General features: G+C 33.7%; 1 protein-coding gene and 1 long non-coding RNA gene across 12 annotated transcripts; one reads left to right on the top strand and one right to left on the bottom strand.

The window, feature by feature from the left end:
- Positions 1 to 6,903: 6,903 nt before the first annotated feature.
- On the bottom strand, positions 6,904 to 57,074 carry LOC143225903 (G protein-activated inward rectifier potassium channel 3-like). Of its 10 annotated transcripts, XM_076456096.1 has the most exons (5): positions 51,106 to 51,236; positions 45,665 to 45,802; positions 11,971 to 12,050; positions 10,364 to 11,732; positions 6,904 to 9,548 (listed from the first exon to the last, which is right to left on the bottom strand). In XM_076456096.1, the coding sequence occupies exons 3-4, from the start codon at positions 12,041 to 12,043 to the stop codon at positions 10,387 to 10,389; spliced, it is 1,419 nt and encodes a 472-aa protein (XP_076312211.1). In that variant the 5' UTR covers positions 12,044 to 12,050; positions 45,665 to 45,802; positions 51,106 to 51,236; the 3' UTR covers positions 6,904 to 9,548; positions 10,364 to 10,386. The 10 variants fall into 10 exon arrangements, with proteins under 10 accessions (XP_076312211.1, XP_076312210.1, XP_076312213.1 ...); XM_076456095.1 differs by lacking the exons at positions 45,665 to 45,802; positions 51,106 to 51,236 and adding an exon at positions 56,929 to 57,074; XM_076456098.1 differs by lacking the exons at positions 45,665 to 45,802; positions 51,106 to 51,236 and adding an exon at positions 53,276 to 53,294.
- Positions 27,598 to 33,797, top strand: LOC143225905 (uncharacterized). Of its 2 annotated transcripts, none has more exons than XR_013014193.1 (3): positions 27,598 to 28,272; positions 29,669 to 29,787; positions 33,593 to 33,797. It is a non-coding gene; the product is annotated as an uncharacterized LOC143225905 (long non-coding RNA). The 2 variants fall into 2 exon arrangements; XR_013014194.1 differs by lacking the exon at positions 27,598 to 28,272 and adding an exon at positions 28,812 to 29,343.
- Positions 57,075 to 66,386: the final 9,312 nt, after the last annotated feature.

Here is a 66,386-nt window from a genome sequence, read left to right as displayed (position 1 = left end):
GATGTAAATTTTACCGTACGTTAGGTTGTGCTACATTGTAGATCTATGTTATTACTTGATTTATCTTCATAAATTGTTGTTACAACGAATTCTCGCTAAAATGTTACGTAACCATGAATTTCCTCCTAAATAAATTTGTGATTATACTACTATGTATTTTCTTCTTGCATAGAACTGTTATGAGGAAATGGCAAGTAGCTACGAGTTTGGATAAATAGGATCATTTTAGAGCTTTGTGTATTTCAAAATATCATGGCTTCATCCAAACATAATGCTTTTTTCATCTTGACCTAATCCAAACATAATGACTTCACCAAAACACAATGATTTTATCATCTTGCACTAATTCGAGCATAATGATTTCATCATCATAACTTCATCCAGACAATGATCTTATCATCTTTACCTAATCCAAGCATAATGACTTCACCAAAACATAATTATTTTATCATCTTGCAATAATTCGAGCATAATGACTTCATCATCTTAACTTCGTCCAGACAATGATCTTAACATGTTTCCCTAATTCAAGCATAATGACTTCATCATCATAACTTCATCCAGACAATGATCTTAACATGTTTTCCTAACACAAGCATAATGACTTCATCCAAATATAAATACTTCATCATCATAAGTTCATCCAAACTTAGTGGATTCATTATCATTACTTCAACCAGACACAATGATTTTGCCATCATAATTTCATACAAATATAATTACTTCATCCAAATATAATGATTTCATCATTGTAACTTCATTCAAACATAATGGCTTTATCCAAACAAGGTCCATTCATTGTTATGACTTCACCCAAACGACCACTTTTGTATTTTTAACTGAAGTTACTAGATGAAGAAGTTCGGCAGCAGAAGACCGTACAGGAACCCCACACCACTGGATTAATTCCATATGATTTTTACAACATTAACGATATATATCTTAACGAAAGAGTAAGGAACAATAAAACACAGACGTGAACTAAAAAAATCATAGTACCAAGAGGATTTAGATAATAATACATAGCAACTTTTACAGCACCTTATATACAACTTAAAGTGTAAAAAAAAAACAGGAAGGACAATATATAATAAAATGTTTTGTTACGTCAGGATGTGAGTTTTAAATTACTACTTCACCCTTCATGTTTATTTAATTTTTTTCGTGAAATGATAACCTCTAAATATGTTCGGATTTTTTCCCTCAAAACGCTGGTGTTATTATTGAAATTTTTGGACATCTAAACATGAACTTTTTCTCTTTCATGATTATAAATTCAGTTAAGTCTTACGAACAAATTCACTATTTTATAAAGTTCCAAAAACTTGAGCTCTGGTGCTTCTAGCGAAATCTTTGACCATTTTCAAACCTTTTTTCTGTCAATTTTCACACTAATATGAAGTAAAAGAAGTCCGTTATTTCATATGGATCTTAGCGTAGCCTAGCGGCCTACATATAGAACTAGGGATTCGAAACTCTTAGGTTCGAGATAGTGTACTAATAAACACGCTTCGCTCTTTCAATTGTGGACTCATTACAGGAGTGACTGGGGTCAAAGTATCTACTTTAGTAGCAAGTATCTGCCGACTGGTTGGTTGCTTTTTCTATGGTGCACAGTTGAAAAAAATTGGACTGCTATGCCTAAACCATATTAATCTCTATTTAGTCCACCGAGTACATGTTGTTCAAGTGAACAAACTGGCACTTACTTCACACTAAATTAATGTCATTATGTTAAGCCTGGCTGTTCTGAGAGAAGAGCTTATCCACTTAAAAATTATTATTTCGTTGTTTTGTATAATATCCAAAAACCCTGATACTTTAGCAAAAAGACGTTTATCATCATAAAATTTCGTTTAGGATATCTCTGTAAAGGTCTATTCAGAAATCCACTGTACCGCAAAGGCAAACAAACAATAAACACCAAACTATCATTATATTACTATACTAAATTAAATATTTTAATACATTTATCGCATTATCTTAGTTTTTTAGTTATCCGGTAAAACACTAGGGTTTATGTTTTGTTTGTTCGTTTTTCGCGCAAAGGTAACTTTGCTGACCGTCCATAATTTAGCAGTATAAGACAGCTAGTCATCACAACTCACCGTCAACTATTGGGCTACTCTTTTATCAAAGAATAGTGGGATTGACCTTCACATAATATCGCCCCCACGGCTGAAAGGGCGAGCATGTTTGGTGTGACGGGGATTTGAATCTGCGATCCTCAGTCAAGCGTCCTAACCAACTTACCATGCCAGGACGACTAAGGCTTAATAAACCCTTCGTTACGAGAAGAGAAATTGAGAGATAGTAAAGAAATCAACGCTTTACCTATTAAGATAATATTTAATAATGACCTATACCAAGTCAGCTATAGTGACATAATTAATAATCGTTTGTTTGTACATTGCCTCTTTTTTTAAAAAAAAAAATGTTAAAAGGTAATGGATTTTGTACATATAGTAATTCCATTCAATTTTTTGTTCAAAACAGATTTAAAGCCGATAATTTCTATATAAACATTACGGTTTGATCACAAGGGTGTGTTTATGGATTTGTCACGAGATAATTGATTTTAGGTATGTAATCACTGAATTCATCTTTTTACAGGTAGTAAGACACTTCGCTAGATAAACATTAGGCCTTAATTTGTATATTTCTTGCTGGAAATAATGTATTATTGGTACGCTGTCACAGAATTCTTGATTTCTACACATCACACTTGAGTTTATATTCTAGTTTATCAAAGAAAAGCTTAAAATGATGAAAGCTCTTGTATCAAGAACAATAACACTTAACGTTTTAGAATGTTTAAAAGTCTGTTAATTCTAGATACGAAACAATCGATCTTAAGCTGTTGTTTTTCCCCTGGGAGAAGAAAAATATAACAATTAACGTGTGGTCATGCATTTTCCGTTTAAATAATCCAAATATCTAACTCTTTGAAATGTTGATGGTTATTGTATTTGTGCTAGATTATAGCAGCCTGGCAGAGCCTCGTCATTAAGGTACTCGGTTCAAAATCTGTGTGTCACGGGTCTGAATTCTAACATCAAATACGCTCGCTCTTTCAGTCGTGGTGGCGTTATAATGGTACCGTCTATTACATTATTCAATTAGAGCAGTCCAAAAGCTCACAATGAATGGTGCTGACTAACATACTTTGCTATAATATATTACTTCTAAGTTAGGGACAGCTAGCCTTGCTCTTTGAAGCAGCGTTTTTGTTTTGTTCACCTACAAACTTCTAGGTCATAGCTCCATCTCTTGACAGAGTTGAAATCTAATTTCAGCCGCGGTTACTGAAGATTCCTTCTTGTTTACGAAAAAAGAAAAGTTTCACATTAGTCTGTTTTAAGTTAAGGAGATTATTGACAAAGAATAACACATAAATCTTCGTGGAAATGATAATTATCAGATTTCTGAGGTTTCGATAAATCATTAAGATAATAAGTTTTAAAAATTCTTGCTCACGATGCGGAGGTACAAGTATGATGTAACAGTTTTGCTAAAACACAAAAGTTCAGCTTTTTGTAATTCAAATAAGGTCGTATAATATTTGATTCCACAAAATTCGATATCACTTTCATTGTGACGAAATTCAATTTTAAGTAACTTCAAAATTTTTTAAAATAATATTAAATATTTCAAGGTGTTGTTTCAAATAACATATTATTAATACGTCATTAAAGTTAGTAATTGTTGCAGAAAGCAGACACCTCAAAGGTAAATCAATTAAGTTTGCTCTAACAAATAAAACAGTGCTTTATCTTTAGATGATAAATACCATAATAAGCTACACCAAATCATTCATACTGCCACATTAGCGGGGTATTTTCAAGTGCTCAAGGCTTCTACAAATATATTAATGTTTGTTTCAGCGCAGAAACACAAAGAGGACTAATTAAATGCACCTTCTGTTCCTCTCGAGGCATCGAATCCTGATTCGGCACAACTGAATTATCCTTTTGGACAATACAAAGCAAGTTCTAAGATGGTTCAAAACTTTCGATAAATAAACGAGGTTTTGCCTTTTCAATTTTCTGAGGAAACAAATTATAATTAAGTTACAACCAGAAACGTTTGGTTTGGTTTGAATTTCGCGCAAAGCTACACGAGGCCTATCTGCGCTAGGCGACCCTAATTTAGCTGTGTAAGACTAGAGGGAAGGCAGCTAGTCATCATCATTCACCGCCAACTCTTGGGCTACTCTTTTACCAACGAATAGTGGGATTGACCGTAATATTATAACGCCCTGACAGCTGAAAGGGTGAGCATGTTTGGTATGACGGGGATTCGAACCCGCGACCTTCGGATTACGAGTCGAGTGCCAGAAACGTAGACAGAGGAGTTGACTTTCCACTCTCATCCTCTTCTAAGATGGCTAAGGCACTTGGCTTGTAATATGAAATTGTATGAGTGGACGTGCAGTTGCTCGAACACTTATGTTGGGAAGGGATAACCGGAAGTAGAAGGTTTAAATGTGCATGGGACCACATACACAAACAAACAAACATATTTGCAGAAAAATAACGAGTAAAGTTGGAGATGTGTTTCCCTTACAGATGATCCAAGTATGAAATTTTCAGGAGCAGTTAAATAGTTCTTTCGATAGTCGATAAGAAAAATATATCGCCGTTGACATACATCTATGCTTAAGTGTGGCGAGGATTCAGTACATGTTTCAGGCTGCATCTCAACCAGTGGTTCAGTAATCTAGATAAGATTAATGGCATATGACATCCTGACTTGTAAAAACTACAGTTTACGAGTCGCATGCCTTAACCCACCTGGCCATGCCGGGTCTGATGATTTGATATGAATAATGAAGTATATTTATAAATTGTATGCCAGATGCAATTTATTATAAATTATATTGTTTGTTTGTTTTTGAATTTCGCGTATAGTTACACGAAGGCTATTTGCGTTAGCCATTCCTAATTTAGCAATGGGAAGGCAGCTAGTCATCACCACCCACTGCCAACTCTTGGGCTACTTTTTTAAGAACGAATAAAGAGATTGACCGTCACATTATAACGTCTCCACAACTAAAAGGATGAGCATGTTTGGTCTGACAGGGATTTGAACCAGCGCTCCTCACATTACGAGTCAAGCGCTCTAACCATTTAGCCATGCTGAGCAGTTCATTATATAGTATTATATTATTATTATATATAATTTCGCTTCGAAAAATATAATGAAGCGCCATAATACGAGTGTTTTTAATGTCGCCCTCCAGCGGCTCATCGGTATGTCTGCGGACTTACAACACTAAAACCCGGGTTTCGATATCCGTGATGGTCAGAGCACAGATAGCCCATTGTGTAGCTTCGTGTTAAACCAACAACACCAGCTTTTAAGGTCGTTTTTTTTTTTTTTTCTCTTTTATAATTACTTAACTAGTTTATTAACGGTAATGTTAAATTAACCTTTTACTTGAAATCCAGAAAAACAAAGTGTAAGACATGCGATTCTACACAGTTATTATAAAGGGCAATATGTTTAAAAATCAATAAATTTTTCCATTTGTTGAACTATTACGGTTCATGTTTCGCGTTCCACTATCACCGCCAAACAAAATCACACTCTGCAATCTGGGTTCATTACAAGAGTGACAATAAAAACCCGTATCTTTAGGTGATGTTCACGAGCTGTCTTTTCTATTGCCCATCACTTCGAAATTAAAGACAGATAATTTGCGAGTCGCTTTACCTGAAATCCAAGAAGCTTTGTGAACCTAATGATGACCGAAAAAGGTCGAAGCGTTGTTCGCTCCTCTACATAAATATTTTCTCAACCCAAACCACCCGTTTTTACATATAAACATTTTCACCCCTTAAACAGCGGGAATATTGTAGGTATCAGCATAAATTGACGATGGCCGCTGTTTGAGGGTTAATAAATAAAAGTTATATTGTAACCGAGTTTAGCAATTAGTTTTATTTCTTATTAGATAAAGAAACCTCTAGTATAATCGGTTCTGGAGCATCTCTATCTTGTTTTCACATCTAATGGGTTATTATTTCCGGGATAAACATGTTTTATGTTCTTTTTTGATACTAAAACTTTATTATTATGGTTACAAACTGGAATAAAATAATAATGTTTTACTGGTGTATCTAGGTGGTATATTGAAATTTTGTTAAAGATAAAATTACATTAAAAATAGTCACAAGCATGTTTTTAACATGATTCAAGAATAGTATTGTCTTGAATAAATTAACGTCGTATGTTTGGTTTTAAGGTATTTCTTTAATTATATGTAACAACAAGAGTTATCCTAAGTAGATCAAATCATTATACGTCTGCCACAGGTGAACAAAAATTGTGTTTTAATACATTCAATGACTTAAAAGTTTATATGCTACGAGATTTCTCATCAAATATTTCTGTATTTTTCTTTTCCAGTCAGAAAAAGAATATTTAGGGTTTTGATTGAAACGAACGGTAATTACCAAGTCTGATATTTAAAATCTTTACTTTTACATGCATTACACTTTTTTATAATTTCTATTAAAGTAATGATAATTTTGAAATTAGATTTTCCGGATTTATTCAAGGATAAATAAAATAGTTTAAAACTGTTAAGTAAATACAAACAGTTTACTTTATCTGCGAGATAAAGATTTTTCCTTGTGTTTTCAGCTAGATTTCCCCTTCAATGTAACTTTTAGTAACCAATACGATTCATTCTCTTTTCATAAGAGAAGTGTAAAGCAACAATTTAAGAGAAAGGATAATTCAGTAAAATAACACATTTTATATAATTAGAAAGTCTGAAAGACTATGCATATCGTATGATCACTGAACTATTAGTGAAACATACAATACAAAAAGACAGAAAACTATGTTTTAATTGCATTATTTCTGTAGTGTACTCGCCGAAAAATAAATATTGACTCGCTTCTCAAAACGTTTATTTACTTCCTAAAAATACAACCATATTACAATGAAAAGAAAGTAAGGGAATGTGACTTTTTACTATTAAATTCTGTATTAATTCAAAACTAAATAATAATTAAAAATATTAAAACTTCTGATTAGGAAATACAATGGAATGATTTTTGTTAAACCTAACCCAATGAAAGATAGTATTTACAAGTTATTGGCCAGTAACGATATAGTAAGAGTTCATGAAGTAATGAAAATTAAAGATTGATTTATGTTTTAACACATTAAGAGGTAAATCTATATTAAAAGGACTACAATTGTTCAATACAGAACATAAAACATTGTAAACTTCAAACATAAATCTGTCAAAAAATACATTTTACTTATATCAAATTAATTGAAATAATTTAAGAAAAATTAAGGAAAATATATATAAGCATAGAACGTGTTTAAGTACACGTTCTTTGTATAAACGCAAGCAACTACTGCGGTATACAAAAACTCCAAATATACCCTAACAATACTTAATACTTTGTGAAAATATAAAATAATTACGAAAAACTTTATCAAATCTTTTATCTTAGTATAAAACTTGAAACTTCATTTTATTTGCTATGTTGTTGGTTGTTGATTTTTTTTTTTAGAATTTTGTAAAGTTTGCCTTATAGCTTTTTTACAAATGTGTAAAAATATAAAATATATTGTACATTATTCATATAAAAATAAATATGCTTAAAAGTGCCTAAAACTATAATTCAATTAACTGATTATTGTAACTTTCTTTTACTGTAGTACTGTATTTACAAGCAACAAATATTGATATTTACTGCTTTTGCTACGGTTAGCGTTCCAAACATTTGATGTCCCTGAAAATATATTTTGCATATTGCCTTATTTATATGCGACAAGAACATGTTTAAATCTTATGCTACACGATTTGTTCCAAGTTTCAACAAATAATCATTTCTCAAGCTGTTTCATGTCGCTCAGTAAAGTAAAAGTGTTAAGACATAAGTGGATTTAATCAAAACTTGTAGATGTTTCACTTGTTTGTGTAAGCAAGACCGTTACAACTTTTTTTAACGTGCGAACTACAATTAAATATAGAAACACTTTACTTATTTCAGCATAATTATGTACATTGTTAAAATATAGTTAGAGAAAATGAAAATGGTCAGAGTAGCGAATTCTTAACTGCTGAGTTTTTGAGATCATTGTAAACAACACTTTCGCTCACTGAACGGTGATCAAAATAACACTAAACTATCTCATTGAGATTGTGTTTTTACTGTATAGAACAAAATAACAATAAGAAATAAAAGTACAAACAAATCGTACAATAAATTGTTAACATCATATAAAGTTAATTATTATTTCCTCAAATTAAGAATTCTTTTTAGTCGGAAGAACTAGCAAACTTTTAAACTTAGAGGAACGTTTCAGTACACATTATAACTAAATGCGCGTGCCGACTAAGGCAAAATACTAATAACAAATTTTACGTATGTTAACAAGTTACTGAAAGTGAATCCATTATAGTTGCGAAATGAAATTAACATTCTCCAGACATCGTTACAAAATCAGAGATTTACATAACTTCTAACTTGGTGTTCTGTATTATAAGAGGCCATCGACGGTATGGATACTTTGAAGAACAGTTTTGCCTTAAATAAACACACAAACACTACTTAGTAGAGGGCAAAATCTTATAAACTAATATCTTTTCCACTCAACCATAACTCAATTTTTATTCTCCTCTCTCTGTAGTATCTATGCAAATGACCTGCTATCAGTTGAAAGCTAAGAACCTTACTTACCTGTTCCGAGTTAGCTAAATAAATTTGCGTTACTTTTCAAATTGGAAAGTTCTAATTCTGTTTGTGTTTTGTTTACTACTTCACTGATGTGTCACAGCTTTTTAGAAGTTTAAACGTAAATGGTGTAATGTAACAAATATTTAGTTATACTTGTAAACAACTTCTCATTTTACGTCCATGATACAAAGATTTATAAGTTACTGTAAACATTTGTAAAGCCATTGTAAATAATGTCCTGTTTGGAGTTCTGATTTATTGAGTTGTTAAACGTTATTTATACAATATTAGATTCAAAATAACTAGCAAACGAGGTAGAATGCCACTAAATGTAATGGGTCTAGTAGGTAGATGTTTATAACCCCTTATCGTTTACTTTCCATATCTTTCATTGGTCGTTTTAAAGCAGGTTTAGTTAACACAAAAGTCACCAAAAATAAAAACGATCCTATTTTCTTAAGATGTTAACAAACAAAATTCAGACGGTTATTTTTCATTCCTAATAAATATTTTTTGTTTTATTAACTAATATCCTGTAGTGAAAATTATTTTTCGAAGTTAATAGATGTTCTTGTTCGGTTGGTAAACAAACAAATATCGAGCTATTAATGTTCGAATCCTGATTATTGCTTCTTTCGTTCACGTTAAAATTGACGAACGTAAAACATTGAGCATTATTCCTCTCACATTGATTCTATGTATCATTTCAAATGAAATTTAAATTTTATCTGGTTTGAATACATTTCTTTCTTTCCTGAATATTATGAGCATAAAAATATCTTAATAGTAATATTTACGTCTCACTAATCTGTCCACGCAGGCCTTGTTTTGGATTTGAACCTGGAAAATGTAACAGTAGCCATAAATTAAAGACAACTTAGTAAAACATATATTCATTGAATTCACTAAACTGAAAGTGAATGTTAAATGCTATTATTACTACGTTATACAGCCTTTCTTTTAAAAACTCATAGCTTAGAATAGTCATTTTGTTTGTCATGCAATTCAAAATACAAATTCAACACCTCAATTTTGGGTTTACTTTATTCGAAGCGTGTGTGTGTGTGTGTGTGTGTGTGTGTGTGTGTGTGTCTTACTGATCTCAAATTTTGCTTCTACTGCTCGGAGAGTGTTCTTAAACAGTAGTAATCTGGAAAAAAAAATCAGCTTTTAGTTCCTCAAAATTATAATTATATAGGAAATATGAACTATTTAAAATGCTTTCCTTACATCTTAGGTGTACAGTATGTGTGCTCTATACGTTTTTCTGTTGGCAAGAAATAAAAAGCGGCAAGTGTTATTTCTAGTGAAATTTGTTTTTGTAATTAAGCAAAAAGCTTCACAATGGGTTGTTTTTTTTATGTTTTGTCCACCGCGGGTATCAAAACTCGGATTCTAGCGTTTCAAGCCCTCAAACATACTGCTGGACCACTGGGGTGCTTTTAGTGAAATAATTGAAAATTTAAAGCGTAAAAAAATCCCGATTAGTGTTAGTGAAAAAAGAAAAATGAAGTAAAGAGCAAATCGTCTTGATAAATTGAGCTTGTTTCATAAAAAATACAAAAAATTATCAAAATAACCTCACATAAATGATTCTCAGTATAATAAAAGTGTATTGCTATTATTTTAGGGTAAATAATAATAATAAGGCTTACCCAAAAAATCCTTGAATTCAGCATTACTCTGTGGAACTGATGGATCGACCTTCTATAATGTCAAAAAATGGTGAACGAAGTGAACCTATGTTTTTCAAGTGTTCTCTTGTCATGTTATGGTTTTCGTACCTCTCACAATCCACGCTGAAAGACTTCTGGAATTCGTAGAACTGTTTAGCACTGCACAATGGAGTTTCAGTTTCATAGGTATTGTTAAATTTTCCGTAGTCGACCAAAAAGTCACCAGTTTCCTTACTATAGGATATTATTTGCTCGAAACGCTGACCCCATACAATCTCCCGAGAAAGATAAGAGGACTTGGCTTGGAACGACTGACCGGTTGACTCGGTAGTCCCTTCTAAAATAGCTATTAGCTCGAATTTATCTTTTAGAAAATCTTCAGCTGACATAGCGTATAGTGGACTATGTTGATTAATCTCATGGATGATCACTACTGGCCATGACAGAAAAAGGCTGTTACTGACGCTGTCGTGTCGAATATCTAACTGGGATTGATAATAAGGGATAACTTCGCCCTCTGTTGTCGTTTTCCTCTTTATTAAGTGTAGAGTGATTTGAGCACCAATAACAGGAGACTTTCGCATGTTACCGACACGGAACATAAGACAAAGTTTACCATCACGAAGACATACAATGGCATTCCGGCTGAACATGAGAGTTTGTTGGCGTTTCTTTGGACGAGAAAATTTGGCAAAAACCATGCCTACAATAAAACATTGAATCATAACTCCAGTGATAGACTGAAGGCATAGAACAAAGACAGCTTCGGGACACTCTTCATTAACATAACGGGAACCATAACCTATGGTATGCTGAGTTTCCAATGAAAACAAGAACGCTGACGTAAATGACTTGATGTTATGAACGCAAGGCTCCCAATTGGTATCATTCATATGGAAAAAGTCCCCGTGGGAGTAGTTGATTAGCCACCAGATAACGGCAAAAACCAACCACGTAATAATGAATCCCATTGAAAATATCAACAAGTTCCATCTCCACTGGATGTCAACTAAGGTTATGAAAAGATCTTGAAGATAGCGCTGTCGACGCTTTTCAACATTTTTAGCGACGACATTCGTGGATCCATTTTTCAATATTAATCTCTTTCTGTGACGGCCTGGTAGTATCTTCGACTGTTTAGTTTTGAATAAAAGTCTTCCGTTAACACTTGCATGTACTGCGAATTTATTCGAAGACAGACTTCTAGCACATCCTTCTGTCATGGCCATGTTTTCAAAATCTCCTGGTGTACAGGGCGACAGTCTTTGACACTCATTAATATTCTGTTCGATTTCTTCATTTTTATCACAAATAGGAGGTTCGCTTAAGACTTCACCTTGTTCTACATCTGCAAATTTCATCCTTTATTTGAGGAATGTAATCTGATAATACTGTTTTAAGGTCCACTTTACGTTTTATAATTAAGGCACAAAACAGTTACCCATAAAAAATATCAGTAATTAAAGTTTACTTAATGCGCTTATTGCTAAAAATGTTTGTTATTGGTATAAATAGAGGACTTTGGAGCTAAGGAAGATCCTTTTCAGATCAACCTTTTATAGGAACTATGCTTAATTAACACTCACTCTTCTTCCGATAGATGTCACTAGAGTACATACAGTCTTCCAGATGTCTAATCTTCTGTAGCTGCGGCACCATAAACTACCTACCAAAAAAAGTGTAATAAAATGTTATTCACTGAAAACAAGATAGCTCTGTGTCTGTCTGTCTGTGAGAGAAAGCTTTCAACGACTGCAAGTTCTTGTTGTTATTTTATTTTGTTACATATAAAATGAGCTTCACTGCAATGTTTTGTGGGGTCGAAAGTTTCCTTTCGCTACTACACCCTTCACTTTGATAGTTAGTGTTAATGAAAGCTAGGTTTGAGTGGTTTATAGAGCCATTATTGTCCTATGCGTTTTGCTGTACTTTTCCGCTACCATGAGGAATACTGAAGGATCCATTATTCGAAATGTTATGTACTTTAACTGAACATAGTTTGATAATTTTGTTGTACGAATTTATTTTCAGGAAGTCTCTTTCTTACATACTTCTAACAATAAAAACTTCTTTAAAAAATGCATTTGATTTCTTTGTAGCACACCCATCAAATAATTGTTTGCCCTTTCAGCCGTGGGGGCATTATAATGTTATGGTCAATCCCACTTTTTGTTGGCAAAAGAGTAGTTCAATAGTTGGCGGCGGGTGATGATGATTAATTGCCTTCACTCTAGTCTTTCACTGCTAGATATCCCTCGTGTAGCTTTGCGTGAAATTCAAAACAAACCACATTTTATAACATGTTACTACAAATAAAACAGGTTCAACATCAGGAGTTATACCTCATTCTTAAAACATAGATTTTAACAAAATCATATTTCATTCTTTTTTTGATTTCAAGCGATTGGAAAGCCGACCTAAGTGGTTTTTGATGACAGGTCACCTCACAAGACTTTTTAAGAGAACTGAATTTATCATAAGCAGTTTTATACGTATGTAGTGTGTAAAATTTAGAGAAAGTGAGAGACACTCTGACATTGCCAACATAAAATACATACAATTAAAATCATTACATATAGACTGGCCAATTATGAAACACCTTTTCACACTTTGTATTGAAAACAACATAGTTCATTCCATGTTAAAACTTTTTAATTAAAAGACAATTTGTTTGTATTACAAAAAAGTGCGAGTTTCATGACCTTCAGGGACGTGAACTATGCAGATATAATGTTTTGTTTTAACCTTCAGTTTCCTAATGTTTTGTGTCATTTAATTTCCACCCACCTATTTCAAACCACGCATGAAGTTCCGATAACGTACACGTGACATTCTTAGACCACAAGAGTTGTGCTTATACATACATGTTGTATATCGTAATTCACCCTCATTCTTCAAATACCGGCATGGAGTGAAATATGTTTATTGTTTTGTTTTTGAAAACGTTCCATATTCGCTTTATGAATCTACCAGTTTTCTTTGGAACCCTATATTCTTCAGTTCATTTGAAGTATTGCTAGACGTCCGTATGCCCAGTAAGAAATTAGAGCGATCTATTCTCCACGGGAAATCGAGCCCCGAGTTTTAGCATTATTAAATCCTCAAGCTCACGGTGGGCTATCTTAAAAATTGCACATACAAAAACTACACACGTAGCTGTGCAAATGAAAGTTTCACTTTAAACTGTAAATCCGGTCCTCTATAATTTTTACTCAGAACAAAAATATTTTGATTTTTTTTTTTTTTTACTTGAACATCAGTTTCTGAAAATTTTCTAAACTAGAAAACATTTCTATTTATTATGTAATTTCTGGTTTTATCTTTCAAACCAGGAAGAGAGAAATGAGGATTTAAAATATATGTATAATCATTTCTTAACACTTTTTAAAAGTTGGGAAAATCCATTCTACTAAAAACTAGCTTGTTTGTTTTTTAATATACGTTCGTATTTAAGGAAACGTCTTGTCTGAACGTCTTTTAACCATGATTACCTCCTTTCACTCCTCATTTACGCTGTGTCATCATCTTCATTTATAATAATACTCAGTTTTTGTCTGCTAGGAAAATGTGCGCCCACATTATTATCTAAATGCGCATGCGCGCGAACTCGGCGGATGTAAACAAAAGGCGTGGGTAAATATACTTTAGCAGACATTTTATACATACTGTAAAAGCTGAGAATTTTTAAAAAGATCTAACGTTAGATTGTGCAATAACATTATAAATTTATTTACTTAGGCTACTACATACAATAAAAGTAAACATTTAGCTAAAGCAAAGAAGTACACAAGTTACAGTGTTAATAAATCTTTTTATTCAATATAATCTATATTTAATAAAGGTTTACCAAACGCTAGACTTAAGACAAGCGGATTTATAGATTTCGGGGTCTGAGATTAGAATTATTTTGTATTATTCTGTTGTTATACTGCTACCAAATTGACGGTATATGTTTTGCTGGTCACTCCAAGCCCTATATTAATTGAAAGTGTGTGTTTGTAACTTGGTTAGTCCTCAAGCTTTTTACATAGTTTGAAAGCTAGTAAAGCCAAACTTGGCAGACGAGCTCGGAATGGTCCAGGATGAAGATCTAGTAATACGTTTTTGGGTATCATCTGACAGGTAACCCAGGCATGATGAAGATCTAATAATAAGTTTTCGGGTATCATCTGACAGGTAACCCAGGCATGATGAAGATCTAATAATAAGTTTTCGGGTATCATCTGACAGGTAACCCAGGCATGATGAAGATCTAATAATAAGTTTTCGGGTATCATCTGACAGGTAACCCAGGCATGATGAAGATCTAATAATAAGTTTTCGGGTATCATCTGACAGGTAACCCAGGCATGATGAAGATCTAATAATAAGTTTTCGGGTATCATCTGACAGGTAACCCAGGCATGATGAAGATCTAATAATAAGTTTTCGGGTATCATCTGACAGATAACCCAGGCATGATGAAGATCTAATAATAAGTTTTCGGGTATCATCTGACAGGTAACCCAGGCATGATGAAGATCTAATAATAAGTTTTCGGGTATCATCTGACAGGTAACCCAGGCATGATGAAGATCTAATAATAAGTTTTCGGGTATCATCTGACAGGTAACCCAGGCATGATGAAGATCTAATAATAAGTTTTCGGGTATCATCTGACAGGTAACCCAGGCATGATGAAGATCTAATAATAAGTTTTCGGGTATCATCTGACAGATAACCCAGGCATGATGAAGATCTAATAATAAGTTTTCGGGTATCATCTGACAGGTAACCCAGGCATGATGAAGATCTAATAATAAGTTTTCGGGTATCATCTGACAGGTAACCCAGGCATGATGAAGATCTAATAATAAGTTTTCGGGTATCATCTGACAGGTAACCCAGGCATGATGAAGATCTAATAATAAGTTTTCGGGTATCATCTGACAGGTAACCCAGGCATGATGAAGATCTAATAATAAGTTTTCGGGTATCATCTGACAGGTAACCCAGGCATGATGAAGATCTAATAATAAGTTTTCGGGTATCATCTGACAGATAACCCAGGCATGATGAAGATCTAATAATAAGTTTTCGGGTATCATCTGACAGGTAACCCAGGCATGATGAAGATCTAATAATAAGTTTTCGGGTATCATCTGACAGGTAACCCAGGCATGATGAAGATCTAATAATAAGTTTTCGGGTATCATCTGACAGGTAACCCAGGCATGATGAAGATCTAATAATAAGTTTTCGGGTATCATCTGACAGGTAACCCAGGCATGATGAAGATCTAATAATAAGTTTTCGGGTATCATCTGACAGGTAACCCAGGCATGATGAAGATCTAATAATAAGTTTTCGGGTATCATCTGACAGGTAACCCAGGCATGATGAAGATCTAATAATAAGTTTTCGGGTATCATCTGACAGGTAACCCAGGCATGATGAAGATCTAATAATAAGTTTTCGGGTATCATCTGACAGGTAACCCAGGCATGATGAAGATCTAATAATAAGTTTTCGGGTATCATCTGACAGGTAACCCAGGCATGATGAAGATCTAATAATAAGTTTTCGGGTATCATCTGACAGGTAACCCAGGCATGATGAAGATCTAATAATAAGTTTTTGGGTATCATCTGACAGATAACCCAGGCATGATGAGTTTTGGGGATCACTAAACTCAAATGTGGCATACAATTTTGCCTTCCTCCCTTCGAGATCCCGGGAACGCCATGTTTGAAACTATGTTCATATCCTCAATCAGAAGTTTGTGGGTTAGTTTGTTTTTAATTTTGTGCAAAGCTACACGAGTGTTAACCACGCTAGCCGTCCCTAATTTAGCAGCGTAAGACTAGAGGGAAGGTAGCTAGTAATCACCACCCACCGACAACTATATGGCTACTCTTTCACCAACGAATAGTGGGATTCACTTTCACATTATGACGCCCCCATGGCTGAAAAGGTAAGCATGTTTGGTGTGATTGGGATTCGAACCCGTGACCCTCAGATTACTAGTTGAGCCGTAACTACCTGGCCATGTTGGGCCAAGTTTGTGGGACAAAACGTGGTAGGTACATAACGAGGTTTGTTTTCGAGTACAGACTTACTGGGATAGCTATAGAAGTAACTGAAAACAATGAAGGAACTTCTTCGAAACACTGGGCCTGCGTGAATTATAAGGAAACCTTTGGAATAACGCAGCGAAGCGAGGGCATTTTATGCTAAGTATTAAAGAAAAACAGTGATCGACTGTTAGAGAGAGAAAAACAATGAATACACGAACATCGAGTATAAACACCTGAATTAACTCATACCAGAATGGTTTCTTCTAAAGACCAGATGTCAGTGATAGCGACTATTAGTCATAGAATAACACAGTCAAAATTTATTTGTTTATAAAAGTACTCGCTGCGGTAATTAGTTCATGCTTCAGGACAGCCATGATCAAATATAATAATTATTAAAAGGACTCATAATAAAACGAAGGACGTCTCTCAGACAGTTTATCACTGCTCAGGTTGACAAGGTATGTGTACATTTCTTATAAGTATACCGTATTATTATATGTTATTTTGTAAGAATTTTGCACTAAAACATTAAGTAGAGATCGTGATGAAACAAAATGGCGGCCACAAAAATTGCTGTTTATAACCACCTCTAAAAATGTCTGAATATTAAGAACGACTTTTTCACAGTATTGGTTAAGCAAAACTAAAAATTATTTCATTCGTAAAGGCGCCTAAATTGCTATATAGGTGTTATAGAGTGAATCAAATTTTCACTATTTCAAATGATCTTCATCAAAGTAAATAAATGACTTTTCCACACAAATGTACAGAACAAAACGAAGAACCTTATTGAACCTAATACATGCGCTACTTTGTATATATAATTAGATTTGACGTAGGCTGATGAAGATCTTAATAAATAATACAAAACCAAGTACACGTGCTCCCCACGCTTAGATTTGCTGTTATTTCTTATACTAACCCAACATATTTTGGTGTCTTTATAGAGATGACAAGCAGATGGATATAGATAAACCTCCTATGTTGTATTGTAATGCTTAAACAAAAGTATAAATAAAATAAAGAAAACACCATCTGTAAATATGTTTGTAGTAGCTATTCAACTTACTGGCAATGCAGAGGTAAAGTCTCCATAACACTTGTTTACACTACATTACCAGAATCTCGTGCTGTGCTTATTGACAGTGTAAGAATACTCCAGTCTTTTCCATCATTTTTCCTTAAGTATTGTGATATTCTTCCGCGTGTTCTTTGAGTTTTTACTTAAAAAGCATACACTTTTTCCCAATATACAGAGTATAAAATTAACATTAAAGTAGGCAAATATTATTTGTAATAAGGTTAGATATTTTCGTAAATGAGTTTGTAAAAAATTATGAATTTTTAACAACTAACATATTTTCTTTATACATGTGTTAAGTACAATTGCTTCAGGGCTCGAGTTCCACCAAGCGAAACCAATCCCGTCAGCCATAATAACAAACTTAAATTACGAGGCATACGAGTCTCTCTTCCCACTAAAAATTGCGAAATAACAACAGCAGCAAGTAAACAAGGAGCATGTGTACTATTTACTGAGTTCTCATTGACTATCTCAACACAACAGACGTTTCATGTCACAAAGAAAGAAATTTACCCAAAAAAATTTTAAATTACTGATATTACTACGAACGAACGAGTAGTTTGTGTAAAAATCAGTAAGATAGGGGGCGTGACAAAGTTTGTTTATGTATTCCCTCCTCCGCAAGCAACATCCTGTACTGTAAAAAAAGTTCGCCTTAAGGGATAATGCACATGGTACTTGATATTTATTATTAATCCTGTTTTCTGTCTTTACAAGTCAGTCACTGCATTGATAACAAGTGTTAGGCCTAATATTAAGAATAATTTTCGAGTTGTCACAAGACTTAAGACACTACTTGAGGGCAAGTTAACAACGTGAAAGTGTGTCTGTGTCCTGTCGTGTAGTTATCAAGTTACTCGAAGAAATATTGATATATGAGAGAAGTTCAGCATTCATTTCTCGGAAAGATAAGGAGGCGAAAGAAAACACAACTTATTGCTTATATATGTATACATTAGTGAGTGTAATTACACTCCATTAATTTCTCTCATACATTCACTACACACACTGGAGAAAAGCGTAGCAAGCGTTAATTAAAGTACCACAGAACGACTACGTTCTGCTTACCACCTTCTTTAACACATAGTTTGTCTGTGTTGTCCTCCAAACCAAAAAAAAAAGTGCAAGGAAGAGGATATTCGAAAGTCCAGTATCGGTAACCCCATTTGACCTAACGTCTCCTAATAATACGTTGTTAACCCTATATGGGTTTATTTAGTGTGAAATAAGTCTATTCATTTAATGTTTCAAAGAGTTATTAATGAGAGAACTACTGTATTTTCAACATTATTTCGTGAGTTGTCTTGCTGTCCTAATAAAAATTTTCTTTATTTATAACAAACCTAAAGGTTCCTAAAAAGTGCTATTTCTTTTATTAAAGTATTTAAAAGTATCTATATAAAACAATAACAAAAGAACGATTTACCTAACACACTTTGTTACTTTGTATTTAGTGCATGCTACCTAGCTAAGTATATAAGAAATTTCTTTTAACAGTGATACTTTTAGTTAAAGAATAAACAAACAAAAAACTAATCTAATAGATTAAAATAGTGACAACTGTTTTACAATCATTCAGGAAATTAAATTTTAATTTGAAGGCTTACTATTTTGAATTTGCTTCTAGGTGGAAAAATGAAGTACAGGCGTAGCTGAAATGATCTAAAACGACAGGAAAAATACCACAGAAATGCGTATACAGGCTGACACGTTATCCTAATGAAGTTTTGTTTTGTTTTTTTTTAGAAATATTGGCCACATTTTAGCCATGGCTGAGCAGCTCATTGAACGATTTTTTCCCCCAAGTGCAAACGTTTAACTCGTAGTTCCGTCATCTCTTGATTGATTTGAAATATAACTACAGTTTTATATTCGGAAGGTCAAACATTTCGAATGATGTATTTGACAAAGTTCAAGGTTTCATAGATTAATTTATTCTCATCCTGTCTAAAATAATTTCAATTCGAAGGTAGCATGGTAGAGATCCTGAGGAATAATAACATGGTATCAAGTATAAGCTTGATATTCTTGGCATATAAAAAATATGGCTAATATGAAGGGAAATACAGGTCTCGTAGATCAATTTGCTCTAATCCTGCATAAAATAATTTCAAGTGTCGTGGCTGTTTAGGGTTAATTCTCGTTTTCACCTGAAAGCGATTTCAATTGAACACCCCAGCCTACTTTATTCAGTTTAAACTAGGACAACTTAAAAACAGTTTATGCAATACAAATATGTAATACTTGATGCTTATATGTATTACTTAATAGATGTTTCATTCTAATTTTGTTTATTTGATGTATGATGAGTCGGGTGTGGCCCATGGTTTAAGGTTCCAGACTTTGAATCGAAAGACTATGATTTGTACTGTACATGACCTCGTTTAAACCAACTGCTCGTAACGCATCGTTCAGGTTGAAAATTCCGCTCTCCTTTGCTAGATGAACTAAAAACTGCAATAACATTTTTATGTTTTGTTCTAGACAAAGTCCTAAAACTGTATGTATTGGGAAAAATAAAATATACAAAAACTGCATCACATTAATAAAATAATCACTACTATACAGGGTGCTTTTTATTACGATTTACAGCTTTTACAGTAAGTAAAATTAGTGCTTAGAACAAGTACGACATATTCTGTGATTGGAACGTCGTACCTGCTCTAAACACTAATCTTACTTATTGTAAAAGTTGTTAATTGTAATAAAATATATTTCATCAGCAAGTAAGCTCAAAAAAGAAAGTAAATTACATGAAAATAACTTCCTAATGTATTTATACAAGACAAAATGGCCTCTCTCGGTGCCAGTTCTATTATTGTAGCTTAAAGCTACCTGAAGAGATTAAAAAGAAATTAAAAATTCAACCAGCTTCAAATTTCAAATCATATCCCATAATGCCTCAAACAAACAATACTATTCTTAGCCTCACGACCATGTCTTCAAAGTTTTCCAAATTTCATAAAGTAGATGAGCACGTAATTCCATGAAGTAGTTAAACACATGCTATGAATATGTAAAACAGGATATGTTTAATATTTTATACGAGTTGCGAGTCTCGTCTACACATGTTCAGCTGAGTTATTTAGAGGAGCTTATGTAAATTAGAAAATAATAATAATAATATGGTGCCAATCCCTTAGTATGATGTTATTATCAATACAAGAGGAAATTTCAATTACCCTATCAAACGTCTTTGCTCAAGATTTGTGTTATACAACATAAGTATGGATATGTACAGCCTTTAAACTGCAGAGACAACACGAAATCTTCCAAGTGCAAATACCACCACAACAGACGAAAGTCTCCAATGGTCTGTTATGTCTTATAATTTATGTATATTACAAATGTATGCAGAGGTTTTGTTTGTTTGTTCCAGATATTCGCTAAATCTACATAAAGTCTATACACGTAATAATCGATATTTTTTAAAACTGATAGACTAGAAAAAAGGCAGCTAATCAACAATGCGTCCATCGATTTTTGGACAGCTCCAATCAAATAGCGAAATTTAACCGTCACTCTTATAAGAAACCTACAGCATCAAAATGCGAACTGTGGACTCTCGGATTTACAGTTTGTCATGCTTACAAGTTGGCCACGCCGAGCTTAGGGATAACAGTAACCTGAAAATAGATTATGGACAGAGACGTTGTACTAATATTATAAGAGGCACGTGACAACTAAAGTTTATTTTCCTTCAAAATGGAAGTAGAAAAATGACAGTAAGAATTTATATTAAAGATTCATGTGTATTTTCTCCAGTTGATTTAAAGGCTGGCAAATATACTAAGACTACTGTGCTGGCCATAAAGTTTTACAGTTTTCAAACTATGTTTGTAAAATGATGAAGTTCATTTCACAATGGCTACAAATGCAGCATGGTTATAGGCGATACTACAAGTGTATTTGGTGACCAGTTTAGAAATGAGTGGTCCAACATTTTAGGTATGCATTGTATATGATGTACACATTATACAGCTATGACTAGTTATTCGTATGACTTACTGCAGAAGTATCTTCCTAACGAAATCTACTGTGATTAGAAGCTCACTGAAGAAACTTAATATTTAACACGTGATTAATGATAAATGGGTGGATCAGATGAACTCAGCTGTAGGACCACATGCGGACCGTCATCTGGATCACACTGATTTAAAAAGTTACAGCTGTCAAAACTTAAAGCCGTAGATAATCATAACATTACCAAAATTATGTAAATGAAGATGAATGTTTGAAAACCCGTATAAGCAATTTCAGTTTCGTCCAATTAGCGATACATATTTTCCTTAAATGCTTGGTTGGAAAAAAGATCTTTAAAAACAGGAATACCCCTAACTCTGGGAAATTTAAGGAAGAGACACCACGTGCCAGGTTATCGTATCTACTGACTGGCATAAAGAAGTTCCGTCAGTGGCGAGAACAGTGATACAGGAATTAGGTCACTGGCAACTTCAACGAACGTACAGGGTGGCCCGTAAGTCTCTACCCATCCATATGTTATTATGTTATATTCAATTACGCATGTATTATAAATTTGTTTCTTTTTTCAGAGAAATATGGCCGATGTAAGCCTATTTACACTTGAAGAGCGTATTGTGACAAGTACGTGGGTACATGAGCCCAAGAATACTGGTAACACCACACAGTGTGTGTGTCTGTGTGTTTTCTTATAGCAAAGCCACAAAGGGCTATCTGCTCAGCCCACCGAGGGGAATCGAACCCCTGATTTTAGCGTTGTAAATCCAGAGACATACCGCTGTACTAGCGGGGAGCAACACCACACAGATACAGAAGATATATGGATGGGTAGGGACTTACGGGACACCCTGTATATTTAATAAGTTTGGTAAAGCTATGTATTAAGTCTTTTTAATTGTATTTGTTTGACTGAGGTTATTTGAATCGCATATCACCAATAAAATTAATGTGCTTTTGTGGTTACATACACAAACCCGAGTGCTGTTGAAGTTCTACGGTAATTTTTCTAATCACTCAAATGCGATATCGATAGCTATTAATTTAAGGCTTTGATGTGACTAACACTGGGCTCTCTGCTATTTTTTTAAGTTTTCTTTGAAGAGCCTGTAGAATTTTCTGTTAATTCCCGGTTTGTAGAACGTTAGGAACATTGCTGAAAAATATTATAAAATTTGTTTAAATACCTTCTGATAAGTAAATAAGATGGGAAGCTAGCATTGCTATCAGTACTGTATCTGTGTTTGTACACTTATGTTGCTAATAAAAGTGTAGTATATTGGCTTGTTTTGGATTTTCGCGCAAAATAACATGAGGGCTATCTGCGTTAGCCATCCCTAATTCAGCAGTGTAAGACTAGAGGGAAGGCAGCTAGTATCACCACTTACCGCCAACTGTTGGGTTACTCTGTTACTCTTTTACCAACGAATAGTGGGATTGACTGTCACATTATAACGCCTCCACGACTAAAAGGGGCGAGCATGTTTGGTGTGACAAGGAATCGAGCCCGCGACCCTCAGATTACAAGTCGAGTGCCTTAACCACCTGGCTAGCATATTTTCAGTTTTTTTTCTTAAGCCGCAGCATAACGATTCTCAGAATGGCTCTCAGCTAATCTGCTTTTTTTCCAAACATAAACGTTTAGCACTGTTACGTATTACGATTTCAAATAATCGTAAATTTTAATTTTAAGTAGAAGTTAATTAAATGTTAATATGTATCAAAATTATGGTATTTGCCAACAAAATTGATACATACTATTTTTTTTTGTAACACAAATATATGCTAATATACAAGCAACAATACAATTTATAATAACGGTTATTACTAATAGTTGTTACAAATAATGATTTATATACAATACTTTTACAAACCTACAAAAAAATCCTGATTATTATATCCGGTCTAGAACAGAATATTTTACACAAGATCCAGGTCCACGACGAAAAACTAATTCTGAGTTAATATTGTTACTCCTCGATTAAGCTAGCTAACTTTTTATAGAAATCACGCGAGTTTCTCGACATTTCATCAATATTCTAGTGTATTTTCTTAAAACAAGTATTGTTGATTCTTACTTTCAAGAACCTTCTAAAAATTTCGAGAACAGGCGAGACTTGTGTAATACACAGTCAAGAATATATATCACATGCAAAAAAAGAAAACTATTGAAACTATGCAGAAACAAACCTAGGTATTAAAATAAATGTACAACAGTAAATGTGTTACAGTACAGAGCTTCGTCACCTCTTCACCGTTTTGAGATTTAATTAAGTTTTGGACTCAGGAGGTCAAAACCTTTGGATTGATGTACTTAGTCACGCAGAAGATCTCAGATTAATTCTGCTCAAATTTGTTTCAATTTTAGGACAGGCTAATAGTTTATTTTTGTTTTTTGCTTGAAGTTAAGCCCAAAACTTCACAATGGGCTATCTGTGCTCTTCCCACCACGGGTATCAAAACTCAGATTCTAAACGTTGTAAGTCCACAGACATATCGCTATGCCACTGGGGGCGGACAGGCTAACATAGATCCTAATGAGTAATAAAATCGAATTGGATATACAAGAGCTTCACACTTGGCATTCCTGGCGGACAAAAATGTTTGAAGAAATCTTTCCGCCGTATGCCCACGTGGAAATAATATTAAGGTCAGTGTATACTAAATTATTAGCTTAGAAAAAAAATGGTAACATTGGAAAAATGCTAATGTTAAAAACGATTATATATATACACACACACACATACATACTAAACTATTATTCATTATGACGGTGTTTTCAAACACTATCACACCGAGAAAGTTCTCTCTAACGCAATATTGTTGACAGCATACGGAACAAGCCTGGCATGGCCAGGTGGTTAAGGCACTCGACTCGTAATTTGAGGGTCGCATGTTCGAATCCCCGTCACACCAAACATCCTCGTCCTTTCAGCTGTGGGGGCGTTATAAAATTACGGTCAATCTCACTATTCGTTGGTAAAAGAGTAGCCAAAGAGTTGGCGGTGGGTGGTGATGACTAGCTTCCTTCCCTCTAGCCTAAAACTGCTACATTAGGGACGTTTAGCGCAGATAGCCCTCGTGTAGCTTTGAGCGAAATTCAAAACAAACCACACCTTACGAAACATCATCCTAGCTAATCCAGCGTCATAATAATGCTTTCCGTATAACATACAAAAAGCAAATCGTGACAATTTTGTTAACACTATGTTTACAAACAAAAACGATCACATCCCTCCTTCAGCAAAAAAAAAAAAAAAAACAGTTTTATTCATATCCCATGTATCTGTCTTTTTCAAGGGTTACAGCATCACATAGAAATTGATAACTGAAAGAACACACACAATTTAAGCCTGACTTAAGAACAGTAATTTTTTTTCTAAACATCATTTCAATACTTCACTGTAAAAAGTGGAGGGCCCGCCATGCCCAGGTGGTTAAGGCACTCGATTCGTAATCTGAGGGTCTCGGGTTCGAATCTCCGTCACACCAAACATGTTCGCCTTTCAGCCTTGGGGCATTATAATGTGACAGTCATTTCCACTATTCGTTGATAAAAAAGAAGCCCGAGGGTTGGCGGTGGGTGGTGATGACTAGCTGCCTTCCCTTTAGTCTTACACTGTTAAATTAGGGACGGCTAGCGTAGATAATCCTTGAGTAGCTTTGTGCGAAATTCAAAGCAAACCAAAGCTGAATAATAAAATCACTGGTTTCACTAAATACAATTATATATTTTATGAAGCAGCTAGAAAAAAAAAAAAGCAAGTATTGCATTTTAACAGTTGTATGGTTATTGTTCTTTTGGTTGTTTCTTTCTCCGACATAAATATTGAGGTTATTTTTGAAAGTCAATTCGTCGTATTCCATAACTCTTGTTTAGACCGGTTACGACCAGTCTTTTTGTACGTTAACCTGAATGTTTTCGAAATACAGGAAAGTTTTTCCCAACTGTACCTTCAAAACTAACCATACACTTGATCAGAATTTAAATTTGATGGCTTTTAAGTGCTTTCTAGTTATGTAATATTCCTGTAATGAAACTCAATGAAGTTAAAATTACATAAACACGTCGAATATCTCATTCTGAGTATAATCCAGTGTGTGTGTGTGTGTGTGTGTGTGTGTGTGTGTGTGTGTGTGTTAGCACTTATCAATCATAGTTTGCTAACACGATTACATTTAATTTTGGTATGGTAACTAGAAAATGTTCAATGGTGTACAAGGGCTGTTTTATTTTGCTTTATTGTCTCGAAAGGGCCCCGAAATAGAGCGAACTTCTACCTTCTATAGACATTTTGCTTGCATCACCCACAATTGTCTGGCTTCATTAACATAATTTTTGCTATGGTAACTGGCTGTTTTATGATGTATATAGGCTATTTACATTAAGAAACACCCACTAAAGTCGAGAACGTTTTAAATGTTGTCTTTTCAATTAAAAGGATACAAGTAACTTTATCAGTTAAATGAGTCAGTTATTACTTTCTACATAACAGTATATGTAATTGGCGTATAATTACGTCATTTAATGACAAGACAAAGAAGAAAGTTTGTTTTGTTCAAGCTACACAATGTGCTGCTATCATTGCTCTGGCTACCATAGGTATAGAAACTCGGTTTATACCGTTGGAAGCTCGCAAATATACCACTGTGCTGCTGGGAGGCGAAAGGAAGAAAAAAGAAGAGGAACATTTAAACAATTCTTGCTTCCTTAAAGCAAAACCAGTAAAACCAAAGAAAACTGAACTTGTGCTCATTTACAGCTATTATTTTGTTGTGGGAAACTGAACATGAGACTGCATTAAGGATGTTTATAATATTTGTTTTTAAATAAAATTTAAGATAATTATTTATTCAAAACAACATCAAGTATTATAATAAGTTTTTAAATCATTCAATACGTGATAATTAAAAAGTCGTGCATGTTTAATTGATAGCAGGTGGTCTTGACTAGATAGAAATATGATTTTCAACTATAATCAATAATAAGAACCTATCTATTATTATAATTTAAATAAAATATGTATTTTTTTTCTCCGACCGACTCTTAAACTATTCATATCAGATTTGATACCACGACGAAGGAGTCGCTTATAACGTGCTCAGTGTCCCAAAGTGTAAAGCACGATTTTTAATTCTGGTGGTATTAATACGCGAACCTAAGAACCTGACTAGTCCACACTCGCCTGGGTCGTGCAATGATATTTTTAAGACCCCAATTCCTTGTCGCGAAATTTCGACCCAAATTTAGGGAAACAAATGTCAGAACCTAACAACTGTATCGTTTTTCATACTTCATGGATTTCAAATACTAGATTTAAGTAGTTTATTTCTACCAATCAACACCTTCTAGGACATGTTTTAAAATTTGGCGCGACGCCTAGAGGGATCGATTTTTCATAACCAGATGTCATAACAATGTTTTTTGTGTGTTTTTTTTTTTATAAGCAACCTTTACAAGTTTACACTTAACCTGAATAAAGTAGTACTATTATTCCAACAAAACTAAAATATAATTCTTTACACGCAGTAATTTAAAATAAATTACAGGGTTTACAATTCATTTATTTTTAAATCGCAGTTTTAATTATGTTTTCAAATTTACGTTTATGATATAGGTTTTTTTTTAATTATTCACCCTGCTTCAACAATACGTAATATTAAAAACTCGACTTACATTTACCAATCGTCTTCGAAATATTTTGTTATACAGCTTGGTTACCGAGACAGTCCAGTTGTTAGCTTATTAAATCTCGAATGTTCGAAGTGTAAATACACCTGAACCCCAGCACACAATTATATATAATACTTTAAAACCGGTTACATGAGTGGAACTTTCCAATTCCTTTTTTATTTTCAAACAAGGGGAGCTTTAATGACTAGTCTCGGTTACTATACGGTAGAGTTTTTACATTAAGCTCCTCCCTGAGCGGTGGTTGCTCAAGACTCGAACACGTAAAATGGTAAATGACGTCACTACTTATGCACGAAACTGACTCCTTACCTCCTTTTAAATACTGTTTGATTGCATAATATCACAACTTGTACTTGAATATTTGACTGAAACCAAGCAACGTCCGAGTTTTGATGAGATAAAATTTCACCACGATTAGTAGTGCACTTGGTTTCTAGCTGTAATCACATGGAACGTGTCTTGCTTGTTTCATTTATATTACCACAAAAACATTTGTTTGTATCAAATGATGAACTTGAACGTTATACAGTCATGCAGTAAACTGCAGACAAACAAAACAAAATCTGGCCCATACTATAGGAACGATACATCAGAAAGTTATTTAAGAAGTCGTAAAGTGCAGTAAGTGTACAAAAATATATACAGATTACATGTTCTATGTACACCTCTGGAAATAATCATGGCGGGTAACACTTTCTTCTTGCTAGTTTTTGCTAAGTGAGGGATTCGGAAGGAAGACATAAGAAATTAGTTGTGCTGGTTTGTCGTGTTTAATGACATATTTCAAGAACGTCCGTTTGTTTTCTTCAATTGCATCCAAAACTACTCGAGGGCTATTAGCTTTAGCCGTCCCTAATTTTGAAGTGATAAACTGAAGAGAAGGCATCTGATCAACGTCACCCATCTCCAATTCTTGAACAACTCTTTACCAGCAACTAGTGGGATTGACCATAACGTCATAACGTCCGAAAGGTCTAAAAGGAGCGAGAATGCTTAATGATGGGTTTCGAATCTATGACCAGAAGTTCACTAATCGAACGCCATAACCACCAGACTATGCTAATATCAGGCGGTATTTCAATTTACCTTAACTCGTTGTTTCATGTTAGTTAAATTACAGATAAAGCTTTTATATATGTTTGACGCTTGTCCTAAACAGTCGATATTTCATCTGACTAGCTGCACGTGACTTCTGTTATAAAAGATTAATTTGTGCAATACCGTAAAACATTGTCTGAGAGAGAGAGCACGTATTATTAAGTTGTAGTTTCCTTACTACACAAAGAATTTTTAAAGGAGAGAAAGACAACACTTCAATGAAATACATTCAGATGTCGTATTTATAATCGTGTGAAAGTTTTTAATTTAATAATAAAAAATTCCTTACAGAATGTTTTATCGTCTTCATTTGAAGCATCTACTAAACAGTTAGACCCAGCGTGACAATACAAACTTCCACAACAGCTTAGAAGGAAGCAGGAAGTAGTGAAATAGAGTAAATATCGTGTCGGGGTTCTTTCCGGAAGTATACATTTCATAAGAGGCATTTTCATGTAGATGTACATTGCGTTAATTGTTTTTCGCTTCTTCTTTGCGATTCTTTGGGTATGTTGGAAATTTTTGATACCCAGAAAGGTCAAGTGCAAAAGACCTCTTCTTCCAATTGTTCGGTTGTTTTTTTTTTTAATTTCGCGCAAATCTACACGAGGGCTGTCTGCGCTAACCGTCCCTAATTTAGCAGTGTAAGACTATATAAAAGGCAGCTAGTCATCACCATCCACTGCCAACTCTTGGGCTACTCTTTTACCAACAAATAGTGGGTTAGACCAAACATACTCGCTCTTTCAGTCGTGGAGGAGTTATAATTGATTACAAGTCGAGTGCCTTAACAACTTAGCCATGCCGGGCTTTGTTCGCTCGAATTTAAGCTATGCTCTGACCACCACGGGTATAGATAGCTGGTTTCTAGCGTTGTAAGTCCGCAAACATACCGCTGTGACACTAGAGGGGACGCATTAATTTCCTTCTTCAAATGTATATAATAATATTCAACTTTCGCTTTTTTGTTATGGTTTCTTTAAATAGCGACGGTCGTCACAAGTTACAATCTACTCCTTACCTATTGTCACTAAAAGTATTAATAGTACCATAAAAGAAAACACAAAGGTGTATAAAGTGTTTAAGTTATTCTCTTTTAAAACATTTCACATTAGACCGTTATAAAAACTCTGAAATATCTAATACAGTTTTCTTGTTGAAATCGATAACATTGAAAGACTGCTTTGCAAAAATACGAGTTAGAAAGTATGGATAGAATATGGATAATTTTAAGACTATTTTCTTTAGACACAAATGTTGTGGATTTTTAAGGATAAAGACAGATTTTTGAGCTGTAAATTCATAAATTTATCGTCCACCTACATTACAGAAGACATTTTAATGAGAACGCAATCTTCTTTCATTTACAGAATGTTCCAGGAGTAACCAGGTGAGAATCTCTTCCATTATTTCTGAAGATATCCTAAATCTCAAAGCTCTGGATCCATTTATAAAATAAAATTTAATGACGATGAAAAATTCTAAACAGGTGAATTGGAAATAATGTAGTTTTAGAATAAAGGAACGTATAGTCCGCTCTCCTATTTTTATTTTTTTTTTTTATTTACTAAACCAGTAAAAAGTTTCTTCTAGCTTATTTAATAGAGATGCAATGGTTTTTTTTTTTTAATAACGAGTCAAATGTAATTAAAAAGATCTATTCATTTAGCATTTTAAACCTAGGTTAAATAAATATCCTAGAACTCTTTTATAATTATTCAAGTGTGTGCATATGTAATTGCATCATCTGACTTTCTTCTAGTTAAAGATTTCCTTTTGTCAATATCGGTGTGCCAGATGATGCTAAAGGAGCAAGGCCGTTCTGATAATTTTTTAAAAATTAATTAGATTTCTATCCGAAGAAGATCCTCCCCTATCAACTTCGTAATTAAATTAAATTGCTTTTTTATGTATTGACTAGCATTCAGAAAAATTTAGCACATTTTCAGTAGTTTTATAACTTGAGATATTCTATTTTGTTATTTACTTAACCACTTTTGAATCTTACAAGAATAATTACCTAGATACTCACCAGATGACTCAAGCATCAAAACATTACATTAGTAATATTGTTATAAATACATCTCAGAAATAACTGAATAGTTTTAAATTAGCTTTCTTAAACGTTTTATTAATTTAACTTGACAAATAAAAATATGCTGTCACTTTAAAATATATTTCAAAATGTTACCAATGTTTTTAGTTTATACAAAAATTAAAATGCAGTTTCTGATGGTATTATAGAAAGATGAAATTCCCAATAGTCGTGGATGTAATCGATCAGGAGATAGAACAATGAGTTAAAGATTGTACTCGAAAAAAATAAAATAAAAAAACGATCTCTTCTATGAGCTATTATACCATGTGTAAAAATAGGGTAAGTGTAAATTAAAATTGATAAAATATTTCTTTAGGAAGTTTTATTTAATTCAAATCGTTCAGTTGATTCGTTTTGAAATCTTTACAGGTCTTTGCAATATACATAAACGGAATTATCCAATTAGAATTGTTTTCAATAAGGTAATGAATCAGCCATTTGTTTGTTGACTTCTCTTACTAATGAAATGATTGTAAAGGTCTAATTAAAAATAATTGAAGTTATGATAATCGAGAATTATCAAAAGATTATATTAAAAAACAATGTACTTTATACTGATTACGTCTGTGAAAGTAAAAACCAAATACATGAGTAGTTTCCTATCAACTTCTACAGCAAGTGGCGTAGATATATTAATTTCACTTTATGGCACGAGATGCCGCTAAGTAGCTAGCCAGTCAGAGGCAACGTTACATTACCAAGCTAATTGTTCGTAGATGCAAACGAAACGAAGGCAGCAACAAGTTTATTACTTTTAGTTGATATTTCTGAATCCATTTAATAAATGATTCAGTGTGCAATAAATAATAGTTGGATTTAAACACATAACTTAAAAAAATGAAATTCAAATGCTGAATAAGATTTTAAGTTAAATATTATAGATGAATTTGAAGTTCCGATCTATTCGTGAAAGAACACAAATACATACTGATGAATTACTTAAATCAATAAATTTACTGAAGTTGCCACAAACCAGTTTCATTCTGTTTTTGGCGCAATTGACTTTCAATGCAAAGCTACACAATAGGCTACGTGCGTTCTAACCACCACTGGAATCGAACATCGGGTTTTAGTGTTGTAAATCCGTAAACACGCCACTAACCAACAGGAAGATCATTAATATGTATATTATAAATTTGACACTTCAAAATTCAACAACTGTTCATTCTGTTTAAAATAACGAGAGTTAAAGGTTAGTATTTCCGTACAATGATTTACCGAGTTATATTTTTATCTTATCGCTGATCCACTGGGAAAGAAATTATTTCAACAGAATATACGGTTTGAAATAAAATTTATCAGTTACTGTTTGTTTGTTTTTTGAATTTCGCTCAAAGCTACTCGAGGGCTATTTGCGCTAGCCCTTCCTAATTTAGCAGAGTAAGATTAGCGGGAAGGCAGCTAGTCATCACCACCCACCGCCAACTCTTGAGCTACTCTTTTACCAACGAATAGCCAGATTGACTGTCACATTATAACGCACCCACGGCTGAAAAGGCGAGCACGTTTGGTGCGAGCCGAATTCGAACCCGCGACCCTCAAATTACGAGTTGAACTCCTTAACCAACCTTGCCATGCTGGGCCCTCCAATTACTGAAAAGATTATGCAATAACACTTTTGTTACTTAGAACCAAAAATTTACTTTGAGTGATAGTATGAGATTATCTTTTCAGGCTTTTAACGTGAGTACTCTTATACGTATTAAATAATTTATTTGGATTATCACATTTTTAGTGTGTTTGTTTTTGTAATGCACAAGCTTCCCACTCAATCACCTAAACTGGTTGTAAGGAACAGCGATGAACTGAAACTAAAACATTACTGTTTATCGAAGAGCAATCCATATAAACAAATACTTTAACTTCAACCCTGTCACCCTGTACATGTTAAAAACAGTATGATTAAAACTTTACTCTGCAGAGGGCGTAGAATAAGTAGTAACAAATACGTAAACAACTAAATTTCTACAGCGATAAAAGTATTTTAGTAATAATAATTATCCCATGCAACTTGTATAAAAGGTTATCATACCCCATTAATCATGAAAATAAACAAAAGATGGTGATATCCTAATTTCCAGGACTTGGAGAAAAAGGTTAAAAAATGAATATCTGAAACATTCAAACTGTGTTCAAGGGCGCGAATAATGTACGATATATCTTAACTAAGGTTAAGTTGCAAGATGCGACATTCCACGCTAAAACACACACACACAAAAAAAAAACGTTTTCTACAATGTATCATGTGAAGGTAAAAAGGAATATCTCGGAGAGATCAAATGTCCCGTTAACATTAAGATGAAAGTACATCAAAGAGATATCGCACATGCTTCTGTAGATACTTCAGACATTGCATTACACGCTAGAGAGGGAAACAAAATCACAAAGTTGAACGAAAAACATCAAAAATAATTCTCAAAAACTGTGATACAAAAAAAGTAAAGTTAAAGTAGCCTTTGCAATAGCAGCCAATGACTGGGGTACTCCTGCAGATATTAATAAAAGTCATGGATTTCCTCTTCACACTTACTGGGTAACCTTTCATTAAAGACATCAACCCATGCATTGGCTAATGCTGTCATAAAAGTTTTAACTTTTAAAATTAATTTTTATTATTATTATTTTGTTGTTGTTGATCTTACTTAATTAATTTTTACTGATAATTTTGTTTTTATAGCATTATGTTAACAAACCTCAATAACAGTATGGCTTGTTATATTTCTTGACCTTATAACATTTTTATTTTAGCTTACTAGACTAAGCTCATTTTTGTAAAGAAACTTGGGGCACGTTTTTGTTTTTCGTTGTTGCTAGGCAACCTGTGATTCGAACTTATCTATTAGATCCTACTATTTATTAACCATCTCACATCCTGTTAAGGCTTAATTAATTAAGTCGATAGCTTGTGTGTGAAAAACTAAAAACGTAGTGATAGTTCAAATAAATTACTTAATACCTACAGATAGTAGGAGAATGTTTGATCAAATAAAAACTGTAGACATTTAAAGTAATAAAACTAACTGTTGAGTTTTGTATGTTTAGCTCTGATTAATTACAATTCTAACAATTAATATTATTAACCCGGATATACCACACAATTAATATTGTTAATTCATGGCGAAAATTCCATATTACGTTTTTTCCACTTTACATGCGATTATTATTTGGTACTAAATCTAATTAATGTTATTAACAGGATAAGCTAAAAGGTGTTTAGTAAATCATACCATCTAGTACCCCGGTACGGTAGCGTAAGTCTTCATACTGACAACTCTAAAATCAGAGGTTCGACTCCACCCCTGGACACAGAAGATAATCCGATGTGGTTATGAAGTGCTATATAAACACTTTCTATTGTATCATGTTAGTATTGTATTTATAATAAATGCCACTAAACAATTGAGACTGGTCTTGCTTTTCTAAAGGCACCAAAGATGATCTTAAACTTTGATTAACAAGTACTGTTGACACTTACCAACACTTTTTCACAAAACAGAGCAATAAGTCCACCGGTGGGAATTTCAAGATCGACGGTTGTGATTGAGACAAGTTAAGGGATATGGTTATCTGTTAATCTTTCAATTATCTCATTGACTGCTTTTACATACTTGTATTTGTTCGTTTGTTAAACTAACTCGAGATTCGTACAGTATTTCAGTTTTTGTTGTCGTTTTTCAAATCGATATTAACCTAAAACAGAAAAAGTTTCTCACAAGTATGTACATATTATTTACTGTAGTGGTCCCCACCAGGCGCCAGAAGGCCACATCAGTTCCTAGAAAAGCGTGATTTGTTGCCCGTACTACGATCTGGTTATCGCAAAAGTATGTTTTGTTAAATTTACCTCGTACTAAAGTGTAAAGCTAGCTAGTCAACACAACCCACCGTCAACGTTTGGGTTACTCTTTGCTAGCAAATAGCAGTACTGACAGTCACACTAAAAGTGCATGTTCGGCGATGGATTTTAATCTCGCTATTGGCAGGCCACATGTAGAACGCCAATTATTAAAGCTATTGCAGTAAGAAAATAATGCATTCTCCAAAACACTATGTAGAAAGTAAATGTGGAACAATAATTTATTATGTATCATAAATTCAGTTCTTACATAATAATAAAACAATAATGCTGGTGATAATTATATTCACTTTATTCTTAGTTAGCCCATTACATGTTTCTAATGGAAAGATCAAAGAAGATAATTTTACTTACGCCATTGCCGACGATGCCTCTTTTTAACTAAATACAAGTTGTTGTCTTATTATGTTTTCTAAATTAAAACATGTCAAATTAAACGTTTGACATAAGAAATATACAGTAATAATAAATTTAACCGTTCATTTACAGGTTAAGTCTAAGTGTATTCAACACAATTCATGAGATGTTACAAGAAATTATGTCGCAAGGTCTACAATGCCAAGGCCGATGGAGCTTGATCACTACAACACTAAATTTAATTACTTCATTCAGAACTGATCCACAAGAGCTACTTTGTAGGAAGACTGTCATCGTATTTTATTGCACTTTAATATTGCACAATACTGCCAAGAAAACAAAATAAAATTTCTGCCGACTAATTTTTACTTTCTAATATTTTCGTGCACAGCATAATAGGCCATGTGTTTAATCCATAACTTTAAACAAACACTGGTTGTCTTTGCTTAAGGTTAAAACAGGGTAGGCAAAATTTCACACAAGTAAATAAATGCCGAATATTTTATACACACACACAATTCGTCCAATATGAATAAACTTCAAGAACTTGCTTGTCCTTCACACATTTATACAAATCTGTAATGGTTTGGTTTCTCAGAGACGTATACAGAGTTCTGTACGATTAGATAAATCATGTACTAAACGTTTCAAAGGTAATACAAACGTGAACGTTATTGAAAGGTCAAACATGTTTTAGAATTCAACTACTATTGGTTTTAGCTATTTCACATTCATTTTATAGTACATGATGATCTCTCCATATTATTTGTTGATGCTAACATGTTGAAATAAAGTTTTGCTATCATTAGTACACACTTTTAATGACAACGCTACTTGTTACGATGTACTTTGCAAAACTGACATATTTTAAGGAATTTTTCGTTTATGTATTACGTTTGTTACTGAAACTTTCACTCAAATGCCCCAACAACATGGTACAAACGTAATGAAGTGTGGAGTACATGTTGTAGTTTGTTTGGAATTTCACCCAAAGCTATAAGGGTTCTCTCTAAATGACCGTACCTAACTTTGAACTGACTACAGGAAAGACAGCTAGTCAGTAACATCCAGTCTCTTGAGATACCGTTGACTTAACAAGTAGTCGGAATTGACTGCCACTTTTACAACACATCCATGACACGAGTTGCGAAAAATTTTTTTTTCAATAACGTATCTCGAATCTCGATTTCAACTCATGAGGGTTGAGGCAACAATACACATTATAGAGGAGGGTTCTGTGCATCTGGTGTAATTCTTGTACGTCATGATTGTCTCATCCAATCCATGTAACGATAGTTTTCCAAGAAAATCCGACTGTAGTACAAGATAGAAAAATTCTACGAACACTGGCGAGACATGCTGCACTTCTTCCGTTCGTCTGCAAGATTGCTGCTGTAAACCAGTTCTGGCCACAGGTTATTACTATCGCTAGTTGCATATGGAGTATTCTGTGTATTTCTCTGAAACGGTTAGAGGCGTTTGTTCAGACTTGCGATAGTATCAAGACACTATTTAAGTTCTCAGAAAATAAGGTCATTAATAAAGCACATAATGAACTAATCACGCACTCTTGCTGTACTTAAGAGTCCATTACTACTAGCAAACATTTGACAATTAATGTGAACAGTGAAGATAAAGATAAAATTAATGAATTTTCGCTCAGTGGAAATAAACTTAAATCTCTTACTCATTGAAGATGTAATACACATTTTGAAAGCTTCATTTTTCTATTATTATTATTTTGCCTGTTATCTCTAATAAGAATTGTAATCCGATTCTATTAACTTTTCAACACAGATATTAAACATTTTACGAACGTTAACATTAATTTTAAGAATACTGTTTTTGTAAAATGAAAGTACTAGTGCAACAAAGATTGTCCATAAAGCGTCACAGAAGGCTATCTACAGCATGGATTCGAAGCACGGAGTTTAGTATCATATTTTCATTAAGCAAACATTTTGTATGCAACTTCTTCAGGAGGTTAACAACGTTTTTTAGTTAATTACCCCGTGAACAGCATCCTAAAGAGACCACAAGTACAAACGCTTTTCACCGAGAAAAAACAACTTTCTTTTAAGAATTTTTTCCGCCGACTTTGTTACTCTTGGAAAGCCAAGTTCTTCTCACATTATTATGAGATCAGAATGCCAAAATCACCTAGCGACAGAAATGAAAAACAACATGCATCTGTTAAAAAAAAAAGACAAAAACTATAAAACAACTCAACTGTAATAATAATGACTTGTTTTATAACTGTTTTGATCAGAACTAAAAATCAACTTACACCTATTCCACATGAGAATCCGACTAGAAATACAAGAATTAATAAATCAATAGACAAAAAAGTTAAAGCTACATTCATTAAAAGGCGTTTATTAAACATTTTAATATATAACAGATTTACTGTTATACGTTTATTTTAATAGCTACGTTTGTTTCAGTTTTATGCATGTAACGTATATTGCTAAATGTGTATTGCGCAAGTCTCGCTTGATCCTTAAATTTGTAGTTTCCCGAGCGTAACAATGTACAATGTATGTAAAATACTAGTGATTGCCACTATTGCTGCTCGTTGAACTTTCTAGAACCTTGCCTTAAAAGTTTATAAATCGACGCGCCAAGAGACAATAAAATATTTAGTCACTACAGTCAGTTTACTATAAGCCTCGAAAGCGACAATTGTGATTAACGCTTTTTAGTTGCAAAACTACAGATATTTGACGAGGAACAATTATAGATTTTTGAACATTACGAACCGTTCAACTTCAGTGAATTACCCTAAGACGTTAGTACTTCTACGAAGTCATTGCATAACTTCAGCAGACAAAAAACTCTCGTGTAAAAAATAGAGCTAATTAGTATTCCCGTCAAGTGAAGTGTATCCATGCATCAACATAAAAGTAATTTTCACCTCGTGGACGTGGACGGCTGATAAATCTTCAGTTCCAGACCAGATAGAAGACTGAATATTGTTTGTGAATTTGTAAAATATTTGTATATAAATAATCATTTGTGATAACCATTATAATAAATTGTATTTTTTCGTCTAATGAAATATTTGTGTTAGGAAAGAAAATTTGTGTATCAATCTTGTTGGCAAATATCATAAATTTAATACATATTAACATTTAATTAACTTCTAAATTAAAATTTCCGACTCTTTGAAATCTTAATACCTAGTGTACGTGACATAATAAGTTGGAGACTCGTCCAAGATAAATTATAATACGTCACATAATAAACTTGGGGCTTTTGTCAGAGATCTGAATCAAGTAAAATTCGAAATAAATTAGAATTGAAGTCATAATTCAATTTATATTTATCAGTGCCAACTATATGTTATCCTGTTTGATTATCAAGGTTTTCTGACTAACTCTCGCTCGAACAACTAGAAAGTTATAACACAAGAATTGCTCACAACTACCAAAACTTTAGAATTAAAAGTTAAAAAATTAATGAGACAAAATAAACTAAAAATATGATAATTTGTTGTCTGAGAAAGCATTACAGGAATACTCTAGTATCTCCCTAGCCAATCAGAGTTGAATGATAGAGATAATCTAGAAATCCAGCTCAAACAAGTTGAGATAAAATATTATATATAATATGGTTATTAACGATATTTTTTACTTTTATGTTCTACACTTCTATGTTTCGTTTTGTCCAACGATAAGACAATAGTAAACTGTAAACTCAGGGACTATCAACACTAAAATCCAGGGTTTCCAGCTGTGGGCACAGCAGATAATGTTGTTCAAAAACGAACAAAAGAACAAATCGCTTCGTTTTTTAAACTGTTAATGATAACTGAAGTGGTCATTTGATAAACCCTATATGCGACATGTCAGGGAAAGTAGATCTTTATTTCCTAGGATTTAACTCAAAATTAATTTTAATTTTCTTAAATATTTTTGGTATCAGTTATTTATTAAATTTGTTTAAAACAATAGCGGATTAACTATATATACATTCAAATCCGACTGAAATACCTCATCAATCACACATGTTGCTGTCATGTAACCCAATAGTTTGCCAGTATGTTGAATGAACTTCAGTCTCGGTCATTTCCTTTAAAATTCTGTAAAACGGAATCCTGGCAGGCTGGAAAAACATTAATGTCGAACGATTCTCAGAGTTCTTGTGTCAAAATGTCCAATAAATACACCATGTTTATTTCGAACACTAAACAATGACGAAAATGGTCCAGTGACGACAGCCAATAAAGCGATTGTTAAAATGGAAACTTAAGCCTTTTTTGAAATGGTGAATAAAATCTATCATTTAAACTTTTGTATAAGTCACCACGTTTTAATGATTTAATAGGAAATGTGTCTTATTGTTTTAAAATAATAAAAGATACAGAAAGTATGGAAGTTCATCAGGCCGGAAGATTATGATACACAGTATTTTATGAAGCGCTTTTTACACTTAAATAGACTCGAAATAATTTTTATCTTGTCATTATTTACTGATTTAATATATGTTTTCACTACAAAAAGTGTGCAATAGTCTTATTTTATATGTTTTATTTTATGTTTGGTGTGCTACTCTGTTACAATACCGAAGCTCGTTGTGACAGTTTCAATAAGGACATATCTAACCTTAAATTACATTCCACATAAACTGGAAAGCGAGAGAGCAGATTCATAACTTTGAACAAGCACAGACAAAGCCGGCGCGGCATGCCCACGTTATTAAGGCACGCGACTCATAATTCGAGGGTTTGAATACCTGTCACACCAAACATACTTGCCATTTCAGCCGAGAGGGCGTTATAATGTCACAATCGATCCCACTATTCGTTGGTAAAAGAGTAGCCCAAGAGTTGGCGGCGGGTGGTGATGACTAGCTGCTTTCCCTCTAGTCTTACACTGCTAAATTAGGGACGGCTAGCGCAGCTGCTTTGCGCGTAATTCAAACCAAACCAAACAGAACCAGTATCCGTGTGAACTCCAGAGGAAAGAGAGTGCATTATCAAAATTCCACACAAGTTTGTTTTCTACTTTTTGGTTTGACTTTACACAGTACTTTCAAATTATATAGAGGAAAACAAACTGGTTTAAAGAAATAATCTAAGGATACTTATACATCGTTATTAGTAGGAATTGTGAATAAAAATATAATATTTGTATTCGATTTACTTGTTTGTAGTTGAGTAAAATAGTACACACATAGCTATCGGTACTCTGCCCACCACAGATATCGGAACCTTCCTATCTAACGTTGTAAGTCCAGAGATATTCCGCTGTACACTTGGGGGCGGGATAATCCTTATTCGAAACACCATAATACTGAAAACTCAGTTCAGTATTTCTTTAGCTGAAACACTCCTTTCTTTGCAGTCATAAATTACAGTCTTAACTGCGACGCTGTTATCTTTGTTGCTTAAACAATCGTATTCGTACAGCATGCATACACCTGGAACGTTTACTATTACCAATAAATATAATTGGTAACGGAAGATATTACGCAAGATCCTCATTTTAATGGTGTTTACTTTCTAGGCGAAGTATTATTGGATATCTATGGGGGAGCTTTCAGTTTTATTTTCATTGTATACATTACAGAAACTATTATTTATTATGGAACTGAAGGGAAATAATAGTTGAGTACAATGCGGATGAGGCAATTAAAATTATTTATTAGTATTTACTTCATCCTGTGGATAAAAGTAGAAAAAACTAAAATAGGAAACGATGAAAATTTACATTCAACCAATGAATCCGAATCCTGGAATAAACTACAACAGAACTAACACAGGCTTGAATATACAAATGCAGATATAGTTTTGGGAAAACTGTCAGAACTATTTGAAATGTTTTTCACTTCATGTTTTTGGGTTTTTTTAAATAATAATTATTCTCTAACTTTACTCGTGTGATACTACATGTATTTTACTTCTTTATTTTTCCCTTACCCCGTCACACTAAACATGCTCGCCCTTTCAGCCGTGGTGGAATTATAATGTGACGTCAATCCCACTATTCGTTGGCAAAAGAGTAGCCCAAGAGTTGGCGATGGGTGGTGATGACTAGTCCCTCTAGTCTTAGACTGCTAAATTAGGGACGGCTAGCACAGATAGCCCTCGAGTAGCTTTGTGCGAAATTCCTAAATAAACAAAAAAAAAAAAATCCCTTCTCTCTCAGCGCCATCTATTATCTTATCAACAACTATTAACTATTATTCCCTTATGAAGTTTATTTTTTCTTTAGATTTATTGCAAAATCAAACCACTGTAATATGTATTTATCCACTAATCTACAATAGAAGACCGTTGAAGTTATTTTCAAACGCAGATACGTTTTAAACTGTGATCTGTATTATATAGGAAAGAAACACATTTGATCAGTTTACATTTCTCACAACAATTTTCATCAACAAAATATATTAATAGATGTTTTTTGAACTTGTGCGCGCCTAGTTCGGTATTCAACAAAATTAGGCAACTAGCCTATTCTCTCGTAGTGACTTTGTTTTTCCAGAATTACGACAGTCAGTAAAACAATACGCTTTACAAGGGTTTTAGTTCTATCAATACATTTATTAATTATGACCCGTGTGGTTTTCTCCTCACTTAAAGTAACTTGTTATCAACCACGCAATGTACACATGCTATCAAAGTGTAGAGTATCTTAGGATAGTAAATTTTCTAGATATTTTTACTGTCATGAGATTTTTAAGTCGTAAAATAAAGAGATAAGGAGAATACAGATAATATAATACATATTGTTCTGTAAATAAAAGCAATCTTACAACATCACGCTCTTGTAAGTTACATGTCAAGTATATTTTGGATATTTTCAGTAAATATGGACCAAACTCCTTATTTATTTGTTTCTTATAGCAAAGTCACATCGGCCTAGTTGCTGAGTTCACTGAGGTGAATCGAACCTGCGATTTTAGCGTTGTAAATCCGGGGACTTACCGCTGTACCAGAGAGGGGCCCAAACTCCTTGAAAATGCGTAATTTTAAAGGCAATAATTAGTGTTTATGTGGTGCAGTCATATCTGTCCTTTCCTTAAATATATCTTTGTGTGATATATATCCATTTGATTATTTTTCTCTCAACTTCAATGGAAATATTTGGCAGTTAATCAGTTAGCGCCCTCGTAAACAGGTTGTAGAAGGTTCTAAATAATGGTTACGCATCACTATGGTCACTCTGTAGATGCTTATAATTGCTTGATCCTGTTTAGGTAATATTGTTCTCCTTTGGTGCGAGTAAACAAGTTGAATGGTGGTGATAAAGATTTACACAAATTAATATGACGTGTGGGGTGGTATTTCCCTTAAATTGTATAGAATGGTAATTACAGTTGACATAAGTAATTAAGTTATAAAACATTATATTAGGACTATCGTTATGTTTTAACCGTGTAACACATCATTATTGTTGCTTCAGACTTCAGCTCCGACAGACAATTATAAGCTCAGCAAACATCACAGAAAATAGTATTCATGGTGAAACCTTAACATATCTTATCCGTAAAATAAAGATTTGTGCTCTTTGTTCCCAACAAACGTACGAGTTCTTTAACTCTATTTGTTTGACTTGTAGTTCGTTTGACATATCCCCAATCTGTACTTATCGCGAATTGCTTATGAAGCAAATTGAAAATTAATTTGCTGAAAACATCTTTAGACAAAATGTATCCCCTATAAACAAATAAAATTACTTTATAAAGTTTGGTTTGAATGTCGCTGAAAGCTGCTGGAGAACTATCTGTGATAGTTGTTTTTAACTTAGCAGTGATAGACAAGTGAAAAGACAGCAAGTCAACGCCACCTGCTGCAACTCTTGGGCTACTTTTTTTTTTACCAAAATATCGTGGGTTTAACTCTCTTTGTAGCAGCCACAAGGCTGAAAGAGCGAGCATGTTCGGTCACGCGGATTCGAACTTGTGAGCCTCAGGTTGCGAGTCGAGCGCCCTCACTGTCAGACCCGATTGTACATGGACAACAATTTCCTCTTTTTACATAATGATTACAGTTAAACTACCTTTTCCTTTATGACAAGATTTTTCTATTGAATTTTAAATGACTTAATACTCCATACAACCCACTGTGTTCCATGTTTTAGTTGAAATTGATTTTCGTGAAATCTACACGAAATTTTATTTAATATTTCTAAGGTAAACGCGCTGTAAATATAAATAACCATATCCTAAAATAAAAGACAGTAGAGCGGGTAATGATAGTAATTAAGGTCCATGTTATTTATTCTGTCCGGAATATTAGCAAAACACAGATTAAACGTCTAATTCAAAAATGTTGATCATAAAAGAGAGTATCCATTCAGCAGCTCCTTCCGCCTGCAATTTGTAACCGTAAGACGGAATTGTCTGTCACTTTCAAAATACATCTGCATATTAAAAGGAATTCTTGGACCTTTTGATTCGTTGTTCGACATTCTATTCTATTTAGCCAAAGTTTAGTATGTGAATAATTTCAAACAAATGCATTTAAAAATAGGGTTACAAGGATCTATACGAGTGTAGAAGTGTTTAAAAACGAGGTTAGAATTGACCTACAATAGTGTAGATCTGCAGTACATGTAATTATAATACGGTGTTGCGGATGAAAGCTCTTTCAGTTCAGCAGGTCACAATCCCAAAATCAATAAAGTTGTTCATATTTTGATATTACACTGAATTTAGTACAATGTATCTCTGGGGCATCATTGAAATATTGAGTCTTCATTTGAGCCATAGCTTTACTTCTTTACAAATCAGTGGTTGGTGCATCACTGAAAGGTTAATATTATTGTTCTAAACATGTTAATGGACCCTTTTTACTACACTTCATAGTTGTTCCATTTGAAAAGATGGTGGAAAGCAATCATAATTTCATGTTGAAAGTATCCTAAATTTCCATTTCGAGCCTGACAGGCAAAGTAGAAACAAAATAAGAGTGTGTGGTTATTTTTCAATGATGCTATTATTATTTTGTTTCTGTGGTTGATTTATACTGTGGTTAATTGACGACTAACAGTTATTTCTTGTAATGGTGCCTATAATATAATATATACACCGAGATAATCTTTCTTGCACACATTCTTGATAGTTGTCTATTCCAACTGTTTTTATTTCTACACATTATTTGAAACACAGGTGGATCTGTGGTGAAAGGAGTACGAAAGTCAGTAAATACTGACATTTTACAGGAAAAAACTTCCAGTCTCTTTCACAACAGTTGTCGTCAGAAACTTTACTATATTGAAGAAAGTCATTCGCACAGCAGACTTGCACATGGTGGCAATTAGTCTCTTTATGGCAGAATTGTTTTTAAAATTCACATCACTATTAAATTCATACAAGAGTTCAACTAACCCTAGTTCAGCAATTATCAGTCTATATAATACTGTTAGGCTGTATATAAGATATACGGAACCTCCCTTCCTCTCCCCTTGATGTGCTCAATCAATTGCTCATAAACTGAATCAAGTTCAGTTGACGAAAAAGGAGTCATTCTAAATTCTGTACTACCAGTTGTACCTGCATGAATTGCTGAAAAACCTACGGATGTTTTTCTGAAGCTCCAACATGTACGAGATGATCGAGTGTAGCAGAAAATGGACAAACTGTAGAACGTACAGCTTCATTAATAAACCTGTCGACATTCGTCAACTAGAAACCTGCATCTGCTGTTTCCTGTTCAGCACAGACACATTGTATGCACACTCCTAGAGGATGTATAGATTAGCAGCAGGCATATGGTATAAATAAGTTTTGGAGATTTAGGAGACATTCAATATTACACCTGCTTTTCAGAATAAAAACATTTTGACCGAACAACACAAGAAAAGAAACCCATTCATTGTTTTACAACTATTCACCGCAAAGTTTGAGAACAGAAGGTTTAGTGTGAAGTCCTTCTATTACAAGAACAGTTTTGTTCTCACTATGAGCATTTACCCAATTAAATTGTACATATTTTTCAATGGTGAAGTAAAGTTAATCCATTGTCAAGGTAGGTGTATACACAAATAACGTTCATGTCATGTATTTCCGCTAATAGAGAGGCAGCATTTTGCGTACCTCAAGGATACAGAGCAATAAGAGACAATGGCCTAGGTACCGTACAGTCTTAAATACAGGTGTTGTGAGACCTAGTATGACCACACCGTGGTCTAATTATTTTCGTATATTGCAGCGCCAGTGATTCTGTTGAAATGAGCGAAGAGGTCATATGACTCCTCTAATGAATAAGTTACTTGTCAACTGAAGTTAACATAAAGCATGGTTTGTTATGTAACGAGTGCACACGTGGTTGGCCAGAATAGTAGATATCTGTAGTATTCGATCATATTTTTAAACGAGTATATACAATGGTGCAAGATCAGACGATTCGCAGACACGAAAGATACCTTCCCCTTGTCTATTATCACCAATACATGTCAACGTCTTTCAGAGCAGTTAAGTGAGAAGACTGCATGTTGTGGATCTTGGTCGAGCTATAAAATGCTATTGAATAGTCAGTGTGTACTATGCATTGCCTTACATTGTTGTCATGATCGTGTGTTTCTACCTTACAGAAATTACTTTTACCTGTTATATGCCATTACAGACAAAACTAAACTAAACTTTTGTTCTTGATGGTCTAAGTACAAAACTCACACGAATCTTGATAGCAGATTGGTTTAGATCAATATAAGCAGTTTCTTCGGTTTTTATTTTCTACATGCATTCCTATTTCAGCTTGGAAAAACCTGTTAGAATATGATATACAGTACTTTGCATTATTTTTCTTCAGAGTCTGTTTAAGTATATTGTCTTCAAATTACGGCTCACTAAAATTGAATAGCATGTATACAAAAGTAAAGATGTGTAACCACTGGTTGATCATTACTCTGTATTATGATGAAAGTTGAACACTTATCTATTTTTACTTGATACAACACATCGCCCAATCAACTTTTAATGATCCTGATGGCCAAAACTGAAACTGCAACGTTTATTATTTTTATATAAATTATATATTAGTTTATATATTGATTCACCATCAATATTTATTTGCTAGTAAGTACAGACTAAACACATGATAAAAATTACCTTTGGAAAAATATAATGCCGTACTACTTGTGGTATTGATGTGAGATTGAAATGCAAGGTCCAAGAAGATTGGAGTAGAAGCACTCAAACAGAATGTGGAGAATTTTACTGAAGATAGGAAGTTATTCTCTGCTGAAACTTAAGAGAATGTTGTGCATTTTAATAGAGTAGACACATTATATGTTAAAAAAATACAGGATACAATGAATAATCATAACCTATCCCCTGAAACCTCTACGTGAACGTCCAAAGTGGACCTGATCTTAAGTATATTCGGAGATTCAATTCTGTACTGTTCTTCAGACACCTTTTATCATATAGGGTAAGTTCTATATTGTTCGTTTGTTTTAAATTTCGCGCAAAGCTACGCAAGAGTTATCTACGCTAGCTGTCCTTAATTTAGGAGTGTAAGACTAGATGGAAGACAGTTAATCGTCACCATCCATCGCCAACTCTTGGGCTACTATTTTATCAACGAATATTGGGATTGGCCGTATATTATAATACCCCCGCGGCTGAAAGAGCGAACATGTTTGGTGTGAAGGGGATTTGAACCCGCGATTCTCAGATTACCACTTGACCATTCTGGGCCGCTCAGAACAGGACATACATTTATTTCTAACAACTATATCTGTAATTTAAGTGTACAGAATGAACTAGGATTTACAACAGCGTTTAGCCTAATACAAATCTTTTTTCTTGAAGAAGTATTCATATACTAGTTTCTCGTGTCTCGATAAAAAGCCAAACTCAAAACATTTTTGCTGACTATTTAAAGTTGTTAACTAATCCGTTCTCCCGACAGATTACCAAAAAGTTAAAACTTTATCCGATATGTATTTTATTAATATTATTTATTATTATAAATAAAGGCCTCAGGTAATGCTCAATAATATAACAAGAAAAAAAAAACTTCAGGCAGTTCTATAACGAAACAATGCGCTTTTTCATGAATTTCCATGACCTTTGCCGTAACTGTACATACAAGTTATTTTTCATGTATCATTGAATTAGTGGGAGAAAACTACATTAAAAACAATGTTAACTTGTCCGTGACTTACATGTTAATTAGCGCACACATAAAAAGTTGCTTATCAGCGTAATCACGAAACGTGAAACTTCGTTCGCGTCAGTAAGATCAATGATAAAGAGAAGATATATCAAACACGTGTTTATATCAAAGACAAGATGTCTATATCAATTCGTAAATCGGCTACATAGTTAGGTCACCCATACGTGGGAGGCAATACTTAATTAGCTTGATTTGAATTAGATGTCATGCAAGATATTGTAACAGTTAAAGTTGATAAAACGTTTGTTTGTTTGTTTTTCATTCAGTTTAATGGCTCTACTCATAACAAAATCTTAAACATGATATCAACAAAATAAAACTAATTACTTGAAAACTAAAACCCAAGTAATAACTGGTAACCTAAAAATCAAACTAATTTTTAAGTTTGGATTCGTACCAGTGATAGTTTTACAAATAAAAAAAAAATTGATACATACTGTATTCTTTCCTAGCAAATATATTTTAATATACAAACAACAACACCATTTATAATAGTAGTTATTAGAAATAATGATTTATATACAACAGTTTATAAACTTACAGATAATACAGTGCGTTATATCTGGACTAGAACAATACTTTATCGACAATCCATGTCCACAATGAGCAAATTAATTTTGAGTTGATATTGTTACACTTCTCTTAAGCTAGCTAGCTTGGTTAGCCTTACTATACTAACTTTTTATCAATGAAAATATTTAATGTCCTCGCGGATATATTAACATCAGAAGTTAATTCACTGAAGCTGTACGGTTCGTAATGTTCAAAATATATAAACATTACTGATCAAATTCTATGGTTTTCCGATTAATGATCGCTAATCACAATTATAGTTTCCGAGGCTTCTAGTATACTGACTGTAGCTGAACAATAATAACAACAACAGCCTCTCGGCGTTAAGATTGTATGTACTGATCACGCGAGGTTCTCGAACATTCGCGGAAAGTAGTTCTTATGTAACGAGACTCCTAAACAAACTTTTCATCATGAGCTTCTGATTCGCGGTGGTATTTCAATTTATTAGATGTCTTATGTATAGTTACGTATGTATAATATGTACGTAAAAATCATTCAAGCTCCATATAGTATGAAGTTTGGTGTTTGGGGTACAGCGAATACTATTCGAGAGAAAAAAAGAGAGAATACAATGGTCTCGAGGTATATTGTATTTATTTGTTGTCATCAACAGACAACAAATCAGTACAATACAATATCAAAAGTTTTTGTTGTTGTTTGTTTATTTTCATCTTCAAAACAAGTAGTCTTCAAAGACTTATTTAACGTTGTTGATGACTACATAATAACATATAAGTAGTTAATAACATATTTGATATAATAAGCACTCAGGACTGAATAAGATATATATATATATATATATATATATATATATAAGAAATTCGTAGGAAAATGATAAGAAAATTCCGCCATAACACTGCACTTGGATAGCAAAGGCAAAACTCTAATATATGCGTGTTTGTTTTATTTTTTGAATTTCGCGCAAAGTTACACGAGGGCTACTCTTTACCAACGAATAGTGGAATTGGCCGTAACATTATAACGCCTCCACGGCTGAAAGAGTGAGCATGTTTGGCGCGACGGGGATTGGAACCCATATGCGTGTGCAATGCAAAAAAAAATCAAACTTTTGCTATAGATATGTTATTTTCCAAGTTCTCTGGCTGACCAACTTTCGGTGCCATTTACATGCCATCAGAGAACTTCTAATATAGAAATGCCACAATTTCAAGTGATATAAAGGTCCTAAAGCGGTTTTGTACAAGCCTAAATTGCCTGCGTTAGTGATTATTATCACTATAACTATTGAAGGGAAGATTAACTCTCTGATTACACAGACTTTTGTACCATTTCTTCATTTGGACATGATCCACATCCAAGGTTAGAGGCAGTACAAGTTCTCCTAAATGACCACTGTGGTATGTAACCTTGATGTGAAGAGAGGATTAACGTAAGTTAACCACTAATTACATCCAACTCACAAGGTCGTTAACCAGGTGCAGAACTTCGATACAATAGTTTAGAAGAATCTTCTTGAATATATTTTGAATAAAGATATATTCTTTATCTGGTTAGATAAGAGTATATATTATCAACTTTAATTTCTCATGACCCTAAGCTTCTTTAATGCTTGATAAAAATGTACAAAAAAAAAACGTTCTTTTCACGTGGAATCAACACTCACATACACGAGTTATAAAAAAGTTCGATTTTTGTTCCCTATAGATGAATATAAAATAAACTTTGAATAAAATTTATTACTGCAGATTCTGACAAAGTGTTGCTTAAGCTTTATTTGATCCTATACTGCGTTATTTTCAGGAGTTATTCATATCAAATATTCGAAGCGGCGACAGAGTTTAATGCCATGAAGATAATATGTATCGTTTTCAATAAATGTTTGTTGGCTATCACGGTCTAACCCGATCAACAAGTTCTCGTACTAAAATATCTATGTAAAAACGGCTCGTTTGGGTTGATAAAATATTTTACGTAGAGGAGCGAACAACGTTTCGACCTTCTTCGGTCATCGTCAGATTCACAAAGAAAGAAAGAGATAACCCAAACGAGCCGTTTTCACGAATATATTTTTCTCTACAACTGGGTTTTCTCGACATCACTGATAAGTTATCGTACTGAACAAAATAACTCTTGTTAAAAAATGATCTAAAACATCAAAAAAACAAACATGCATCGAATTATTTTTAATGCGACATTAGGTTTACGTACATCTTATAGGTTTTTAATGGACACCCAGAAGATTTGGTGTAATGTTATTCCCAAAATTATATTTGTTGAAAATTTCGAAATAAGTTGTTTTTTTATTGTTATTGGTGTTTGTTTTAGAGTAAAGCCTCACTGGTCTATCTGTTGTGGCTATTGCGCGTAATAGAACCCAGAATTTTGTTTTAAGTTTTTAATTTCATCACTAATCCACCAGGTTCTGACTGTAAGTAAATTATTATAACAATATATGAAAAAATACATACATAAGGTTATGATTAAAAACCTTAAGTTAGAATTTTGTTTACCGAATATATACATATTAAAATTACAATTTACTTCAAATACTTACAAAATCAGTTATTTTGAATAAACATTGAAAAAATAAACCATAATTCACTTAAAATTGCAGAAAAAAAACTATAGAAACACAAAATAAGACAATAATGGGGCGTTAAACCTCTTATCACGTGTTAAATGTTAACAGAGTGACTGGGAAAAAATGCTATCTGTCATTTTTATCCTGTTTATTTTTTTCCTGATATATACTGACATGATCATAAAACTGATAAAATGACACACTAATAGAAAATATACAGGACTAGTGTAGGACGTGTGAACTGTTTAGTAACAGTCGAAAAGGTGGAATGGTAATTTGGACATTGTTATTATCACAATTTAAAATAATTAGTTTTGACGGATGAACACATTTAAAGCCTCAATATTGATAATAATAAATATGATATGACAGGAAACAGGCCCGGTATGGCCAGGTGGGTTAAGGCTTTCGACTCGTAATATGAGGGTAGCGGGTTCGAATTCCTGTCACACCAAAACCAAACATTCTCGCTCTTTCCGCCGTGGTGCATTACAGTGTTATGGTCAATCCCACTATTTGTTGGTAAGAGAGTAGCCTAAGAGTTGGCGGTGGGAGGTGATGACTAGCTGCCTCCCCTCTAGTCTTACACTGCTAAATTAAGGACGGCTAGTGCAGATAGCTCTCGTGTAACTTTGCGCGAAATTCAAAACAAACCAAATTACATATTTTAAAACGGCCAGAATGAGAATAGAAGGCACTGATAGAAGAGCGAACAACGTTTCGACCTTCTATGGTCATCGTCAGGTTCACAAAGAAAGAAAGGGTTACTGACCGGTAGCTGACCACGCCTTGAAACATGTGGTCAGCTACCGGTCAGCAACCCTTTCTTTCTTTCTGAATATGACGATGACTGACGATGTGCATATTTTTAAATTCTGCCTACAATTTCTAAGATACAAATAAATGTGGAAAAATATGTTATTTCGTTCAAATTATGTCAACGGACTTGCAACTCAAAGTACACTTTACATATTTACTTTCTTATTACCGGTTTAGCTGAAAACGGCGCTGTTAATAAAACATGAAACCTCAGACGAGGAAAAAATGACTCCCTAAGCTACTGATCGAGAACTGATCACTTCATGAAAACAAACAAAATGAACGTAGTGATAAGTTAGAAACATCAATAACAATACGACTCTAAAAAGAAATAACGTTCAATAAAATAAACGAATAGTCGCTGAAACGTAGCAATTATACAATAGGCTTATCTTTAATAAACATGCAAGTTCCGAAAGAATACGAATTTACCTTCTTTCTAATTGTCGTAGTTGGTAAAGAATCTCAACCATATGATTTGAATGAGGATGGAAGAACGTGGTTATTTAGAATAAACTACATACATATACTTAACTGGTGTACTTTCAAACTTCCTGTCTGTAAGGAGCTGACGCCCTGTAGGTCTGTACATTGGATTTATTCCCTTTCTAAAAACAAGGACACATCATGCATGAAAGAGAAACCAGCTTTACGGTGTCATACGTTTCGGGCATGCGAGCATCATTAGCCAATCAAACAGCTTCTCAAGTAAAAAATTATTTAAATTAAATTGCACTTGGAAAGTAACGAAGGGACTAGAAACACACAAGTTGACCAAGAGTGGTTGTAGTAACTACAGAAAAATTAGGTGATGAGTCAAACCAAGAAGTATCAGCCTGCTGAAGGCGTGTTTATGTTTGTAATGTGAAAACTAATTCAGTGCGAAATTCTCGTTAATTTGTAATTAAAGTGAAATTTTTGCTAACATATTTCAAAATCAAGTGTTACAATTTTATCAGTATCAATGGGATAATAAAAATACACCATAATTAGGAAAATTAGTCTCATGAAATGCAGGAAAATGTATAGAATATAATAGAGATCAAAAGGTTGGAGGGGCTTAAGTCGAGCCCTGATTCGCCCCGGTCGTAATGGGTGCGTCTAGGGCTCACATTCCCTCGCTTCAATCGGTCAAATAAACCTTACCCCCCTACGTTTAAGTCATCTGTTACACCTGAGTTTATTTTTAACTTAAGAAACGTTTGCAAACAAAGCCTTAACATTAAAATAGGTCGACTGCACTGTTGCATAACAAAAGGAAAATGGCTGAAGAAACGTGACAAGAGATTCTGATGGACAAAACAATGCGTGGATTCATAAAATTCAAAGAGATTTAAGAAGAAATATTTAATTTACATGCGACATATACACACACAAATGTTCAACACATTCAAATTGAATGATTGTATAGCACTAATATATGATTTTTGCTGGTCAATATGCAAGCATAAGATAAGCAACTTATCTAAAGCTTCAACAACTAGTTGAAATCTTTATTTTCAAATCAATGTGCAACAAAGATTATTTTCAACCATTGGTGAAGTAATTATCCATACGTGTCATATGACATTAGTAATAAGCTTATTATACTAATTATTACTAATGTTTTATGATCGGTATAATTAAATGTCATCTCACTTCGCTGGAAGAGAAAACGCGCTACTACCATAACAATGCATAGCTATTTGTTGTTGTATACAGATTTAGTATGCTTTATATTTTATATTTATATAGGTATGTTAACAGTGAAAATGATATCGGACTATTTGTATCGATGTATTTGGATATAAAACTTATCACATGAAGATATTGAAGTTTAATAAAAATAATGATTATATTCTATTATCATCATTAAAATCCACCTATAGACAACTTACTATTGTTTTAACGTATACTCCTAAAAAACGTGTGAGCTTTACCACTTTTATTTGAATAATGCCTAGGTTTTTCGTGTTTAACATATTTGGTAACAGAATCAGAAAACAAGATCACTTCATTCTATCAATAACTAAGTCGATCTCTCATTACATTGCTAACGGGGCAGAAGCTCGAGAGGCTCGAGATTGTACCAATTGCATGATTCGAAAATTACTCGCGTCGTGGCGCTGTTACATAGCCTCGAAATTAGCAATCCCTACATGCAAAACTAGGATACTATAGCGTCAAATCAAGACAGTTTTACGCGTGAACTTGGGATGTTTTAAATAATTCGTCCGGGTTATGTATGATCCAACTGGTCAGTTCGTATACAATATACAGTACTAAAAGCATAGTATATTGATCGACAAGTTTAAAGGGGAAACTTTAAGTTCAACTTAAAGAAACTTAAGAAATTTAAGTTCAACAAAGTTATTAACTTATTGTTCTATACATTAATAATGAATTTGGATAATTATTGTTCAAGTGCCATTTTATCATATTCATATAAAATATTTTTTCACACCAATGACATAAAATATACAACAAATCAAGTTTCAAAATATATGTATATATTCACAGTGAATTTGTGAATAACACATTACATCATCATCTTTACGTAAATCAGCGTTTTGTTAGAAACATAATAACGTTTTTAAGGCTGTATTGTGCTTTATTCACTTACTGGCTCAACTGGTGGGCCTCTTCGATGTCAGATGTATCGTCACCATATTCTGAGTCAATATTGCCATTGGTTAGCTAATATATCATCATTACTAGAAGTCAGAGTGCCTTAATCGGCACGTGCTGCTGCATCTTTCAATTCCAAATCGTCTTTAGAAACATCGCAGCTATCCTCTGGAGTATTCAGATTTGGTCATATCAGAATGTTATCCAAGAAGATTAGCTTAGTCGTTAACCATTGCTTCAGGTAACATCACACATCTAAAGATACAAAGCCTTCTCTAGATTTGTAAGTTTCGAATGATTTGCCCTTTTTTTGTTGTTGTTGTTAACGTTCAGGCTCTTAAATATTTCTATGGTGCGAAGAGATTCATATATGGTTGATTTGTTCACGACAACATTTCTTTATACACTGATCAACTTTATTGGTATTATCAAGGCTTGCACTTTGATTTGTTTTTTGTATAAACAAACATTATGTTTAACTGATACTGGTATTTCTATGCATCTTTGTTTTAGAGTGTTGTAACTTGGCACGACTGCAACATAAATAACTCTAATGACCTCTGAATATTTATTGTACATGTGCATCCTTACTATGAAGGCATTGTCAGAAAAAAAATGGTAAGCTGGTAACCACTGCAAGTGTAGGTGGTTCTCAGAAAATTTGTCGTAAAAATACACCTACTAATTTTGTGGTTCATAATTATCATTTCCTCATCATTTCTGATTGTCCCCTACTTAACTCGTGTATCCATAGGAAATTATGCTTACTATACAAAACAGATGTTCAGACTCGAACTTCGAGTACATTATTATATTATTGTTTTAATATCTCGTTGTGAAGATCTGTCTATATGAAATCTTACCAGGATGATGAATAATCAGAACATTCGATTTCAGGATTAATGAGGGTTTACGGTACTTCCTGTTATGCAAACGTATTTATAACAATTCGACTAGGTATTATGGTTAATATACAAATTCGGGACACATTAGAAGTAGGTTTACTAAAACAAAATTAAATTTGAGTGTCCTTTGGTTGAGAAATGCAAGTAACTCAAGGTCACGTTTATAAGACTTCCAGGAAAGAAGACTGGTACACTTTCTTCCATATTTAATGTTTGTTTGAACTTAAATACACAGCTACACAGTGTTCTGCTCATCACAGGTATCGAAACTTGGTTTCGAGCATTCTAAAGGCCGCAAATATACAGTTCTACGAACACGTATCACTAGGGGCCTACATAGAGTAACACTAACAACTTTGAAACATATTACAATAACACATTTTTAAACCACTTGCTGAATTTGATATTTATTATATAGCAATTTTGAAATTATACACATTCGTAAGGCATGTTAAGTTTAAAAAAACTAAAAAACATGCGCCTAAAACTGTTTTGTACGTACTCAAAAATGTCGCTTATTTTTCTTTTTATTGACTAGATAGTTTTTTAAATCTTAAGATGCCACTGGCAGCTGCAAAAATTAAGTTAAAAGAAGCGTGTGATTTGTCTTTGTTAAGTGACATTCCAAATCCAATAAAAGGTTAAGGAGTCGTGTATATATTGACAAACTAAACATTGAATTCAGATTTGAATTAATTGTAACGATTCAATACTTTTATCGTTTATAGTCAGTGTACAAAAATAAATTTAAAACTTAAGCGTCTGGTCATTCAAATGTGGTATATGATACAAGAATGGACATAATCCTTAGTTTTCACATAGAAAATGCTTAACTTTCACAATATTATCACACGAGCAACAGCCTAGAAGAATTTCTCGTGGTTTACTGTTAAGAAAAACACAGACTGATTAAGCTTGAAAGAGAATGTTGAGAGGTAGGTGCGTGAGAAATATGGGGCGTTGAATGATTATGAAAGGTGAAGGCTTCAGACTCGTGAAGTATTATAAACAAAATTGGATTTGTAACAGAGGAAGTCAGTTAAACATATGTTATGAGTAAATCGAAATAGATCAAAGTTGACATTGTAGTAAAACCAGATCCATTAATTTAGTTAATTAAGTGACGTTAACATTGAAACATATTTCTGTATAGACATGACTAATGTCTAACACCCGGTGGCAATCTAGCTTAATGAAACAGTCTGAAACTGTATATGAACAAAGAAGTATCATAATTTTGCATGTAAACATGTAACCAAATCATTTGATTGCGATACGTCTACGGACTTACAACGTTAGAAACCTGGTTTCAATGTCCGTGATGGGCAAAGCACAAATAGCCCATTCTCTAACTTTGTATTTAACTACAGATAAACAATTCATTTAAGAAATGAGTTAAAACTCAATTTAGGTCTGCATATGGTAAGACGAGATACCAAGTTCTTTATGTATAAAACAAATTTTAAAAACACGATATTCATGAATAAGTATATAAGCTTCAATACTTTTCGCGTAGAAAATTTTCTCTTACCTCAAAATCTTTCAATGAAACTATTCAACAATTTCCATTGTTTCATAAGAGTAAAGTACATTGTAATGTGCCTTTTTGTTTAGTTAACAAGGTTATCGGGGACTAACATCTTGGATTGGTGTATCTATTCTAAATATTGGAACTAATCTCGTGCTTTGATAAAATATTAGCTTGAAGCTCAGATGTACTTGGTACGAGTTAGCCCATTTTATGTGAAACGTATTTTACTTGATCCAAACACATCGACACGGAAGACGCAGTATCTAGAGGTAATGCTACACGTACCACGTTTAGGGCTCGGACTTACGTACGTTAAAAACGTGTCTAGAAAGAACATGGGTGAAATTGTTTGTTTTTTTTTCATGGTTAAAATACGGCAAACAACAACAACAAAGAAAAATAAAATGTGATAAATTATGTGAAGTGCAAAAAAACCCATTACATCAAAGTACAAGATCCCATAACAAATAATAAAATAACATTTTCCCCACAAGTTACGAAAAGTACATAAAAATCGTGTCTTTTTATACGCAATAAAACAAATTCACGTAGCCCATTGTGTAATTTTGTGCTTAATTCTAAATATACAAACACACACACAGTTTTCCGTTTGTATTATTATTGGTGCAATTTTTGTTATTCGTGCCATTATTACTGAACACCCAATGAGCCTGGTTATGCGTAAATTTTATATTGGAAATGCAAGTGAAAAAAAAAAAAATGTCTTTAGTATTCAAGAAAAATGAAAAAACAAAATCTTGAACAGCCAAAGAAATCAATATTATCATGAATACAAATTTGAGTGTTTATTTAAGATGACTAAAATAATGAGTGAAGAACCCCGAGCCTAGTGTCATCGTGAATGTTTATCAGATATATTAACTTCCTTCTAGCCAAGTCTTAGTTTAAGAACACCATTTAATATATTCGTTTTTTTATCGTTAAATACACAGATACACAACGGTCAATGTTTACTGTACTAACCAAATGAGCCCGCAAACTTTTCACTGAACCACTGTAGAGAGTGTTAATACATTCGTAACTAAACAATATTACTTCATGAACATGTAAAAGTAGGGTCAAAGGAGGATGTCCATAATATGTTGACACGTTTCAGCACTCATGTTACCTTATGCGTCCACCTTATCTAAGAAAAGATATGTTAAAGTTCGCTGATTTCTAAAGTAAAACAAGCACGATGCTTTCACTTACCTATGGGCACTTCTTTCTTATATGGAAGTTCGTGTACGCATGAGCTGTCGTTAAAAGTGAGGTAATAACCGTACGATATAGATGATTAACATCACCATTTCAGGATGGGTTAGGGTATTTGCCGTTAGACAGGTTTTAGTTTAATGTTGATAGCTAAATAAAGTGGGGTGAACAAATTTAAAAATTGAAGCAATCGGCTTACGTGATGATTAATTGAACCACGTGATTTTTTTCAGTCAAAGTGATTAAATATTTCCAACCAATGAGTGTGTGGCAATATCTGATTGCGCGTTCTGTATTTAAATTGGTACTCGTAATTAAATGTAATTGTTGTATTTATTCTTTTTTTACGAACTGAGAACAAAGGCGTTCTTCACACATACGCTTTAAGTATTAAGCAATACTTTTAACTACCTGATAGCCAGGGGCGTAGATTCTGGGGGAAGGGGGTATAGATCCCCCTTCATTTTAGGTGGGAGGTATGGTGCATACAATCATCCCCCCTACAGTTTGGTCTGTTGAATTGTTTTGTTGCATCACAAGCCTACAAATTGTTCTCGTGTTCTTACCAATCGAATTACTTAATTAGGCCTAGATGTAGGCTTTTTCAGTAGCCGAAATGTACATCTTTAATATACGCGTGCTTCTAAGCTTTTTGATTTAAGCGATAGTTCGTAAGTATCAATCAGTAGGCCTAAGTATACATGCAAGTATCGTGGTAACAAGATTACTCTGTAATTGCATGTTTACAGCTTTCAGGTTCACGTAATCAGAGATTACCAATTTGCAAATTGAATAGTCCACATAAGTGGTCAAAAATCATCCCTTCCCCATCGGGTGTAAAAAAATCTACGCCCCTGCTGATAGCAAAGGAAAATTTCCTGTCTGTCTGAGAACGCTTGTTTGTTTTTGAATTTTGCACAAAGCTACTCGAGGGCTATCTGTGCTACCCGTCCTTAATTTAGCAGTGCAAGACTAGAGGGAAGGTAGCTAGTCATCACTACCTACCGCCAACTCTTGGGTTGCTCTTTCACCAACGAATAGTGGAATTGACCATCACATTATAACGCCCCCACGGCTGAAAGGGCGAGCATGTTTGTTGCGACCGGGATTCGAACCTGCAATCCTCAGATTACGAGTCGAACGCCTTAACCCACCTGGCCATACCGAGCCTATCTGAGGACGCATTTGATCTTAGGCGAGTTAACCGCTCCAAGCTTCTCTTGGCTTGTTAACTAATGGTACAAAAGGTAACAAAATCCGTACTAAATTTTCCCATACATTAAAAAATAAAAAACTATTTTACAGAATATTTCTTATATCGTTATTGCAGTATCTAGTATAAATGGTTGATGTTTTAAACTATCGGTACTTAGTGGACTCCGTTATTACAGAATAAAGGAAAAAATAAAGAAAAACAAAAAATACTGCAATTTTTACAAAAACTTCATTTATTACTGCACAACCATGGTCGTCAATGAACGAACTCTTTCTGAAACGTAAAATTGTCTTTGTTTTGATTTTTCCTCAATTCTGTAAATATTTGGGTTCGAACAAAATTCCCACCGCAACAAGATTCTACAAGTGAAAGAATGTACATAAATTTGTCGGTATTATGACTTATATCCCATGATATCCAAAATATACAGTAATAAAATATCTAACTGTAATGCGGAAAAATAAAGATATTATTGATGCTTCTGTTGTTTTTGTTCCAATTTACACCATTTAACTTCCGGTTTATTATAGGGTTAGAATAAGTGTTTAAGCTTGAATTAGAGAAGTATTTCATAATCAAAATATGTTTTAGATATTTCTTACTTCTTCGTGTAGAATATAGCTTTCCCTATAGCCCCATAATGGCACAGTGGTATGTCTACGAACTTACAACGCTAAAAACCGGGCTTCGATATCCGTGGTGGACGGAGCACAGATAGCCCATTGTGTAGCTTTGTGCTTGATCCAAGACAAGAACAACAATATTCCGTACAAACAAACTTCAAAATTATTATTAAATTTAATGCATTAAATACACATAATTCAGACAGTATAAATCATAGCCACATCTCTAGTGTGAAACAGGCTGATTTGAACAAGAAGTGACGCAGCTACTTTGTCATTTCTGCCAAGTTTCTCAACTCGATTTCTACACCTCCTCACTTCAGATCACTTCCTCTGTTGTAAAATTTATTGCAAATTGAACATTACTGAAAATTCTCAAAGAGGCTTTACTCACTTTTAGCCAATTTCTCTATTTTCCACGTTTTTAAGAGAACAAAGACGAGATAGTTACGTTTCTTTAAAATAACCTACAAGACGTTTAAGGTAAGACATTCAAAGTACATTAGAACAGCTTTCAAAAGAAAATTCATTATAGAATGAGAGTTCACTTTTATTTGTATGTTTTCACTGTATGTGTATGGCTTTCATCAAAGCAGTGCCGAGTATGCAATTAGCTTCTCAAAAATTAATCAAACTGTACATCTACTTAATGAATTAATAATTTTATACAATAATCCTTGTTTGAAAATTAATTGTGATATCAGGTGTGACATATAATTTCTGATAATTATTAATTCTTGTCTAAGAATATGGACTCTTTATTTTAAAAATGGAATGTGATACCGGTTGTAAAGTGTAAGAAAATGTATAATAATTATTTGATGTTTTTGAACAACATAGAATCCTTGTTTGAAAATGAATTGTAAGAGTGGTTGCAACGTAAAAACTTCTAATAATTTTTATGCTTGTTCAATGACATAGGACTAACAGTTACCAATTAATGATATGATGTCTAATGGGCTTTGACTTAGCAACTGGATGTACAGGTTCTCGAAAGCATTTAGACGTTGTTTATTTGTGATGCTGTGGCACTTATAAACAAAAATGTTACTGTCACTTCGTGTTATCAAGTAGAAAATCCTCAAATTTTCAACCCTCGAGCCAGAAGCCACTCAAAAGTTATCGGGAAAAGGATCGATGAACTAATGGGTTTAACCAGATGAAAGTCCATTTATGTTTATCTTTTGTTCTAAAGATGATAGCACTCAGAAGTAGGGTTAAGAAATGGTAGACAGAGAAGAAAGTTTTACTGCAAAATTGGTGGCCCCTGTAAACTGTAAGGTCAATACGGCTTCTGTGATTTGTCATAAACCATTTAGTACTGAGTTAAAATGTAATATAAATGATAAGAAAATACTTTGCGCCTACACTACAGTATAAAAAAAATCTTGAAATGGGTAGCTCAGTGTAAACTTTGACCGCGTTTCAAAAGTCTGTATCGCAAGAATCATCCAAAAGCCATGTTCAGTAAACCGACACCAGCCAATGAAACAATAAAAGATACTGCCAGGGAGAGAGAAAAGGTCGGTGACCTGACCACATTGTCAAGATTTTGGTCAGGAGGTTAAAATGAAGTCTACCCGATTGATTGTTTGCATTCAACAAATAAATAAAATCTTTATTCGCAGTTATTGTGTGTCGTTTTTAAATATTTCAGCGAAGAACAATAACATCAAAGAAGAATTATCTATGAGTTGGCAAAGTCGATACGGAATCAAAGTGGATTGTTGTCATTGGTTCGTCCACTGAGGCACTTCACATAAAGTTGTTCCAATGTCTAACCTGACGGGAATATTATTATAGTTAATAATATTTGTATGCAACATATTCATTAGGCCTTTTTTATTTTTAACACACCTTTAGGGATTTCCAAGAATTAGAAGAGTGTATAATAATAGTATTTTAACCACACTATTTTCCCGTTATTCATGTTTCGCCAGCTTGAAAAGGCGTTTACACCATAACAGTTGTTATTGTAACGAATGACTTATAAGTGTTCTGACCACGACTGTGTTTACTGTATCCCACCCGCCCTGATGAGCTCTGGATTAAGCGAAACTTATCTACGGCAATTGAATGAGTTATCCGCTTAGCTTGTATGTATAGTGACCAAGCAGCGTATCCACACCTAGCTACTTCAGTCATTTCACTCACACATTAGTTTCACTATTCTATTATTATCATGAAGACAGAACCGAAATACAACAGGAAAAGGAAAAGGGGGAAGTTAACCTGCAAAAATACCTGTACTCGTTACTGAAATTGGTCAACTGCACAACGGACAGTGACCACGATCATTGAAAGTTTTGCAACCTGTTCTTTCACGTTTGATTTCTCAAATAAACACAAAAATACTAGCGTGCGGTCCACAAAAAAATGTATGTCATAATATTACACATAATATTGTTGACAATTCAAAGTTCGTTAAGTATAACAACTCAGTTCAGAAATAACACAAAACTAAAACATTTTATGATCCATATGTTATTATGTTATATTCAACTACGCATGTATTATAATTTTTTTTTTTCTGGAGCCTGGCATGGCCAAGCGCGTAAGGCGTGCGACTCGTAATCCGAGGGTCGCGGGTTCGCATCCCCGTCGCGCCAAACATGCTCTCCCTTTCAGCCATGGGGTCAATCCCACTATTCGTTGGTAAAAGAGTAGCCCAAGAGTTGGCGGTGGGTGGTGATGACTAGCCTTTCAGCCGTGGGGTCAATCTCACTATTCGTTGGTAAAAGAGTAGCCCAAGAGTTGGCGGTGGGCGGTGATGACTAGATGCCTTCCCTCTAGTCTTACACTGCTAAATTAGGGTCGCCTAGGCAGATAGGCCTCGTGTAGCTTTGTGCGAAATTCCAAAAACAAACAATCTTTTTTTCTGAACATTTGGCACAATAACCCCTGCTATGTTGAGGAAAATGTCTCACAGAACATGGCGTCGCATAATATTATACAGCGCGAATGAGGGACAGCACACAGATACACTGGATGCATAAGATATATGGATGGGTAGGGACTTATGGACCACCCTGTAGTTACATGTCTCGTGCTTCTTTCATTTCAAATGCAATTTCACTTTGTAAAGACTGAGCTGCGTCATATACGAACGTTTCAGTTACCAAAACGGAAAGTTATTTTTCGCGAATACCATATGTATGGTGTAGACTGTATGTCATCTCACATGCTTATGAATATTCCAGTTTGGAAACAAACTCTTTCTTTGTTTCTAACTTTATTAAAAAATAACAGAACACGACGTGTTTTATATTTCATTGTAGTCCGAGCTAATCACTACTGTTTTCCCCCAAATACGAATCACAATTTTATATTAACTCGAGAACTAGTACTTTTATATACATCGCATCAGTGTACGTTATTAAACGTATTTAAACTGGTTTAAGCCTAAAACAGAAACCACGTTCAGGCGTGTCACACTTACTAATCTATCGTAAACTATTAGTTTTGCAACACTTACTCGTAGCACTTGACATCATATTCAACAGCAAGTCTTGTTTCCAATAAAATTGATGTCACTATTAGGCACGCTTTCCATGCGCGTAAGATATATTGTATATATGGTAAAATATGTATTCAGAATTATTGTAGATTGAAGAAAATAAAATTAACTACGAACAGGAATATTGTATTGGTCTATTCTACTGTAATTCTTATTTATATAGTCTGTGACTGGTACATATCATCTAGACTGTGATGCATAATCCACCATAGCGACAAAACAAAAAGTTGCCTTGTCTTGTGCGTAATTTCGCGAGTTCACTCAAGCATTTTTCTTAAACGTCTGCCAACGATTACTAAGAAACTCAGGTTTAGCCCCCCCCCCCCAGTAGCACAGCGGTATATCTACGAACTTACAATGCTACAATTTGGGTTTCGATACCCGTGGTGGGCAGACAACAGATAGTCCACTGTGTAGCTTTGGGCTTAATTAAACAACACCAACACCCAGACTGAGCAACAACCACCTGTATTATTACACAGCAACACAATGCAAAATCGCTTCGAGGTATTTTTCTCAAAGAATTTCATATGGTGAACATCTTCCGACATTTATTACATAATAGAATATTAGTGCTCGGAATGCAAGGATTCTAAACTTTTTTTAGAATGTTTGTTTGTCAGAACATTCAAGTAGCTATTAACAGTCATCGTAAATTTTAAATTTCTTTATAAGATTTTTAACAGCCTTAACAGTTTTAGGTGGATATCAAGAAAGTTTAACACGATGTTTTACAGATTCTTGATGGCGCTTGACTCGTAATCTCAGTTTGGCGAGGAAGAATATCGTTAATTGACTTCTTCGTTCTTTCAGCCGTAAATGCATTGTTATGTTACGATCAACCTCACTTTTCATTAGTGAATATTAGCCCAGAAATTGCCGGTAGGTGGTGTTGGTAAGCTGCTTACCCTCTAGTCTGAAAATAAAGCAATATATAGTTTCATACGAGCACACAGAAGACACTATTTGAAAAGAAAAGACGTCAGGAAGCTAAGTTTTTATAATATTGTGGATCTTTGAATGTTGTTTGGTTTTATTATTTTTATCTTTAAAAATTAGAGTTCAATAACAAAACAAGAACTAAATTTATTAAGATTGGGGACTTAAATTCTAGGTATAAGCTTTTAATTTAGATTTTCAGATTGTATGGTGTAGTATAACGTTAGATTATGTTTAGTACGCTAACGGTTAAGTTCAGTTGAAACTCAACTTGCTGTGAGATTGTAGGACAAATTAAACACGTAGGTTTTATTTAATAAAGTCTTAAGACTGGTTAACTGTCAAACTTAGCTTTAACGTTGTTAACAACAAGCTTCTGATATTTAATTGTAGTATAGAGTGTTTATTTCAATTTTACAAATAATACAATGGTTAAGACTAGTTCGAAAGTTAAGCATTCTCAGTTTGTTAGGTGTGATAGGTGCAAAGAATGGGTTCTATTTGGGATCTCTTGACTACTATGCATTCTTAAGAAAGATAGTAGTGAGAAATTCAATTTATATGTGGAGTGTTTTAGTTAGAGGCCATTATAACTAAAATTCAGGAAATATATAGAGAGAAATATAAACTCTGGGAAGTGACAGCAGAAGTTCAAGAAAAGCTTAACTTTTACATAGAATAAAGGCATCAGCGAAGCTTAATAATGTCATTCAGGAAGTTAGAAAGGGTAGTATTAGGGTTAAAAGTAGTGAACTTAATTGTGGACTGAGCAACAGCTTTAGGCCCTTGGCTTATGTAGGTAAGGAGCTATTGGAGGGAGGGAAAGCAAGAGGATTAGAGAAGGATACGGATTATTAATTTAAATTGGTTGTAGCTATAGGCGATTCCTTGTATATAATAGTCTGGGGGGTAGATAGGGAGAAAAGAATTACATTATGCTACTCTGGGACACACGTGGAAGACAAACAATACTAAGATATAATGAAGATGATTGACAACAATTCAATTTTTGTTGTGTGCGTAGGTTTCAACCATATACGGAAGAGTAAATCAGAGGAACTAATTAATAAGTACAAGGGGTTGATACATGTATTTTAAGATAAATGCTATAAATTAGTTGCATCAGAGATATCACTAAGAATTTATTGTGGAGATGAAACTTTGAGTAGGTCACTAGGGCTAAATGCTAGGCTGAAATTAATATATAAGGATGACCATGCTAGCAATTTGGAGTTGTGGTATCAGTTTAGTGAGAGGAAGGAGCTTTTTAGAATGAAAGATTTAACCCTAACAGAGAAGGGTCTGGCACGTTTGCAAGGACTATTAACTGAGGTATAAGAAAAGTTTTAAACTAGGAATAGATAGTGTTGAGGGCAAAGATAAACTAAATGAAATAAAACTGAAATATACAGGAAAGTTTAGCATAGGGAATCAGTATAAAAGTAGTTATAAGAATGTATTTGTTGTTACTATTGCAATTCTAGAAGTATAAGAAATAAAACAGATGGCTTTAGGGCACTGGTAGGTTTCAATATAAGGGGAATAACTCAAATATGGTTAAATGTAGATGATTTCGATGGCCGAAAGTTCTTTGAAATATATGATTATAAGTTATTTAACAGGGACAAAGTCGTAAATAGAGTGTGAAGAATGGATTTATATGTAAAGTGGGTGTTACATTCCGTTGAAGTTGAGAATATTAGGACAATAGTAAATAGACTGAATATATTTGGGTTTCTGTTAGTGGATATCAAGGAGAAAAGTTCTTAATAGGAATTTGTAACAGACAACCAGGTGAAAGTGACAAAATTAATAAGAAAGTTACAGTAAGATTAAGATTTCATCTGTTAATTGAGTCACAATCGTGGGTTGGTTTGACTTCATACATATTCATTGGGAAATGCTAAAGTCAATCCACTAGAGAGAAATGTTTCAGCGAGAAATGTTTTACCAATTGATCAAGAAAGCTACAAGAAAAAATTCTATTTTAGATTTATTATTAAATTCAAATATATAAAGGGTGGAGAATGTGTAAACTAGAGAACATCTAAGTACAAGTGAACATTGCTGTATTAGGTTTGATGTTTTGCTGCGTATGGAAATTGGGAAAAGTGATATTTTATTTCAAATTTCAAAAAGGCAGAATTTGAAGGGATGCAACAACAATTATCTGTTATGAGTTGGGTAGCTGACTGATATGGAGACATTGAGCAACTGTGAACATTTTAAAAAATTTCAATATTAAAAACAAAAACAATAGATTCCTTACAGAAAGAATGGGGGTAGTTCCAAGTAAAAACAAAAACAGGTTGACTCACAAAGGGTATAAGGGATAAAGTTAAATAATAGCATTACAAATATTAGAAACTTAAATTGACTGGAATTACAGATTATAGAATATCAAGAAACTTAGTCAATCAGGAAATTAGGACATCCAAAATAATGTATGAAAAAATTGGCTGAAAACAATCAAATTAACAGTACGATTATTTAAAAGTATATTAGAGGCAAACAAAATATTAGGAAGGGTATAGAGACCTTCAGGAATGTTAAAGAAGGCTTCTCAGGACGGCTGGTATGAGCATTAACACTTTTGTTGATAAGGAGAGAACAACGTTTCAACCGTCCTAGGTCATCTGCAGGTTAAGTAGGTTTCTAGTCTCCAAGAAAGGAGGCTTATATCAACGACTATAAAACGGATAGGTTATTAAAGTCTGATTTATCTCCAGTTTTTATTAATGAAGACTTCACTAGCATTCTTTATTTTTAGCAACTGATAGATAGAAACAAAGTTGAGGAAGTCAACTGCATAACTTTTGAGCTTGTTAAAATAAAACTGAGAAGTTATAAGAAAGATAAAACTCCTGAGCCAGATAATATTTCCCCGGAGGTTTTAAAGGAGGTCGAGTATTGGATATATGAGCCACTTTGCAATTTTTTTTGTAAACTATTGAAAAGTGGACAAGTACCAAAAAATTGGTTAATATCACTCCTATCTTCAAGGGAGGAACTAGAAATCATACCAGAAATTATAGGCCTATTAGCCTTACACCAGTTGTGGGAAAAGGTTTGGAAAGTCTGATAAACTGTACTTTGTAAAGTCGTTTAAGAAATTTTAGAATTTCATTGGATAGTCATCATGGCTTCCATAAGGTATAAC

The sequence above is a fragment of the Tachypleus tridentatus genome, chromosome 9 (assembly GCF_004210375.1).
Source record: "Tachypleus tridentatus isolate NWPU-2018 chromosome 9, ASM421037v1, whole genome shotgun sequence".
Classification (NCBI taxonomy): Eukaryota; Metazoa; Arthropoda; class Merostomata; order Xiphosura; family Limulidae; genus Tachypleus; species Tachypleus tridentatus.
The sequence above is the reverse complement of the archived record's forward strand: the minus strand, read 5'-3'. Positions and strand labels throughout refer to the sequence as shown.

Bases quoted from the DNA above. Each gene is read 5' to 3' on its own strand.
- LOC143225903 (XM_076456095.1), bottom strand. From the start codon at position 12,043: ATGGTGCCGCAGCTACAGAAGATTAGACATCTGGAAGACTGTATGTAC. The intron at 11,733-11,970 runs GTGAGTGTTAAT...TGAAATTTGCAG, and splicing joins TGACATCTATCGGAAGAAGA to ATGTAGAACAAGGTGAAGTC.